Source organism: Leopardus geoffroyi, chromosome C1 (assembly GCF_018350155.1).
Source record: "Leopardus geoffroyi isolate Oge1 chromosome C1, O.geoffroyi_Oge1_pat1.0, whole genome shotgun sequence".
NCBI lineage: Eukaryota > Metazoa > Chordata > Mammalia > Carnivora > Felidae > Leopardus > Leopardus geoffroyi.
This window is the reverse complement of record NC_059328.1, coordinates 3,013,772-3,085,429: the sequence shown is the minus strand read 5'-3', so window position 1 is coordinate 3,085,429 and position 71,658 is coordinate 3,013,772. Positions and strand designations below refer to the sequence as shown.

The window sequence follows — 71,658 nt, the reverse complement described above, 5'->3', positions numbered from 1 at the left end:
TGGAATTTTTAAATGTTTCCAGGAAGAAAAAAAAGCCATAAAGGAATGAGAATTGCAGTGAGAATACACAAATACCCTGAGACACTAGAAAGCTATTACAGGGAGGGAAAAATGATCCACAGTTCAAGCCTAAGGACTCAATAAGAACATTCATACATGTATTTCAGACATAAAAAGACCAAGAGATCTTACATTCACAGGCCCTCTCTGAAATAACCTCAAAAGGAGGTTATTTTTATAAAATAAAAGATATAAATGTATGTAAATATCAAGTATTGGCAAAGATGTGGGGAGACCAGAACTCTCACATACAGCTGATGGGTCTGCGATGTGCCACTTTCCCTTTGAGAGAGCATTTGGCTCGTAAAGCTGGTGTGTGCAACCCTAAAGCCCCAAAACTCTGCTCTTCTCTATAATCTGCACCAGAAACTCTTGTATATGTGTGCCAGGTGCCGTGCACACAGATGTTTCTTGCAGCCTGGTCAGTAAGAGGGGAAAATGTGAAATAATCTAGCATTCACAAACTGGGAGATGTCTAAATAAATTGTGGCATAGTCATAGGATAAAACAGTATTTAGCCATTTGGAAAAGTAATTTGGTGTTTGAATCAGCCTGGCTGGTGCTCAAGAGATGAATCTGAGTTTTGAACAGCATAATAGAATTACATATGTACAGAACTGTCACACTTACGTCAGAGGCAAGTCACACGTTAACAATGCTAAACACTGTCTCAAAGATTAACACTGTGTGTGTGCATATATGCATAGCAGCTATGTAAAAACTTTGACAAAGGGATACTTACTGTTAAAAATTATTCTGACCCTTGTCTAAAAGGAATGGATTACTTTATTGGAGACTTTTGCAACAAGGGAGAGAGATTGAACTCAAGTCTGAACATGGCAGGGGCTGGCAAGGGTGGGGGAGTTTTGCTGACCTGAGTTAAGAGGCTCCCAGCTGAAGGCAGGCCAGGGTGATCCACTCTCAGCAGTGGATCCCATCCTAACTGACTTACCCATAACTGACTTAATTACCTAACTGACTTCATTGACTGACTTAATTACCCATAACTGACTTAATTACCTAACTGACTTAATCCTTGCTACAGCTGGATTCAGCAGGCTGAAGACCAAACAAGAGCAGGACTAGCCGGAAAGTGGGCTCAGAGGGGCCTGTCCAAAGTTTGGTCAAGGAGAGTCTTTGTCAACACCAGGGTTTTGGAGCTGGTTCCCAGTGGGGAGGGAGAGGAAACTGGAGAAAGTCTCAGAGGGAACTTTAAAACATACCATTATTTCTTTCATATTCAAAACAACCTGAATTGAAATAAAGGGCATTTTTAAAATATGTTGAGCACGGAGGAGCTTGCTACAATTTCTGTGTGCTTTTCTACACTTTGAATTTAAACGGAGAGTGGATTGGAAGTGGGCATACGGGGATGAGTGGGAGCCTCCAGCAGAGATGCCTGTGGTCTCATCAGGACAGGGGGGTTTGGAGCGGGGCAGGAGGGGCGGCAGGCTATGAGCCAGCAGGAAGCATAGAGACCCACAAACAGCCAAGGCCACTGTTTCACGTCTGTATTACTGTATAAGAAAAGAAAACACCCCAGTTCTGCAAGGCTCACTGGCTGCAAGAGGAGGCCGCTTGCCTGGGTCTATCTGCAATGACTAGAGTAGCTCTCTCACCCACTCCCTGTGAGTTGTCTTTCACACCATCGTTGTCCCTGAGCAGCTTTCAAGAGGACAAGCCCCAGTAAGGGAGCACTCGCCAAGTTTCTCTGTTCCATTTGCTGAAGTCCCATTGCCCGGAGCAAGCCATGCGGTGGTATGAGCTATGAGCCGCTGGGGACAAGGTTGCTCCAATAGTTTACTATGACAATCCCAAAATGATTAAGGCAGGGATGTCTTGACTTGGCAATAAGCAAAAAACATGAAAGCCGAGACCAAAAAACTGCAGGGGAGGATAAAACAGATGAAGCTATTGAACGAGGCGGGATGATCTGCCTTCCTATAAATCAAGAATTAGCATAAGAGGTCAGAAAGGATTCTTTGAGCACAGTGCCAGCATCACTGATGCAGAATAAAGGACCAATATGTCCCATTAAAATTAGGGATGTTTACCTAAAGCGGAGAGACGTGCCCTGAAGTGAGAGATCTCGACAGAGAGAATCAGTGCAGGACCAGTGTGCAGGTGGGTAGTGTGCACCTGTGTTAATCCACCTGGAGACAAGACAGAGCCCAACAGGGCTCCATCAATGGCCTCGACTTTGTATTCTTTTGCGAGATGGTCGGTCAAGTGTGACCCCAGAGGAGACGGAGAGGCTCAGAAAAAGCAAAGTCTGCTTCGCTCATGGGTCCTAGAGACACAAGGTGTGCTGTGCCCCCACTGTAGGGAGGGCCTCCACCGAAGCCTTTGCTGGAGTTTCTGCAGCAAAGGCCAGGCTGAGCAGGGTGAGCTGTGTGGGATTGGCCAGTGGGGAGCTTTCAGTGGGCTTTAGGCTATAAGGATGCCTCTAGTTGCCTGGCACCTGGCCCTGGGATGGCTAAAAAAGCAGAGGAATATTGCTTCCTGGGATGTAAGAGCCAGAGAGAGGAGGTAGGGCTCTGGGAAGGTCACTTTGCATATCAAAGACATGCTCCCTGCAGAGTTCTTTGCTGTCTCTAAGAACTGGTGAACCCAGGAAGGAGGAGCAGTCTCTGCCCCCACCCACCCTGCCAGAAAGCTTTTTGTTTTTGTGTCTGTTTTGTTTTTTAAGATGGCAGAACGTCAGAATATACAGAAAATTAAAAATATTTACAATACAGCCTCTCCGGCATTACATAGGCATGCCCGAGAGGATGAAATCCAATTCAGTAAACATACATAGGTACTCCAACATCATTACTAACCTGGAAAATGTAAATTAACAGCTCACTGAGGTACCCGTACACAGACATGGGATCTGTGAAAACCCAAGTGTCTGGCCACCTGAGACCAGGTGGCAGGAGGTCCTGTTGGGAGGCCGTGTATTTTTACAGAGGGGGGCTGTGTCGGGAACATTCCGAGCAACAAACTGACAACCCCTCAGATGTCTACCGGCTGCAGAATGCGTGAGTACAATGGGCATCTTGGAAATAAGAACAAGGAAGTCACAGCCGCACACGCCATGTCGGGCAAATCTCACCAGGAAGTATTAAGCTGAAGAAGGAAGTCACAAAAACCATGTGCAGTCTGATTTCTTGCATATAAAGATCAATGGCAGGCAGGATCCAAACTCTGTCATTTAGGGACACACAGGCAGGTGGCAAAGCCACAAATTAAACCAGGAAAATTGTCATCCAAAACGAGAGGGAGGAGGTGTGGTTGGCGAGAGGCGTGGACGAGGCTTGGACCCTCTAAGACTCCGGCTGAGGTCCGTCTTGGCCTGGGTGGTGATTGCTTCCTTTATAATTATTCTTCAAAAGACTAAAAAGGAGGCTCTGCAGGGACAAGGGTGAGGGAGATTAAGGAAGGGGCACTTGCAAAGAGGTCAGTGGCTTTGATGCTGGCTGGCCAGGTCTGAGGACTCAGAGGGGTCCTGCAGAACCAGCCAAGGGGGTCCCTGGCTTCACACGGGATGGATGTCAAACACGAGCCAGCAGGAGGTAAAAGCAGAATTTATGGAGGATGGGGGGGGGGAGGATACCGATGGACCGAGTGTCCAGGAGACACAGAAAGGAAAGGAGGGAGTCTCGTCTTTGTTCGGGGTCTGGGGGTTTTTCCTGAGGACAGTGGTCTGGTGTAAGTGTCCTCTCAGACATCCGGGAACCAATTGGGACAAAGATGAGGGCCTGGGTGTTATTCCTTGGAGCAAGAGGGTGTTGGCGTTGAGATATCTGCCTCTGGTGGTCTGGAATACGCGTATGGTAGCTTTCTCTGGTCATTCTCGCCGGGTCCCTCCCTAGATGTGATCTGTTCTAGATCAATCACAAACTCCTAGTCCCTTGCCAGGAGGACATACGCTATTTGCATTACAAGGTATGTGTCCAGTGAGGTGGGGTACAGGTCCCAGCAAGAACAGAAGCAGGAAAAGAAGCAAAGGGGAAAGACAGCTTTTTCTCTCACGAGGTCCCATTGGTTTCCTTGTCTCAGCCTTGGGGTGCAGGCACCGACAAAGAGAAAGCCCTATGAACAGGACACATGTCTAGAGACACAACCAGGAAGGGCCAGTGGCGTGCCAGATGAGCCCAGCGACAGAGACAGATGGCAGGAGTGACTCCTGGATCCCTGGCTTGTGTGCTGGGCTCACAGGGGGCCACCCTCCCACGAGCGTAAGGCTGGCTCTGCCCTGGAAAACCGGCGTTCTTAACTGTGTGACTTGGTGGTATATTTGAGGCATTCGGACCCGCGAGCGATCCACCCATCACACGGTTTTGGTGCTCAGAGGAGTCGCAGGCAGAGGGAGGTACAAGCGTCAGGGGTGGTTCTGTGTGGGGTTGATCGAAGCCGCCGCCAGTGTGGATGGGTGTCTTTGGGGGGAAGGGGTGGAGGCTGCAAAGACGAGCCTGGGACAACAACCTTGCAACCGCATACAGGAAGAGTCCAGAGCAGCTGGGGGGAAACGTGGGGGTACGTCGGCCAGAGCCCAGAGTCCAGAGAGGGTGTGAGTTTGAGAAGGTCATGGCTTATGTGATGACCGCAGAAAGATGGGGCGTGAAGTCTGAGAGACGTGCTTCGGATTTAGAACAGGAAGATGGTTGGTGGCTTCAGCCGGAGCCCCCTGGATGGTGTGAGGTGCTGGAAGGCAGACTGGGCAGGTGCCGTGGGGCTGGGGCACAGGCGTGGCTCCGCGTGTCTGCTCACGTGGCAGGGCCAGGGGCCAGGCTTCGGTGCGTATCGCGGGCACGAGGTCGTTGAGGTGCGGTTTCGTTCGCCCCGTGTCTGCAGCACGGGGAGGCGGTCCTGCCACGAGGCGGGTCCTCAGGAAACCCGTTGAATGCGGAGTGAGAACACCCAAGGGTTTTCAGCCCCAAACTTTGCCAAATATCTGATGTCACTTAATTTCCATTTTCTGCAGCTGCCCTTGAAATATTTACACCTAAGCAGAGATGCATGTTTATGGAAAATTCATTCATTATATGTACATTGTTTTAAGCGGCCCAGTAATCACGAAATGAATTCAGAGCAAGCTGAAAACCAACTGTGTTGCAGCGTGTAATTGAGAGTCAACACCGAGGCTCCCTCTCGCCCACGGGGGTCGGACACCTGGCAGTGTCGAAACGGATGGCAGGGACGGAAGAGAAGTGGCAGCCATGGAGGGCCAGATCTGAGCTCCCCGAGCGTTGTGTCTCAGTCCCTGGGTTCTCCCTGGGAGGGAAACAGGTGCGCCCCGACAGCAGGCAGACAGCCTCATGCTCGGGGCCCCACATTCGTCTGAGCTCACAGCCTTTCCACTGACAGCCCACACCTTCCAGAACCAGCCGTGCTCTGAAGTGCAAGTCCCCATTTTCCAAGTAGTACCTGTGACTTTGCACGCACCCAGAAGACGTGCTTCTCTCCGGGTGTTTCAGCCCACTAACTTCCAGAGCTGTTTCAGAGCATCGGCAGTGAGCTGCTGGAGCGCCCAGGGAGAGGCGCTGTCACAGGCCCAGGCTTCAGGGCACTGCCCAGAACAGCAACGGGGAAGGCAGGCTAGCAGAGAGCTAGAATACTGCCTTCAGTTTGACCAAACCAGGTCCCTGCCTCTTCCAGGAAGCCTTCCTTGATATCCATCTCAGTTTCCGCTGCCACAGTGCATAAGCATCCTGTGTTGGTCCCCATGGTCAGCCTGCTGTCTCAGGCGACCTTGTCAACTCAGCCAGAGGCTTGGTCCCCTGGATGCCCAGGAGGGACTGAGTCTGGCATGACGAACTCCCAGCCTCGCAGCTGGGCCTCTAGTATTTCTAAAATAATAAAAGCGCGGATCCTAAATCCTTTCCATGAGCTATTTCTTTTAATTCTACCAAAAAAGAAAAACAGGTGTTTTTTTGAGAGAGAAAGATGCTATTACCAAACTCATTTTGCAGATGAGTAAACTGAGGCCCATGGAGATTTAATGACGCGCCCGAGGCACACAGTTCTTAGGGGAGCCAGCATTCAAAGGTTGGCGCCTGAAATAGGGCCAGACTTCCCTCACGTGCCCTCCCCACCTGACCTGCCACCCGTTGCCCTCTGGCGTTCCCAACCCTTTCAGAGGAAGGAAAGGTTTGCCGTGAAGCGGAAGACGGGCCAAGAGTCTGCCCCAGCTTCTTGCGAAAGAGCAGTCTCAGGTTTCATCAGATTCCATCTGGAAATTTCTGTCCCCTTTCGCTATGCTCCTCAGCTGGAGCTGTTCCCCCAAAATGAATGCAGAGGACCACGCGCATTTGTGCCTCCGCATGCTGCTGCAGAAGCTAGAGATTTAAATCTGGGGGGGTTGCAGGAACAAAAGAAACAGTGGTTTTGAAAGCGTGCGGATTAGCCCAGAGGCTGTTCTGCGTTCATCCTCCGCTTGCACACCGAGGGTTTCATGGATCGCATCGCCTACTTCTTTTATTATGATTATTTCTCATCAATTACAGAGGCCCATTTGCTGGATACTACAGTGAGGAGAGATGGGGCCGTGAATGCTTTTATATGCAAAGTGTGCATCTTAAAAATGGAAATGACAGCGTTGCCGGGCGCGAAGCATTTGACGCTTGCAGTGGAGGGTCATTCCTGATTCCGAACCACAGCATCGAGGGATGTCTGCATCCAATAAAAAACGAGATGACCCAGATTGGGTAATGGATGCTATTTCTGGTTTTATTTTTATTTTTCGACTCCAGCTTCCAGAGACTGAAACACGGGTTTGTTCTCAGAATCATTTCCTGGAATGTCTGCCCAGGTTTCAGGTGGTTAGAGACACAGTAGGAGAGAGAACATTAAAGCAGCCAGCAGAGCCATTTGGAAAGGGGAGAAAAGTTTTCTGTAATTTTCGAAGCTTTGATTTATTGCCAGATTCGAGAATTAATTATAGCCCGAGGTCCCTGAGATGCAGGGGGTGCGGAGGGAGAAACAATATGGCAATTACACATCTGGGGGAAGGCACAGCTGTCCCTGCCCCCACCCCTGGCTCCCTGAACTAAAGCAAATGGTCCTTCCTTGCAGGCTGTCTCCTGGGGCCAGAGAACCATCAACATTTGGAACATCATTAGCGTCTTTTCTCCCTGTGGGTCCTAGGGAGAAAATCACATTCTCAGTACCGCTGGCTTCTGTGGCTACAGTTTTAAAATGAAGATATACGGCCGGTGGTCTCTGGTCTGTGCTAAAGGTGACTCCTTTTGTGCTTAATAAGATCCCTTGTCCCGGCAACGAAGCACACCTCCGTGCCGAGGTGCGCGCAGGACTGAGCGAAGGACGAGGAGGAATGGAACAGTTTCAGAAGCGAGACGGTTCCTCCTCAGAACCCGTGGCCATCACCTACCATCGGCCCAGAGTGCCGTCACCCCCCGCAACCAGCAAAGGTCCCGGGAGGCAGTCAGGGCTGTCTCCTGATGGGAAAACAAAGGCAGAAGGAAAGGGCACGTAGAACTAAATTTCCTTCTAACCTGCAGCCCATGGACAGATACTTGAGGCTGGCAGAGCAAAACGCCAGGAACCCCCACTGTCTTACTGCTAATGCTTTGCTGGAGGGAAAACAACCTTAGCCTGACAATAGCCAGGACTCCAAGACCCTGGGAGGGTCTTTAGCTTGTGAAAGCCTCACTGGAAACTTCCCCTGGACTTCACCTCCCCCGACTCCCAAATATATAACCAGTCTCTCCTGCCCAGGAGTCCTGTCCCCGTCTCTACTAAAATCACCTTTTTGCACCAAAGACGTCTTCAAGAATTCTTTCTTGGCCGTCGGCTCCGGACCCCACGAGCCCCACTGTCACCCCAAGAAACGTCATCATGTCCTATTTGTACCTGACTCAGGGAAGTTTACGGCCGACATCTTTCCCAGGTTTGAACAGGTGCCTCTTCAGCACAAGGTCCTAGGACACAGGAAACGCAGGACTTATCAGCACTTTGGAGTTCTTTTTCCAAGAGCATGGGACCCAAGCAACAGATTTTTTAAAATGCCGTGTAAGCGTTCAACCATAAGAGCGAGGCAAAGCGATCTCAAATTTGACTCGATCTTTAAACTTTGAAGCAGCGAAAGAACCCAGGATGTGATAGGAGGGGACTTTGGTGAGGATGCTCTGAACGTCCAGGAAGACCAAGGAAGGTGCAGGGTTGCAGACGCTTTCCCTCTGCCCTCGAGAGTCTCTGGCTGCACCTAGGAACAAAGCTGACACAGGAGGGTTAACAGGAGAGCACACAGATTCTTACGTTTCCTTCCAGGGAAAGGAAGGCCCAAAACAGCAACAGAGCCCCAGTGCTCATGGGCCCGTCTGAGCAGAGGCGGCTGTGGAAAAGGGACTTCGGGGGAGGAGACTTATTTTCATGAGGTCTGTCTGCACAGACTTCTCTCTCAGCCTCTGCTCCCCTCTCGGGTGATTGGAATGTTTCTTTCCTCCTGGTGCAGAGGTGGCATCTTCTACGTGGGAATCTTAGCTCCCGCCTTCAGGAAGGAAAGGGGATTCAGAGCTCCTAGCATCTTGCACCTGCTGTTTTCCCTGTGCCTTTAGCTCAAGAGAATCCAGTGCCAAAGTGGCGTATATTGGGGTACCACATCCCGCCACGTTCCAAGGGGATTTGCGAGGATGGGACCAAAGCCAGCTGTTTGGATCTTAGCTGGAGCTCAGCGTTCAGGGACAGGGTGGTATTTCAGGCGGGGCCCAGGTTCCTGTGTGTTTGGTGCCCAAACCTGGTATATCTGGAGCCATAAAGGACCCTCTGGTTGGGAGCTTGGGCTTCCGGAGGTGGGGAGGGAAGCACAGGAAGCTGGAGTGGATAGGAAGGGTGGAGGTGACCCCACCACACGGTGGCCAGCGGGGAGGAGCTGACTGAAATGCAGTTCCCCAGGCCTGGCGTAGAGAGTCTCCAAGGTCAAGTGCTAATTGACATCACTCACTTGTTCCTGTTGGTGGCTACTAAAAACCAGAGCAGGATCAGCATGTGACTTAACAGCTTTGGGGCGTCCCCCGGGTGGAGCCGGGCATAGCCGCGTGGGCAGCCTGCCCCCCGCCCCCAGGCCCACTGCGCACTCAGGGCATCATTAACTACCTTCATGGTAATCTCTCTCTCTCTAACTTGTTCCTGCGGCCCCCTTGCTTCCTCCCCCGCCCTGCCGCCTCTCTCCCCTCCCCAAGCCCCCGGGGGGTTCTGCACACTGCAGGCTTTGTATCAGATGCTCTGTGAAACGAGAGGGCACACAGACACTGGCTCCAAGCAGGGCATCCCAGGGGCCCAGCTGTGTGGAAGGTTCCACAGCCTCCGAACAGAGGGAGGGAAACGGAAGGCAGTGAGACAGACTTTTCAGTCCAATGTCTGGGGCTGCTTTCAGAATGTCCCTAATTATACTCCACACACATCTGGGAGCCCAGCTAATGCGGCCATCCTGAGAACGAAGGACAAGTGGGAACCATGCTTGGGCTCGGATCCACGCCGGAATCCCAGCCCGTGTGACCGGCCTGTGGCAGGAAACCCACACCCTTGGGGGGCACCTTTTCTTTCTGAAAGGAGAATGTCCAGTGGGGGCTCAGAGCCTTTCCTCTGTGGAGCCGGGTAAACACCAGGGTCCTGGCTCCACATTGTCTGAAGACCCCAGGCTTTCAGGGGAGAAGGCAGGGAGATGATCCAATGGAGTGGGTGCTCAGCCTAAGCCTGCTTGTTGCTAGAACATTCTCTGCCCCAGCAAGAGTAACCATAGGAGACGGTCAGCCTGTAGCCCAGTCTATGGATGGAAGAGGCAGGAGGGCCTCCCCTTGGTCCAGAGGGATCTTCCAGCTCACTGAGCCAAGCACAGAAGGCTGTCCACCAGTGGCCTTCTCTTTCCCCCTACCCCGCACGTCGACAAGGGTTCCTCCTTGAGCAAAATTCCGTTTCGCAAGAATCCTGCTAAAGCCAGTTGAGTGAGGCTCCACTTTTCCTTGGTATCCAATCAAGTTCCTCTTTGTAATTTTCTTTTTTTTTTTTGAAGTTTATTTATTTATTTTGAGAGACACAGAGATGGCATGAGGGAGGGAGAGGCAGAGAGAAAGGGAGAGACAGAGAATCCCAAGCAGGCTCTACGCTGTCAGCGCAGAGCCCGACGTGGGGCTCAATCCCACAAATGGTGAGATCATGACCTGAGCTGAAACCAAGAGTCAAACGCTTAGCCGACTGAGCCATCCAGGTGCCCCTCTTAGTAATTTTCTACCCCTTGACCCCCTCGCCCTGCCTGTTGGCTATAAATGGCCTCCCCGGCTGTGAGTTGCATCCAGTCTCTGTCCCTTGTTGGCGTAGTCTTGACCCCTGTTGCAAGAGTGTTGAAAAACATCCTCCTGGCCTGTCTACCTCCATCTACTGAAAGTGTTAAAAGTCATCGACCCAGGTGCATCCATGGGGTCATGGGTTATGAGGCATGAATGAGGCATGGGGTGGAACAGCCAGCAGGTCTTGGCCCAGGGGCACCCCCAAGTCTGCAGCAGTCAGTGGTTAGAGGATGGGGTTAGGGACCTGGCAGGGGCAGGATGTCTACAAGCACCAAGTCTCCTCACTGCCACTTCCCCCATCACCTCCCACAACACAGCACCTCTCCAGCCTCTGCCGGGATTCTAACTCCAGAAAGGTGCCACAGGGAGTGCCTCCCCAGCCTCAAAGCAGAAATCCAGATTCCAGAAGCCAGGGTCTTGCGACTGTTTCCCGCAGTGTTTTCTGGACTCGAACTATTAATGAGAAGCATTATCTGATCATTATTTTCTGATTGTATGTCTTTCAACCTGTCATCCCACACAATAATTAGCTCCGGCAGGTTTGAGGCTTGACGACGCACTGGAGGGGGAAGTGATAGGGACAGGCCAGGGGAAGGAGTGGCAGCCAAGGACATGCATCCGTCGCCTCAGCGTAAAACTCCGCCCACATTGGCACATCTTCTGGCGTCCCCAGGCGTGGGACCCGGCAACACTGGAGGGTTGCAGGTACCATTTAATCCACACTGGGATACATGTACCTGTTGCGAAGTAACCCCACGCTCTCGGGCGGGGCAGCACCAATGCTCTGAAGTCATCTTGTATTTGTTTCTCTTTCTGGATCTTTCTACCTCCTACCAGCATCTCTGCAGAGCTTTGACACCAATGCATACATATGGATCCGCAATCCAAAAGGGAAACTGGTTTAGGCATTAAGTATCTGTTCAGAAAACCATAGATTTGCCTTAGCACATTGCCCAAACAAGTTTTTCCAGGCCCTTAGTTTTATATATCATTTCTCTTTACAAATACATGTTTGTATAGGAGGCAATTAAAATCCCTTCTAACTTGCTTGTGCAAGGAAAATGAATTGTAATAACCCTCAATTAGCACATTAAAATAAGTTGAAGATTTGTTTTATCATTTCATTGTAGGGGGAAAAAAGGCAGCAATGAGAACCTTATATTAGTGACAAAAACAGAACCAGTTGTTTGCCTTGAAGAACAGAAAAAATCTAATTTAAAACTCTCTGCGAATCTTTGATAATTAATTTCACACCAAACACGCCATTAGAAGGTCTATAAAACATCTGATAGTTTAAGAAAAAGCCAAACCAATGATTTTCCCTCTAAACAAGGTTGTCGACAGTAAAAATTTAATATGCATAATGAAATTAGGAGGGGAACACGGCCAAATCAAAAGTTTTGTTTCACTTTCTTTCCTTCACAGTTGGGGGCTAAAGGAGTGGATTGGAGCTTTATTACGTGTAGGGAATAATTGGGAGCGTTTAGACAATGAAACCCACCAAAAAGTAAATGAGTGATCAGAAAAATCAGGTGTGTGCGTGTGGTATGCATGTGTGTGCGTGTGTGCAGGTGGGTGTGTGTCTGTGGTGTGGAGTTTGGAGAAAGGTGTCATTCAGATATTGCTTTGAGTGGGGATGAGCATAACCCAGGGAGAAATCTGAAGTAGATGTCCTGTTTGTGTCTACAGTGACGGGACTGCTGATACCAGGGGGCGGTCTCTACTGCAACCACCCCCAGGGAAATCCACCTGCTGCAGAGAAATGTCACCCCGGAACGATGAGCACATACACACACGGCTTAACATTAAACTTGGTTCCTTTACCAAGATACACAAAGTGAGATGACTTCTCAGGTTTCCTGAGAACAAAAAACCTACAAAATTTCTGGATGGAACATTCCTGTTGAGTTATAGCCAAGGGTGCAATTCCTCCCCGCCCCCCGCCCTGGCCACGTTCCCATCCGGTGGGCTGACCGGCAGGTGCACAGCCAATCCAAGACGTCTCCCCTCCCGTGGGCCCAAGTCTGAGCAAAAGTTGGAGGGATCTTGGGAGACCCCTTGTAAGTTGTCCGATGGTGTTGGCTTCTGACCATGCTGTTCTTATAAAGATCTTGCTTCCTCTTGGAGCAGCTTCTAAAGGAGGCAGCTGTGGCGTGGCAGAAAGAAGACAGAATTTGAAATAAGAAGAAATTAGTGCAAAATTGTAGCTTCGCTGTCTCCTGCCCATTGGGGTTCTTTGGATGGAACCCTCAGAAGCTGACTGGCTGGCTAAAACCTGGCCCCTGCAAAGAGCTGGTTCACAAAACGACATGGAATGGTAGAATCAAGGTAAAAGTCTTAGAATGGAGGAGATAGAGCAGCCCCACACTAGCAGGAGGAAGGACAAATGGACGGTTGCTTCACGGTGCGTCTAGATGGGATGAATCATGACTTCTTTGGTTTGGTTTGCTGTGTTTTAGTTGAAGAGAATGTCTATGAGAGAGGAGAAGAGGGAGGAGGTGTGCTTTGGGCACCACACCTTACCTTGGCCAACGGAAACAGAGGGTCTTGACTGACTGGACAGCTCCACAGAGAGAACAGAGGTGCTGTTAATGAGAGGGGTGTGGCAGGGTTGGCACTCTCCTCCAGCTTTCCTGAGGCTCCCCCACGATGCTGACGTGATCCCATCAGCGGTCAGCCCAAAGGCTGACATTCCTTGACTTGAGGCAGCGTTTGACCCCACAAGCCTCCCCTGCTTTCCAGAAACACACCTCCACCTGGCTCTTTCTTACCCTCCTCAGTTTCCTTCCACTCCCCGGCTGCTTCTTCCCAGTCCTAGGACCAAGGGACCATCCCTGTCCAGCCATGCCTCCCCTGACCCGTTGGCACTCCCTGGGATTCTCTTTCACCTTTAGGGCCTTGGCCATTGGGCATGGTGCTCATGGGGTCCCTCCTGACCATCACTACTGTATTGCTCTCTGCCTTCATCACCATATCTAATGTATTTTGCTGCTCTACTCAGTTTATGTTCCCATTGCCTCTACCCCCAGACCAAAGTTAACCCAGTGAGGACAGGGAGCCCTGTCTAGTTTTGGATGTTCAGTTCACTGTTTTATCCCCATTTCTGGAATAAAAGCCTGCGCAGGGTCAACGCTCAGTAAACACCCCATGAATTAATGAACGTGCCTGTTGGGAGGGTGAATAACGCATCATAGATTAAGTTAGCATCAGGTCAGGCATGGAGTAGGTACTCAACATATGTTGGTTTCTTCATTGGCTTATTTATTTAGTAAACTAAGGGGAGAGGTGACTGGCGATTTCCATCCACTTTACTTTACGTGAACAGTTTCTGAGAGGAAATGTCCCGTTTATTGGATTGACTAATACTAAGATCTTCACACAGCAAAATCTCACACGGGGCAAGCCCGTTCTATCAGGAGGACACATAACAACAGAATGGAAACCCGTGTTGTAAGAAGTCACGGCTGCGTTTCGCAGGCTCTGTGTATCTCTGATGCGCCCTGAGCTCTCTGCTTTGAATGTCTCCCTGAGCACTTGATAAGAATTAATTTACCTAATCCTCATAACCCCCCTGTTAGTTCCCTAGAGCTGACGTACACAGCAAATTACTGAAAACTTGGTGGCTTTTAAAACACATTTATGATCTCCATTCTGCACGCTGCAAGTCCACTATCACAGTGTCCCCAGGGCTCTGTTCCTCTGGAGGCTCTGGGGAAGGGTCCTGGCCTCTTCCAGCTCTGGGGGGTGCTGGCAACACTTGGCTTGTGGTGATACCACTTCAATCTCTGCCTTTTCCTCTGTGGATCTGTCACAGGGATAGTGGTTATTGGATTTGGGGCCCGCTGCACTGGGACAATCCAGGATAACCTCATCTCAAGATCTTTAATTCTAGTTGTGTCTGCAAAGACTCTTTTTCCAGTAGGGTAGCATTCAGGGTTTTGACATGGTATCATGGAGGGGCATGTTTAGACCTAGGACAACACCCAAGAGGGAAAGGACTGGGGCATCTGCACATTTCAGGTGGGGACTGAGTCCTACAGAAGTGAAGTAGGACCCACCCACCGCGAACCACAGAACGAGCGACACGACACGCATGTTCCACAGAGCCCTGCTGCTGCCCAGATTAGCACAAGCTGCATCCCGTTCTGCCTGGATCCCAATGTTCTAGTTCTTGTCCCCAGTCCACACCCTACTGCTTGAGACCCATTTTGAGTCGTACCTTCTGCACCTGCTGCCAATGGCATCTGAACAGCACCCAAGGATCCACGGAGCCCAGGGCCGAGGAAGGATGAAGCCTGGCCGAGGAGACCAAACCCCGGTTCCTACCTAACAAGATCCCAGGTACCACGTTCTGACGTGTCCTAGACATCCTCCTTCCGCCCCAGCCCCCGTGTGGGATTCAGATGCGTGGTCAGAGCGCGAGCGAGTGCCCTGGAGGCAGAGCAGTGGCGCGTGCAGACAAGGGTCTTTTTCTGTGCCGTGACAGGAAGCCACACCCGACGGGCTTGGACACACTGCTGTCCCTTGTCCAGAGGCTGGCCTTCAAGGACCCTCAGAGGCGAGGCCATGCATCTCTGGCATCTGGCCAGATCTGTCAACAATACGGGGCTGTTCCACTGACGGCCACGCCAGTTCTGTCAGTGCACAGGGCTCCTGTTAAATATCATCTTATTTTAGAGTTGAAAGGATGTGAAAGCACCACCGAGTTCAAGGCCCTCATTCAGAGGCAGGGCATTTGAGTGACCTCACCCAAGGCACAGAGTGGCTCATCCAAGTCCTAATTCAATGTGTGACCTCAATGGTAAGGGTCATCCTCCGCCCATTCCTGCAGCCCCCACGCAGATGGGGATGTTCCTTTTATTCCTCAGCACAAGACAGAGTGCCTGTGAAGTCTCACTGCTCTGCATCTAAGTCTCTGTGCAAAGCACTAGGCTCTCGTCTTAGGAGACAGGTCCGTGCTTCTCCAGGAATCCCGCAGCCATCATCGTTGCCCTTGTGGGATGTCCCAGCCTGTCTTCCGCGTGCGCGGTGGCTTTGAGGAACTATCTGCAGACTCTGCAGGAAACCTAACCTCCCTGCTACACTCCAGAGCAGCCGAAGTGCTGACTCCTGACGTCTCTGTGTTCCTTTCTTCAATGGCAGCATGCTCAGCCTCGTGGGGGACTTTTAGCAGGAATGAGAGAATGCAGTTGTTCATCCACAGCCCTAGGTCAGACACTGGCAGAGAGGACGACCCCCGTCCTCGAGGAGCCCCTAGTCTAGTTGGGGAGAAAAACAAGCAAAGAGGCTGTGTCAGTGCGGGTGCTGTGGGAGGGGTGAGGACCAGGAGGCATGGTCCCAGCAGGCTTTCTGGAGGAAGGGGAGCCTTGAGGGCCTTGTAGGCATCACTTAGACACACGAAGGTGGACAGTGTCCTACGGGTAGAAGAAAGCAACGTGTTCACAGGCAGGGGGTGTAGAGACCCGTGTGTGTGAGCTCCCGCGGCTGCCGTAAGCAACTGAGCAGCTTTAAAGAAGACACAATTATTCTCTTACATTTCCAGAGGCCAGAAGTCCAAACTCAGTTTGTCTGCAGGGCCACGTGCCCTCCGGAGGCTCTAGGAGAGAACGTGTCCTATGTCTTCTGTGTCCTGGTGGCTGCCAGCGGCCCTTACCTTATGGCTGTGTTGCTCTGCTCTCTGTGTCCGTGGTCCTAAGGCCTTGTCCTCCATGCATGTGTCAGATGCCCCTCTGCCTGTGTCCTGTAAGGGCGCATGTGGAGGCATTTGGACCCACTTAGATGACCCAGGATAACATCTCTGTCTCAAGGTTCTTAAGTTATTTACATCAACAAAGACCATTTTCTCAAATCCAGTAACATTTCTAGATCCCAGGGATCAGGAGCTGACCTTGGAGGCCATTGTTCTGTTGTGCACTAGGACCAGCCACCTGTCTGGGCAGGATAAACAGGGGGCTGGGTGACCATGACTATGGGAGTCCAGGTGAGGCTGGCTTACTGGGAGCCTTGTACATCCCACTAAGGAGGATGGCCTGGGCTGGATTCCTGAACATTTATCGAGCCAGCCCTACCTACCATGTTTCTGGCCCCAGCTTTGGGCCTCGCAGGGTGAAAAACAACCGATGTCCCTGAGGCTACTCAGAGAAGCTACATTTCTCTCACCACGTGTGTTTAAATCAAAACAACCCCTCCCCCCACTTCTCAGCATAATACAGAGGTCATCCAGGAGGTGAACGCATCGGTTGGAACCTCAACTTCCCCCATTGCCTACTCGTAATGGCCAAATAACGTAACCTTTGGAATAACAGCAGGTGCTTTTTCCAGGCCGTGCAAGGCAAGGATGAGGTCATTCAATGCTCACAACAATCCCATGGGACAGGTGATCTTATTATCTCCATTTTACAGGGGAAGTAAAGGAAGCTCAGAAGGTCACCCACCTGCACAGCTGGGGATTGATGGAGACCAGAAGCTAACCCAGGAGGCAGGCTGCCTCCAGCTCCTTCAAGTACCACATCCCCAAATCTGGCTGCTTCCCCATCTCCCAGGAACATGGGGAGCTGACCGCATGCGCTACCCCAGAGAGTCTGACCATGTAAGCCGGTGACCTACGTGGGGCACGTAGGGAGCCCTGCACCTGTACACGCTCAGGGAACGGTTGTTAGAACTACCCATGCATGTGGGTGCAGTTGGGAGGTTTCTGCTAACATTTGGACAGCCTCCTACCCCGGGTTTAGCTAGCTTGTGTCCAGGTGAGGAGAGGTGGGTGCATCGGGAAGAAATGCTATGCGGCTTTCTGGCTCTCTCATGGTGCATCCTTCCCTTCTGGATTCAAATGCAGCAGCTGGGGTGACTGGAAGGGCCCTTCCCTTAGGTTCCCGGGCTGTGTGTGCCATGTGTGCTCCCTCCTCCCGGGACAAGGGAAAGGGTCTTCAGGCTGGGAACTTGGAGTGACATGTTCTCTCTCTAATTTAATTGCATCTCTGCTGGTAATTCAGGAGCCATCACTTGCACACCCATTTCTGAAAGGCTTTTCAAAGAATTTAAACCCGCCATTTAAAATTCTCATTATGATGGGAAATGGTCCCTTTGGGGCCCAACAGTTCTTTTTCTTTCTTTCTTTCTTTTTTTTTTTTTTATCTCACTCCCTAGAGGTATGGATTTCAATTTAGAGCTTTCCACGTGGAAACTGAGAAACCACTGAGCCTCACGTGGGCCTCTTTCCCCCAAACTGGGCAAACTCACTCATTTCCAAGTCATATGAGCTGGAGACAACGTTCATCAAACTTCTGCAATGTAATGGTCCTTGCTTCTGGGATTGAGGGCAACAGGTAGATAGAATTACATTTAATGCATATTCATTGGCCTGTGTCTCCATTTGCTGAAAAACATTAGTACAATTGCTAACAAACTTTGTGTTGATTGACGCGAGTATGTACAACACGGAGGGTCCTCACAGCTTCCCCAAACCATGATTGCACTTCTCAGGAGAATCTCACTTTCAAATGATCTTGTTAGATATTGTTAGACATTGATCCGTTTGCATACCATGAATGCTAAAACTCCAAAAATTCTCAACCGCCAATTAGCACCACGGAGTCTTTTCCTAATTAATCAGTCACGACAGAGCAGCTGCAGGTGACTGTTCTGTACCTGCACATCAGCAAAAGCCTTTGTATTTATTAATTGATGGCCCGCCAGTCAGCACACGCAGGCACCTGCGAGGTGATGGGAACCAAGAACGCACTGGGGACTCCGAGCTGTGTCAGGCTGTGAGTTCTTTGGACAGATGATTAAGTTATTCCCAGCTCTGTCCTTGCTTCTTGACACATGAAACTTCAGAACATGCCCTGGGCCCAGAAAAATCTAGCATTCTTAAGCCTCTTGATGATGTATTGCCTGAGTAAGCCAGCGAGGTTCATTCTGCCAGTTTATTGCACGCCTGTCACATGCCCAGCCGTGCAGGCAGACACAGAGCAGAGGCCCCTCTGGAAACTGGATGGTCACGCTCCTTTGGGCAAGAGACACAGTGGTGATCTCAGGGTCTAGAATGGGTGGGGCCGGTTTGGGGAGAGCAGTCTGAAGGAAAGAGGCAGGAAAGCAAATTGTCCTTGACCCAAATCCTCTGAGAAACGAAGCAGGCGAGAGAGAGGTCCATCCCAGGAAGGTGAAAGACCGTGTCCGTGGGCTCGAGAGCATTGGAGAATATTAAGAACACTTGCGTGTACAAGTGGGGCAGGACGTCCTCGAGGGAATGAAGCATCCTTGCTCTGAGTGGAAGTCACTGAGCACAAATGAGGCAGATCCCCACCTGCACCCGCACAGGGCCCAGGACACCAGCCCCACTGGGGGTCCTCCAGAGTGTCCGCAGCTTGGCCACGGGCATGAGAAAATCTCTTTCAGCAAAAGGGAGCATTCTGGCCTTGTTCCCAGCTGACAAGCCTCGGGCCTCCCCGCAACCCTTCCACGGAGATACCTCTTTCTGATTTCTTTTGCATTTGGAGCCTCTCTGCGTAGGGGCAGCCTAGCTCCCAGAGGACTTGATGTTTGGGACTCTGGTCGAGGGCTTAATTTGTCTGTTTGGGGAAGAGAAATGCTGAGCAGATGGAGTAATTGGTCACTGTTTCCCGGAAACCCGGATAATGAATGGACTGTCCCCCCCAGCTAAGCGCTCGGCTGCCAGGCCCAGCAACTGGTCCCCAGCTCCCACCAACCCTGCAATTAGTGACTCCAGCCCCGGAGCTCACCGGTTTGGAGAGTTTAAAGTTCATTATGAGTTTAAATAAACCCATTAATTTAGGTTTACCTTAAAGAGCTTTCTGTAATCACCTTCATTGCATCTTTAAATGGGGTTGGGGAAGATAGCAATTAGGAAAAATTTGCTTCAGCCAGGGGCACTCTGCCCTTGTCACCCAGCCACACCCTCCCCCACGTCCTGGAGGTGACTCAGCCCTGAGCCTCAGGCCCGGGCGTGAATCACAACCTACAAAGATGCAGAGACACACAACCCAGAGAGAGCTCTGGAAGGAGTTAGAGTAAGATGGCAATGTTTCCGCTTTGGCTTCTAGAGTGATGACATTTTTTATAGAGCTTTATTTTCAACCCTGGTCCCAGGAGTTCTGATATCTTTGGCTAGCATTGCCTCTGTACCCACCACGCCCATAAAGGCTTGAAAATTGACTTGAGATTTTCTATTAGGGTCTCCGATGACCGATGAAGGCATTGGGCAATTGCTCTGTACTTGGTCTGTCGGTAGGAAGTCATAGTCAATCATATTGCCATGTGGTTTGTTTAGACATTTCTTTAAGTAGAATATTGTCAGTGGAATTAGGAGTAAAGCATGATTCTGTAAGACCGAAACAGATAAGGCTTTGCATATACGGCCATGAAGACCCACGGATCATGGATTTCAGCGTTGAAGCAGGTCGATCCTCGTTCCTCTACACTGTTCCTTCCTAGGCACCACATAATTTGCATCACAAACTAGTTTCTAATTAAATCTGCAAATACAAATTCTGACGTGCTGCACCTGTCATTCACGGTGGGCATTTCCTGAGCTTCTGGCTTTAGGAGCTGGCTTTTCCCAGTGGGTTGACTGGAGATAGTCTGGTCTCCTTCCCAATCAGAAAGGACAGTGCCCCGAAGCAACCATGAGAAGCTGCCGGGGGCGGGGGGCTTGGGCGCAGGCCCATGTCAGTGATGGGGTCACCATCTGTAGGCAGAGGTCCTCCAGGTGAGCCCTGTCTGTTGATGACCTCTCACACCTGCCCCTCACATCCATCACCTGCCCAGGGTCAAGTCAGCATGCTCTGTGTCCCTTAGCGCTCAGTTTCAGCATGGGAGCCTCATATTTTAGGACAAATGGGCCTGGCTTTGTGTTCTCTTAGGAGAACCCAACACAGACTCACAGATCCTTGGGGAGCACCACTCTGTGTTGGCATCCTGAGGCCCCTGGATGAGGTGCTCCTCTGGGCCCACCTCCAGGAAAGGCCACACCTGACATGCCCTGGGATCGCTTCAACACACCTCCACTCATAAAGGACGTGTTTAACTTTAATGTTTGTGGGCCCTGCTCCTGGGCTCCCAGGGAAGCTACGGTTCAACATCTACCAAGCTCAAAATGACTCAGCAAAACTTCAAAACTTGTGCTCTATTCCTGCCCCAAGCACACATTGTACATCTGCATCATTAAAGAAAATAACCGAAAAGGAGCATTCTGAACACAAAGATAAGAAAAAGTAAGAAATTTCCCTGGTTCCCATAAGATTAAAGTCACACATCCCTGCCTATACTAGAAACTTAAGATAAGGTCTGCAACTCTTAGAAATGTTCTTTGTCTAATGAGTTTTATATAAAAAATGTATATAGCCCTGCACTAAATGTTCCTTTGCCAGAGGGAAGCACTTTCTTCTTCGTGAAGATTGTGTATCCTGGGCAACTGTCCTCACTTGGACTCCAACAAAACTCTTCTTTTTGCTTAGAAAGTCTAAAAGTCTTGTTTATTCTCTGTGGACAGCACCCATCGCTCATCTGTATCCAGTGTCTCCGGTTGGAGAGCCACTGGATGGTGGGTCCATCTGGGCTGCTGACAGGGCTGTTCTCTCACAGTCTGGAGGCCAGAAGTCCATGAATGAGGCTCAGGACGATTCGGTGTCTGGAGAGACCCCACTTTCTGGTTCATTAAATGGCATCTTTGCTCTGTGCCCTCACATGGCGGAAGGGTGAGGGAGCTCTGTGGGGTTTTTTGTGGGGGCACTAATTCCCTTCGTGAGGGACCCACCCTCGGGACCTAATCATCTCCCAAAGGCCCCCCTCCTCACACCATCACCTTGGGGGTTAGGACTTCACCATTTGAATTTGATAGGGACACAAACATGCAGCCCATTGCAGGGACTGGTGGGATAAGCGACCAGGAAGTGTCCCATACGTGCACATTGGCATGCACATCCCATTTCTGTCTGCGAAGGCGCTGGGTGGGGAACAAGACCCCACGCTTCACCAGGGCGAGGTGTGATGAGAGAGGGACCACGGGTCTGGAAACTCTTTTGAGCACCACACCATCCAGTGGGGAACAGAGCTCTGGGGTGGACGCGGCTGTACCGACAGTGGGGACCCCGTGGACAGGTCAGAGGACAAGTCTCTTTGAGAGAAGTCAAAATGGGAACAGCAACAAAGCATGAGAGAGAGTGTGGGCCATGCGTGTCGCGGTGGGGCGGGCAGGGATGACGCCCTGGGCATCATGTCTGAGAACCTGGGCCACGTCTGTCCTGGGGGCCTGAGGCCCTGGGTGGGGATGAGACCCTGAGCAGCAAGACCTTGAAGTCATCCTCATTCACCTTTACTTGTACACGTTCTCTGTGACGTCAGACAGATGGTGATCCCCAGGGAGCCTGGGAGTGAGGGAGGAGGCCAGGGTTGGGTGCTCTTTGAAGGTCATGCAGAGGACAAGACGTACAATCTTGGCTTCGGTTTGAGACTGTTCTACAGATTTTACACATCAATAGCCCGCCTTCTGCACGCCCCTTCCATGAATTTTGGGTACACTTTGTGCCTCGGCAGCACTGCCCTGGTCAGGTGGAAGACGGAATACCGTGCCAAGGAGACCAGGAGACTGGCTGGGACCTGCAGTCCTCGTGATTTACCGTGATCATGTCAGGCTGTAATGAATGCATATTAGCCTTTCCTTCAGAGCCCACAGAACATTTGAGTCATAAACAAATTACTCGGAGCCTGAAATGCAGGGGAGAGAAATAGCAGCTAATTTAACCAGTGAATCAATGGCAAGACAGCACGACATAGATCATGCAATTTTAAGCATAATGGAGAAAATGGAGGTAGTAACAGGAAACCCACACTCTGCATGCGCGTAAGGACAACCCAGTTCTGCAGACTCACAGCCCTGCTGTGCTCTGGAAGATGGTAGGGAGACAGCTGTGGTGAAGGTGGCCTCCACTCCAATAGGTGCCTTGCCTTTGAGCAGGAGACCCAGCCGTCCCTCACCGGAGAACAGCAGGCAGGGCATGCCAGCTGCCCCAAGGAGGCACAGGTGTCCCAGAAAGAGCATGAACGACAGAGTCAGCCAGTCAGCACGTGAATCTGAGCCCCCTCGCTGTCCTTGTGGGACCTCGGACAAACTCCCGGACCCTTCTCGGTTTACATTCCTGGAGGATGGAGACAGTACCTCCCAAGGAGAGCAGTTGTTTGTAAATTAGAAGCATCCGGCCCAGTGTGGGAAGCAGAGGCTCTGGGTCTAAATGCTGGTCCTACCTCCCTAGGCAAGCACCAAGACTTGGCTTCGCCCCATCTGCAAAATGGGTCGATGCAGGATTAAACGCCAGTCAATGGCTAAGCCTGGTGCATAGCAAGCCCACCATAGACTAGTGTTCATATTTCCTCACAGACGTGACCCTGCACATGTCTGGCCCTGTTCCGGGCTTGTTCCCCATGGAACCCACAATAAATGTCATTTTCTTCTTTCCCCCAAATCCTGGCTCTCATCTCTGGGTGGGGGAGGGTCAGCTACACTTTCTTGAGACAATTCTCATTCCTCCTTTTGGATGCTCTGGGTCTTGTTTTACACCAACTGTTTGAACCACCATGTCTGTGCGTAAGTGACACCATTCGGGAAGAAATTTCTCGGTAGCTGTTCCCCGAATGCATCATGCAGGGCACAAAATCCTGCAGGTGATGTGGGGAATAAAAAGAACCCCGTTCCCGTAGCCCCACCCAGCGCCTGTGTATGGTCACATGACTCCCCTGGGAACATGGTACTTGACCTCAGGTGTTTCCTCTACTGAAATGATGAGCAAAGTATACTACAGGCAGGGTTCCTGTCCGCCCTTTCACCTCCTCAGAGTAGAAGCAACTACCATGTGACTGACAACCCACATTCCTTTTCTGGGTGTCCATACTCCCCCTGGCCCTTGTTGTCTCTGTTCCAATACTTTGTGCCTGAACATTATCTTGAATTACTTCACTTGGTGAACCCATGACTTCTGACTCAGAACCTGTTTCATCGTGGCCTGACTCATCACTTCTTCTCCTTTCAAAGGAGTGTGTGGGGGGAGCTCGTTTCTGGCAATATTCTGTAAATGCCCACACACCAAAAATAGTTTGCACACTTTGGAAGGGCACGCAAAAACGTCCTGTCACGTTTGCTAAACCTCTACATCAAAATTTTATGACACCAAAGAGTTTGCTCAGACACCAGTCTAGTGATTTTTATGGGATTCATTTTTCTGAAAGGAAAGCAGGAGGTTAAATAGGAGTCATTAGCCAGGCCATTTCGAAGGATAAACAGAGACCCCAAATAGGAAAGAGGATAGTTTAAAGGCATCCACACCCATAGAAGCAATCAGATAGAGAATAACAAAGCTCAGCCACTCTTGGTCAATGTCAACCACATCAAGAGGCGGACTTCAGGGGATCAGGCCCCCTATCAGAACCCCGGGTTTTACTGGGTTTTATGATTATAGTTCCAGGAGGTGGTGCCCATAGGAGCCTGCATGACCACCTTGCTTGTGATGCAGAATGAAGCTTTGGGCGTGTTCTTGCTACCCAGAGGGAATGAAGGCTTACTCATGGAAGTTTCTGTGATGTCATCTGTGGCAAGGCCACATTGTCAAACATTTCATTTTGTGTTGATTCTGAGTGTTTGACACACTTCACCATGCAAGGTGTTTGAATTAAGAAGGATGGGTGTGTGTAGCCCAGGCCATTGGAACTGAATGTTCAGCCCTCCAGGGAAGGAGAGCCCTGGTACTCTCTCACCTAGACACCATTCCAGTGGACACATAAGATGGGAATGTTGAGGTACCCCGGCCCCAACCACAAATCTGACCAGAAACTTGAGAGGGCAAGCAGATAGCTAAAGGGTAAGCGTGGCGCCAAGTTTCTGAATCGGAGTCTGGATATTGTGGCTTTCTCATCTACAGAATTGAGTGAGGGTATTGGAAAATCTCCTGAGCCTCATAATTCAGCACCAGGAAATGAGTCAGTGAGTGACAACTGGTGTGATGTGATAATGGTGAACTCTGGGCTCATGCTGGCTGGTCTGCTGGGAACAGCGGTTCTGAACTAGGTCCCTCCTCTTGCCCCCAGGCTCTTCCAGAACACTGGTACCATCTTGCTCCTTTGTTGTTCTGCCCCTTGCAACCTCCCCAAAAATGTGAGGTATGGTGGTTCATACCCAGGGCAGATTTCTCCACAGCCCTGAGCCAGGCTGATGCCACAGTAGGCACTTGGTTCAATGAATCAATGAGTGATCAAACATGGAGCCTTAAATGGAAGGCTCTGTGAAGGGCTGGTGCACAAGGACTAGAGAGGTCACTTGCATATTCGACATATTCCATTTTGGTAACAACATTGCTATAGACTGAACATTTGTGTCCCCCCCCCTCAATTTTACATGTTGAAATCTTAACCCCAAAGGTGGTAGTATTGGGAGGAGGGGTGTTTGGGAGGTCATTAGGGATGAGTGCCCTTACATGAAGCCCCAGAGAGCTCCCTCCCCCCCTCCCCCCAGGGGAGCCAGAAGACAGCCTGGCTGTTGATGAACCAGGAAACATGTCCTCAGCAGATACTGAATCTGTTCCCGCAGAACTGTGGGAAATAAATGTCTGTTGTCTGTAAGTCACCTGGTCTCTGGTAATTTTGTTGTAACAACCTGAGTAGATGAAGGCACGCATCCAGCACCACCGAGTCTGTTGTAACAGGTACTCTGGAAAGACTTTGCCCACATCACCTGTGTTCATTACTCATGACAACCCGCAGGTAGGAGTTACTCTTCTCCCCACTGTGGACTCAAGACAACAAAGGCTCTGGAGGCTGCGTCTCTGGCCACAGATGGTAATTGGGTCCTCTGATTCTGAGCACTGGATGATCCTTTCCTCACCATCGAAGGAAGAGAATCTGCTCACACCACACCTGACATCCTGAGGCTTAAATGCTTCCCACAACAAAGAGGCAGCATGGCTTCTCCAGGTGGTGAGCCTCCAGGTGGGGGCTCAGTGGTTGAACAAGACCTCACATGGTAAAGGGAGAGCACCAAGAAGCCCACGAGGATGCTGGCTCTCTCCCGGCCCCAGAATGGCTTCCCATTTCCAAACAGGAAATGCCTGTTTCCTTCTCAAAGCCATTTATTCCTTCCTTCACTCATTCATTCCTTCACTCAACAGTTATGAGCTCTCTGTGTTAGTCAGGATTCTCCAGAGAGAAAAGAACCAACAGAAAATTTATACATATAGAGAGATCTATTGTAAGAAATTGGCTCACGTGATTATGGATACTGGCAGGTCCAAAATCTTCAGGCTGCAGACCCAGAGAAAACCTGAAGGTTGTCTGCCACAGAATTCACTCTTGCTCAGGAGAGGCCAGTCTCTTTTCCTATGAAGATCTTCAACTTATTGGATGAAGCCCACCCATGTCAGGGAGAGCAATCTTTACTCAGAGTCCACTAACTAAAATATCAATCTCATTCAAACACACCCTCACAAAACCATCCAGAATAATGTATGACCACATCCCTAAGCCCCATGACCCAGCCACGCTGACCTACTAAATGATCCATCACAGGTTCCTATTCTAGGTCACAAACAACGTATTCCACTGTGACAGCAACAGATGATTAACAGTAAATAGAATAAAGAAGTACATAGAATGCAATGCACCAGGCAGGGAGAGAGGCTGAACAGGACAGAACTGGCAAGGTTGGGGGGGCAGTAGTGGGTGAGTGGGAAGGAGTAATTTTCAGATCAGCCTCCTTTAAAGGGCACGTGAGCCCAGACTGGAGAGGCCAACTGTGTGAACACTTGGCAGAAAGGAATTTTGGGCAAAGGGAGACCACAAGAGTGCCCAGAGGAGCAGCAGGTGGGCCCTGAGTTCCAAGCAGAGGAGTGAGGGGCCACAGGTGAGACTGGAGGTGGAGAAGCCATCAGGGTTGACTCAAGAGCCCCTGCCTTCTTAGTCCCCAGTGGTAGAACTTCAGACCATGGGCATCTTTTCCTACATGTTATATCTCTGACACCCTGGAAACCACTGATTTTGGATGAATAAAGATGTCTGCAGAATTTGGGATGAACTTCCTTCTCTTGGTGCCTGTGTTTCAATGGTCTATCCAGTGTCACTGATCAGGAAAGTTGCAGCTCTCAAGATGGTGCACACTTGGTACCAGCAAAGGACAGTTCTCCACCGGACATGCTGCCCGCAGCCTGCTGGGGCACCGAGGGTGTGAGGCACGGGGCGTGTGACTCCCGGGGTGATGACGGTGACCATTGTATTGTCTCAGAGCTATTGTGAATTTCAGTGCCTCTCATCCAACTTTTTGGGGATGTATGATGAGGCCTGTGTCTGTCCTTTTTAGTGTTTCTACTTTAAACACATGTTCCCTGTCCCTCCTCTTTGAAGCTTCTGGATCAGCCTGAATGAAGGGCGTCTCGAGGACAGGAGGCTGGAGAGTGCTACCATTTGCACCAAAGTTCCCATGTTTCCCCCACAATATGGGAAATCAAGATTCCTATCAGAGTGGTTTTCTTTTTTTCTCATCTACAAGTCTCTGCCTTTTGCTTGTGGTGTTTTTCATTCTTGTTTCTTATTGATTTTGCTTTAAGATGATGAAGTAGAATCACTTTGGACTTGTAAAATAGACTTATACTAATACAACACTGGCTTTATCTGTTGTCTCCACAGAGGTTTCCTTGAGGAAAGGGCTGTGCCGGCTTAGGGCGGTTGGACGACGGCTGTTTTGCCTCCAGCCAGCTCTTTATTTCCTCCAGCTGTCGACCACCATGTTCTCACAGATGTATGTTCTTTGTTTGTTTTCCATCGACTTGGAGGAAGTGGAATTCCAGGGTCCAAAATACAGGTGGGAAAGAAGCCCCAGGCAAACACTGTGTCTTCAGTGGTTGTGGGGCCATTTCAATGTCTCCCTTGTCTGGTCTCTTCTTGTGACAGGAGTCTGCAAGGGTCACAGAAATCCGGACGTGCATGTGGAAGGCTTCTCCCGTCCTTGAGGATTAGATAACAGAGGTCCAGCAAGGCTGGAACTCACCTGAGATCCCCTCGATGAGTATCAGCAGGGCTGGGCCCCTCACTGATAGGGGGTCGGCCCAGGCTGATAGGCTGGGCCTTTGGGGCACAGTGAAGGTAGTAGTCAGGGGACAAAACACAAAGGGCAGATGGCCTTCATGGTGATCCATTCAATCCAAGGTATGTGGGTGGCAATAAAAAGAAGAAAAGAATCAATAATAATAAATGGTAGTAATTAATATTTTTAGTACTCTTGACAACCACAATGGCCCCTGTCATATTCCAGGCATTATATCGGGCAGATCGTATGAGCCGTCCTGAACCCACATGGCCACCCAGAGATGACTTTGCTCCCTGCTGCTTCTCAGACGAGGGAGCTGTGGCTCCGAGAAGACAGGCTGGTTCACGTAGCCCCATTGGGGGGTGAGGAGGTTGCCTGTAGAGGACTCCCTGTCCTGGACAAGGAAGCTATGGGAACCATGCACACTTCAAGCAAAGGTTTCTCTTTGTGGCTCCCCAAAGGGCTTGGTGTTTGGTGAAGGATTCCGGGGCCAAGGAAGTAAAAGGACACCAAGCAGCCCTCCTGGGGCAGTGACTGAGGACATTCAAGACAGAAACAGGTTGCTCATAGGACACTTGCTTCCAGAAGGGATCAGCTCTAGAGCCACCAAGCTCCCACTTGGCCCCTTTGCTTCTTAATTCCAGAACAACCTTCTGTGGGTGGCCCCTGAGCACAGCTCTCAAATCACTTAGAAATACAGGCAGGACCCCTGGATGCCTTCTGTTTACATCTGAGCTTCTGATCAATTAGTAACAAAATTGTAGTATGGTATTGGAGAATGCTCCTTAAAAGGCATTCACATGTGTGCAGGTTGGCTCAGGGATCCATCTAACATCATGGAGAAGGGTGGAGGGCCTGGCCCCTCTCCAGTTGTCAACTGGCTGCCACCCTCCAGTCTCGGAACAAAGGGGCTCACACTTTGATCTTTCCACATGAAAAGGACCAAAACTCTACTCTCAAAGCTCAGAGTTCCACATGGACCTTTGGTGTCCATTCAGGTGTCCATTTATGGGTCACCTTCAGAAGCATGAGTGTGGGGACGAAATTGTGTGTGTGTGTGTGTGTGTGAGAGAGAGAGAGAGAGAGAGAGAGAGAGATTGAGTTTCACTCCCATTACTGGCAAATGTCTAGAATAGAATTTCTCGATGCCTTATTTTTTTCTGACATTTCAAAAAGATTAGTGTGTAGGTGTCTAGATATTAATATTGATCTCTGTTCATTCCTTTGGGTAAACAACTGCTCGAACACAACACCACTTGATTACTTTAATACAGAAATAGAAAGAGAAGAAAATCGCCTGTTTTTGTCTCTATTTGATAACTGAGGAGGGTTCTGGACCAAGCAGGCATGGTCAGTGGTAAAACGGGCACAGGCCATTTTAGTTGTAATAAAAACATGTTCATGAGCCTCATTCCTTGCAAAGGCTGTGGGGAACTTCAGTTTCCCCAGAGGTAGAACAAGCAGGCTGGGACATGGCTGGCGTCCATGACTCCAGCCTCTGGCTTCTTTTCCATACGAGCTTCATGCACTCTGGACAAGAGAGAAGGATGCTGCTGCTGTGGTCCATTTTCCCATGTGTTCCTGACCACATTAGGGGATAAATGATCTCTCTAGCTGCCCTCTGGGTCCTCTCAGGAGGGACATGGCTTTTTCTAGTCTCCAGTGAGGACTTGCAGAGTGGCTTGGACCCTCTATCAGAGGTGCAGCTGAGGAGCATGGGGCACAGGCCTGATGTGCAAGTCTTTGTCCCTCCCAGTGGCCCTGCCAACCTGAGTTTGACAGCCCCAGGGACTCTGCATTCAGACTGGGGAGCAAAGAGAGTCTATCCCATGCTTAATGCGCTAGCAATAACTGCCGAGTTTATTCCTGTAATTATTCATTTATTTAGCCTGTGTGATTGAGAATTATGTGCTTTGGCAGGGTCTTTCCTGCTGATGGGTGGTGATTAGTGTTAGGGGGACAGGTGATTAAAACTCATTTTCACTCTGGGGTTTCTGGGAAGGACAGCACATCATTTGTGCTCCATGACAGGCAGTTTCTGGGGGCACAAGCTTTGAGCTAACCCATGGCTCCCCCTTGCAATTGCTGTCTGGAGTATTTTTGGTTTAATTGGCTGCCTCTGATGGCCTTGGAGACCAGAGGCTACGTCATATCAGTAGCTGAGGATCTTGGTTTCCAACAAGGCTAAGTGCAGAGACATCCTCTGCAACTCACTTCTTCTAACCAAGCAGCAACTAAATGATCTCAGCAGTGCCCTCTTAGCCCCTCTCTGAGGGCAGTTTGCATTTCTGCAGCACTGGGGTGGTTTGTTTATTCACTGAGGTTAGCCAGTACCCCTTCTGGGAAGACCCACTGGGCTGGAATGAGCACCAGGGTCCCCCATATCCATCTGGCAGCCAGGATTCCTATACAACACCCAGAAACTTTTTCTGCCAATAAGTTTTCTTGGGCAGATGGATGGATGGACAAACAGATCTCAAAGGGGAATACTCTCATGTATGAAAAGCCTATATTCTTTCTTTCTGCTTTGTTGGGTCCCAGGTATGTCTAGTTGGAATTCAATAGCCCAGGAGATCTACAGAATATTTGTTGGGCTTCAAGGGTTCAAGATTTTCTCTTGCCCTTGCGTCAGAGAGGTAGTAGAATGGTGACCCCTCAAATAGCCCCAAATAGCCTGGAAACTGCTTACCCCTCAGAGTCAGCAGGTAGCCTCTAGAAGGATTAAATTAACATGCATCATGGCCTCATCCTGGTTCTAACTGCTACACATTCTTTCCCATGTAGTCAGTGGAATAGCAGACCCTAAACATGACTACACCCTAATCCCTGAGCCTGTGAATACCCCATGTTATGTGACAAAAGGGCCTTTGGAGGTAGAATTGAGGCTGTGGACCTTAAGACATAGACATCTTCCTGGTTTATTCAAATGGGTTCAGTGCAATACCACAGGCCCTTAAAGAAAGATGGGGAAAGGGGAGGGTCATCAGGAGAGAATCAAACCACAAGAACAACTTCACCCCCTCGTGCTGGCTTTGAAGGTGGAGTTGGGGGCATCTCAGCCTGCAAGGTCCAGGCTACTGGTGTCAATGGACATTTACTCTCACTGTTCTGGAGGCTTGGAGTCCCAGGTCAACGTGCTGGCAGAGACGGTTCCCAGTGAGAGCCTGTTCCTGGTTTGCACATGGCTACCTTCTCACTGTGTCCCCACAAGGCAGAGAGACAGAGCTCTCTGGTGTCTCTTCTTTAAATGACACTAGTCCCATCATATTGGGCCCCCTCCTTATGACCTCATCTAACCTTGATTACTTCCTCAGAGGCACCAACTCTAAAAACAGCCACACTGGAATTTAGGGCTTCAATATATGAATTTGGGAGGGACATAATTCAGTCCACAGAAGAGGCCAAGAGTCAAGGACTTCCAGAATCTGGTAACCACCAGGGAAACAGACCTCAGTCCTAGGACACAAGGGACTAGATTCCCCCGTAGAGTCTCCAGAAAGGAAGCTGGTCCTGGTGCCTCCTTGGTTTTAGCCCAGTGAGACCCATGTCAGACTTGTGGCCCACAGGACTGTGATACAGTAAATTCCTATTGTTTAAGCCTCTGAGTGTGTGCTAATTTGTTTCAGCAGCAATAGAAGACTATTGCACCCAGGATACAGGAGCCATCTTTGACCCTCTTCTCTCGAGACTAAGCTCATCACTCACTGAATGCACAACTCCAGCTCTTCACCAGCATCCCAAGGTCCAGCTCTATCCCAGGGCCAAAACACAAGCCTCTTTGTCCTCCACACACCAATTTATTTGACCTATAACCAAATTATCCTGCCTTTTTGGTGCCTCAAAAGTCCATCTTTCCATCCATCCAACCATCCTTCCATCCCTCCATCCACCCACCCACCTATCCACCTATACACCCATTCACACATCCATCCATCTGTCCATCCATCCATCCATCCATCCATCCATCCACCAGCCAGCCAACCATCAAGCCAGCCAGTCATCTACTCCTGTGTGACAGGCACCATTCCAGATAGCAGAAACGTAGCCATGAATCAAATTCTGCCTCTGGGCAGGGAACACTCAAAAGAAGATTGAGTAATTAGGTAATTTGTCTGGTGTGGTGAGTGAGAGGAGCAGACTGGGGGAGACAACAGCTTGGGGCACTCTCTACAAGGTTCTGGTTAGTGAAGTCTCTGCAAGGCACCATCTGAGCTGCCCCAGATGAAGTAAGGGAGCCAGACATGCAGATATTTGGGGTTTAAACATGCAGTTTATTGGGATCTTGCTCTCTGTCAGGCCCTGTGCTCAGCCCTGGGAATGGAACCAAAGCTGGCTCTTGTGCAGTTTGCATGGCAGGGCTCAATCTCTCTCTCTCTCTCTCTCTCTCTCTCTCTCTCTCTCTCTCTCTCCATCTCTTTCCCTGTCTCTCCACCCTCCACCATGTTCCCAGGAGTGAAGGAAGGGAAGAAGGGTAGTTACAGGTTTGCAATGGGCCCAGTGATACCTTCTAATGCAGGGGGGAAAAAAGCAGAGAGAGAGTTGCTTATTCATCCTTCTGGACTGGTTGTCCTTGCTCAAGGATCACAATCACCAAGGTCCCTGTCCAAGAGCAAAGAGGAGTTCTCAACAAATGACCACGTCCCAGTGATGGGCTATGGGGAACAGGTGTTGGTGTCAGTGCCCTGTCTTTGGGAGCAGCACAGGTATCCAGAACTTTAGCGAAAAAGGAGCACTAGTGAGCCAGGTAGTGGCTCTCCAAAATATCTGTCTACATCTTAATCCCAAACCCTGCAAATGTGACTTTATTTGGAAGAAGAGATTTTGCAGGTACTAGAGATCTTTCGGTGAGATCATCCTAGATTGTGTAGGTGGGCCCTAAATCTGATAACAACTGGACTTCTAAGACACATACAGTAGAAACACACACACACACATGCACACACACAAAGGGAGGGTCTTGTGAAGACAGAAGCAGAGCCTAGAGTGACACAGCTATAAATCAGGGAAGGCTTAGGGCACCAGAAGCTGGAAGAGGTGAGGAATGGATTCTTCCTTAGAGCCTCTTCAGGGGTGGGATATGGTCCTGCCTACACTGTGATTTTGTTTTCCTGGCCTCCAGAACTGAGACAGAATAAATCTGTGTTGTCTGAAGCCCCTCAGTTTGTGGGACTTAATTACAGCAGTCCTAAGAGACTAACAGAGGCCCAGATCACAAACTTGTGGCATTAGAATTGCTGGAGTGGCTTTGAATTGCATATTCCTGGTCCCCACAGTAAAGCTAGTGATTTGGTAATCCCAGGACTTCTAGAAGATCCCCAGATGATTCTTATATAGCCAGTCCATTGACCTGAGTTTGAGAACCACTGTTCTCTGTATTGCACAGATGGGAAAACAGAATCCCATCCTGGATCCCAGCACATTAGGAGAACATAGTCCTGGTCCCAGCTCTGTCACTTCTTATTTGGGGCTCTTTGGTGCATGGACAGTAAATGACCCAACGTTGTGGGTTAGGGACTGGCCACCCTCACCTCCTGTGCCAGCATGTCTTCCTGCTTCCTCTGGGTACCAGGCTCAAACCTGGGCCCAGCCATCTTGAAGGGAGGGGGTGCCATTATCTTTGCCTTCAAGGAAGATGACCCTTGCTGACATTCCACATGATTTAATTGTCATCCAAGCCCCCTGCCATCTTGGAAACCCCCAAATGGATAACAACTTCTCCTTTGCTTTATCTTACATGCTTTCCGCTTTAGCTGGGATTAGCCTGAATGGTTCATCATGCACTGAACGTGTATTCCCAGGTAGATTCGGGGAGAAGAGCACCGTCAGCTCCTCTCCATCCATTAGTATAATGAAATGAACCCACAAAATCCTAAGAACAGTAGGGACAACCTCATGCAACTCGTGTCTGTCCCTTGGCCTTCCTCTCCCCTCAGGTAGAAGGAAGACCTCAGGCCCCTGCACAGACAGGGGTCAGCTGTGGAGCCCCAAGAAACAGCTTTGCCGTTAGTAGTATGATTACTATGTCCATATTACTACTACCATTTAGTTAAATTAAATCTACTCTTCAAGTATTTTTGTAAGAAATCAATATATGGCACATGTATCTCTTTGTCCCGTCTTATTCTTTTCTATTTGGGTACATTTTAATGGTTCTGTATAATTCAGAAAGGAAATCGAAAATGAAAGCTGCCAGGATTAATTTGTCACAGATCAATTTTCTTGTATTTGGGACAATCACTAATGCAACAGAGCCCACCCACTCCTGCGCTCACAGGTTGTCATAATGGACTTTGGTCGATATGGCTTTTGATGGTAAAATGCACCCTTTGTGACCCTCTCTTGGTCCCTCCTGTCATCCTGTCTGTGCTGGAGACAGTAACTGGTTGTGATGAGCTATTTTATGTTATGACACACATTCTTTAATCTGAAATAGGTTTGCTGTTCTGCAAATCCTACTGCAAAATGAAAGCCACATTTCCTCATTGATCGACAAGAGCCTGCACTGATGGTCATTGTGCCAGGAGCACACATGAGGTGAATGACCCACAATCTTACCACAGTCTTAGTGGGGGACAAGGGAAGGCCAGCAGTTCCCATCATGGGGGGTGCTGGGCTAGGGATATGCAGCTGGGGCTTTGGGGGCATAAAGAGGGAGCCCCACCACCAAAGGGGAGTGGGCTCAGGGAAGGGTTCCAGAGGTCTGTGGTTCATCCGGAGGACCTCTACTTCTCTCAGAATAGGGGAGGAAGATGGCTAGTAGGGGCTTCAAAGCACAATGGGCTCCGTTGTTTTATAGTCCCAAATCTCAACCCCACAATTAAACAGAATTCCATCCTGGATCCCAGCACATTAGGAGAACATAGTCCTGGTCCCAGCTCTGTCACTTCTTATTTGGGCCTCTTTGGTGCATGGACAGTAAATAACCCAACATTGTGGGTTAGAGACTGGCCACCCTCACCTCCTATGTCACCATGTCTTCCTGCTTCCTCTGGGTACCAGGCTCGCAGCTGGGCCCATCCATCTTGAAGGGAGGGCTCCGATATCTTTGCCTTCAAGGAAGATGACCCTTGCTGACATTCCACATGTTTCACTCTTCATCCAACCCCCCCCCCCCGCCATCTTGAAAAAAACCCAAATCAGTAACAGCCTCTCCTTTGCTTTATCTTACATGCTTTCCGCTTTAGCTGGGATTAGCCTGAATGGTTCATCATGCACTGAATGTGTACTCCCAGGTAGATTTGGGGATAAGAGCACTGTCAGCTCCACTCCATCCATTAGAATATTAAAACAAGCCCACAAAAATTCTAAGAACAGTAGGGACAGCCTTGTGCAATTGAAAGGTCTGTCACTTGGCCTTCCTTTCCCTTCAAGTAGAAGGAGGAGCTCAGCCCCCGGGACAAGGTCAGCTCTGGGGCTGTAAAGAGCGGCTGTTATGATTCCTATATTTGCCTCATGTTAAAGTGGAGACTGTGATGGTATCCTATTGTAAAAGCCATGATGAGGTTTAGATGAGATGATCCATGTAAAGATTAATGCCTGGAGCATGCACAGGAGATTCTTTATGGTTGTTGGCTACTGGCTTCGTGGTCACAGACACTGCCACCATCATTGTCATTGCCTTCACTATCCACAGATCCACAGTTTCCCAAACAGCCCGTAAGCTCCAGCAGCCTCATGCATGGGGTTTAGCCCTGCCCTCTGCTGGGTAAGGGACACGGTTACCTGAGAGATGTGCCTTCTTTGCCCAGATGATGCCACTTGCCCAAGAGCATCATGCATGTACATTTGGTGGAGAATGGGATCCAGGGATTTCCTCCACCACAGGACTGATTTTTGTAAGAGTTCTGTGTGTGCATAAGAAGAAAGTGTTCACTCACTTGTTGAGCACAGGTTTCCATATGTGCTCTATATGTCATACTCACCAGGGATGTTCTTCTGTGCTTTTAGAAATTTTGCTTGCTTCTCCATAACTGAGATAGGGAATGTTGACATCTACCAGGAGTATGGATTTATCCATTACTCCCATCAGGCATTGATTTATATATTTTGAGGCAATTTTATCAGATGAATGCAAATTGGAATTGCTGTATCTTACTGTGAAATTGAACAATATATCCTATTGTGGTGACTCTATCAGTTAATGCTTTTCTGTGCGTTATATGTTACTTTTTGTCTGATATTAATAGAGCAACCCTGCATTCTATTGGTTGTTAATCACATAGTCTGACTTTTTCCATTCCTTTATATCCAAATGTGTATGTTCTCATTTTTTAAGATGGGTTTGTTAGGAACAGCATTAGGTTGAATTTCTTTTTTTAAATTAGATCGCACAATCTATGTCTTAACTTGGCAAATTTAATCCATTTACATTTATTGTGATTGCAGAGATATGACATTTGTTTCTACCATCTGATTTTTTTGCCATTTGTCTACTTTTACCATATTCTCCTCCTTTTTGCCCCTTCTTTTATTTGAGTGTTGTTGTTGTTTTTTTTTTTTTTTTTTCTATTTGTGTGACTCTGGGAAAGTCACCCAACCTCTCAGTACTTGGCTCTGTAAAAGTAAGGATAATAATGGCAACTTACATCAGAGAAGCAGTGTAAGGATTAACTGGGTTATTACATGTAGAATTTTAAAGCAGCAACTGGAGTATCATGCTTGTAGTTTCTTACATTTGCCCCCTTCTGGCTTAGAATTCATACACTATTTCTACTTTTTTAGTGATTTTTCCTTGGGAATTCCCCATGGATACTTAACAAAGTCTAAGACTATCACAAACCCCTTCAAACCAGTGCAAGAATCTTAAAATCATACTTCTCCTGACTTTGCTGTTTTGTCCAAAAATTTAGGTGTGCCTTTTTCAAATTCCCTTAAGTGAGAAATGTTATTATTTTATGGAACTGTTTTTCCTATTAAAAATGATTGATCACCAACTCTGTGCCAGGTACTATTCTGGGCTCTGGAGGTACAGACAATGCCCTTTAGATTTACTCATTTCCATCTGTACCATTCCTTCCTTGGTCATTTCCATTCTCCTTACAGTGCATCTCTAATTCCTTCCCAGGTTAGGTGGAAGGTAGTGCATTTGCTTCATTTTTATTTATCCTTTATTCTACCCTTATTTCTGGAAGATAATTTTACTCCATTCACAGCTCTAGTCTGACATTTTTTTCTCTCCAGAGTTTGAAGATATGCTTTCTGCTTTCTGCTGCCATTTTGGCTTTTGATGCATTTGCTGCCAGACTAATTGTCATCCCTTTGCAGGTGGTCTTTCCATATGTTTCCTCTTTCTCCTTTCTGTTCTGAAATTTCACTATGATGTGCCACAGGAGCAGATTTCTTTTCATTTTTCCTATTTGGGTATAGTGTCTTTTACCAATGCTATAAAATTATTGGTCATTACCTCTTAATATATTGTCTCTGCTAATTTTTTGGTCATTTCTCTTTCTGGGACTCCAGGTATATTTATGTTAAAACACCTCCCTCAGTTGTCTGTATCTTTTGATCTTTCTTATTTTTCTTTTCCTTGATTCTTCATGGTAAGTGACGGGTGACTGCTTGAGATCAATCTCCCCATGCATCAATTCTTTCCTTGGCTCTGTCCAATCTGGTTTTTTGACGTAGCCCCTGAATTTCTGATTTCAAAAATTTCACTTCGAAAGTGCCACCTTGTTCTGTCTACCTGCTGGTGCTTCACCTTGTAATTCCATTTTATTTTTCTTTAAACACTTCCCACACTATTATTTGGTATTCTTATTGTAATAATTCTAGCCTTTAATTTCTTGGGAGAGTAAGTCTGAAACTGTTGTTTCTGGTGGCTCTCACTGATGACTGTTTGTTCTGGAGATTGCTGGCCACGAGCTCATACTGGTGGTCTATAACTGTAGGCACCCAAATGGGGAGTCTTTACCTCAAATGAGGATTTTCATTCACTTTGGTCTTGAACCTGGGGAAGCCACCTCTCAGGTGACTCCAGCCCTTTCCAGAATCCCCACTGCAAGGTTACTCTGCTGTGCATGTGGCTCACAGCTCAGGGATTTTGCTTCTGTCACTGTTGTCGTTTTCCCTCTTAAGGCCTCCTCAAGTTTTCCATACAAGCCCAGAAAGACAATAAAAGTTATGTTTTATGCAAGAATGCATTGTTTTGTGGCAGGAAGCCTCCACAAGGTATCTATCTCTCCATTCCTTATTGTCATCACCTGTGATTGAACATTAAAGGGAAATGTAATCATGAATACGATGTCATTGACAAAACACGGTAATTAATCATTTTCCAGATGATTCCAAATGAAGCTTTGCTGTTTCTCTCTGCTTATGCTTTCTTTCCTACCAGCTATTACACATTATCATGGTTTAAAAGTGGTTCTGTGAGGTTATAGGATCCACTAGAATGTAAACTGTAGAAAGACAGGAATTGTCTTGACTTACCATGTTTCCCCATCATATTCAATGGTACCTGGCACACAGTAGATGCTCATTAAATATTTGTTGCCTATTGAGCGGATACTAGATTGACTTTGTAAGCCTGTTAAGAAGTAAATTGTGAATCCCCACGTGCTATCTCCCTACCCATTCACCATCACCACTACCATGCACACACACGGACTGCTAGTACTGGGGGGTTGAATATAATTTCAATATTTTCTAGACACTGAGTATATGCTATTGTACCATGACTTTCTCCAGGCTGTGCATACCCACAGGAGAGAAGCTGCATTTTCATTGTGTCATGTGACCATTCCTGGGCCTGTCTCAATGGGACAGCCTCCCACAAAGTGTTGAGTTAGGTTACCACTCATTTTTCAAGAGTATCGCCTGGAGTAGCGGTTCTCACACCAAGCATTGTATCAGGATCATCTGGAAGGCTTGCTAAGACACAAATTGCCAGGTAGCCCCACTCTCAGAGTTCCTGACTTAGTCTGGAGTGGGGTCCCAGAATCTGCACATCTATCAGGGTCTTGATGCTTCTTTGAGAGTCCCTGAACTGCCATTTTCTTCCACAGCCATCCACTTAGTGCATCTCACTCTTTTCTCATTTGGAGGGGTCTCCAGTTTGCATCTGAAAACCCTCTGTGACTCACAAGAAGAATACCAACGCTCACTCGATTTTTCTATACTTTCTGTAGTGGGGCATATTCACTTTATAACTTAAAGATCTAATGAAACACGTATGCCTACTCCTAGCACCAGGTCCTTCCGAACCATTCGAAAGCTCCCTCCGTGGTCTTGGGCTTACTGAAAACTAACTTAAAAACAATGTCCCGGAGGCGCCTGGGTGGCTCAGTCGGTTGAGTGTCTGACTTCAGCTCAGGTCATGATTTCGCGGTCTGTGAGTTCGAGCCCCGCGTCAGGCTCTGTGCTGATAGCTCGGAGCCTGGAGCCTGCTTCGGATTCTGTGCCTCCCTCTCTCTCTGCCCCAACCCACTCACATTCTGTCTCTGTCTCTCAAAAATAAATAAACATAACAAAAAAAACCACAATGTGCCAAAGCGAGCACAGAGGAAGCAGTTTCATGGGTACAAATGGCAAGTTCTCCTATGCAAATGCATAATCATCAGTTGCTTCAGCACCACATCTTTCATTTCATCCCTTCTGGAAGGATGACACTTCTTGCCTCGTTTCATTGAGGAGATTGATGGTCTAGTGTGGGGATATAGACAAAGGCTCTCAGTGTTCCCTTCCATCCACTCCTCATCCGGAGCACAACCATTGGTAATAAGTGCAGGTGTAAAACAAAGGGGTGTCAGCATCATAAGCTCTCAGCAGCAAGATTACTGGTGATTTATAGATGAGGGGTCATGTGCCCCTTTGTTCTGAACCTGAAATCAATAGCAAAATGAAAAAACCCCAGTGGACTTTCATGGACAAACCAGGACAGTTGTCTTACGGACAGTTGTCTTACGGACAGTATAACATATCAATGCGATATTATTAACATCCAAAAAAGAGATATTAAAAAACCTTCCCCATTTTTCTTTGACCACATGCTACATCTGAACAGTGACTCTTTAAGACCACCGCTCAGAAATTCTGTCTCTCCTTTCCTCTTCTTCTCCCATCTCGCTTCCCTTTCCTCCTTTACTCAAATTGAAGGCTCACCTCTCTGGAACACCCCTCCCTCTGGGGCACCCTTCAGGGTGTGAAGATCCCTTGTGGGGATGCCTTGTGGCCAGAATCAACTCATGCTTTATGTCCATGCAACATGGCTGAGGACACCATGGTCCCCTGCATTTGGCTGAGAAGAAGAATGTCCTAAAATGCAGCCTACCCAATCCTTGCTGAATCCATAGAAGGGAACCTGAGCCAGTGGAGCCCCCCCACCCCCCGCCCATGGTGCATATCTGGTCTGTCTTCATGTGGTCTCTCACCCTAGGTACACAGACAAGGATGCTCAGGGCCGTCACAGCTGGGCCCAGAGCTCACCGGAGTTCTGCAGTTGTTGAGGAGCAAACCAAACCTCTTATAACTGATAAAGCAGGTGTTGGGGTGTACGCGTTAGGGGTGAGGCAACAGTGAGCTTCCTAATTCACAACCCCCAAGTGAAAGTTACCCCCCATGTCTGGGGCATCATAGGCATGAGGAGCAGAGACACTAAAGGAGCAAGGTGAAGACAAAACTAAGCCATCCAAGCTGCCTCCTTTTCCCAGATTCATCAATAACTCTTGCTGAGGAGGTAGAGGGAGGCCATTAGCATTATAGTCATTAATATCCTTTCCCATGGAAATGGGAAGCCAGGAGGAGAAGGTTCTACTTCACCTGATTTATGAGACAGGTTCCAAATCAACTTCTCACGTGGACTCAGGAGACAATGAGGAAGAGGGTCCCTGGTGTGAGTGGTCACGGGGGAGCCTGCCGAGGGATGATTCCAGGAGCAGGATGGAGTTGGGGGCTTTCTGCTGAGGGTCCAGCCGCCACTCACATCCTTCTCTGGGCTGCAACCCCTCGTGCCGGGGCTGCTGTGCAGCAGATCAGAGAGAAACGCTCTTGCAGGGGGAAAAGGAAGGGTGGAGGTAGAGGTGTGGTGGAGACGTGTCATGAAGACTTTCCTGAGACTGTCTGTCTTCCTCGTGCCTGCACACAGGAGATGCAAGTTTGCCCAACCGGCCGTGCAACAGGGAGCCTGTATCAGCAGGGAGGGAAAGCTGGCATGGTCCCTCCCATGACTGTGCCCCGAGGATGCCCCCACTTGTTGTGACGCTCTGCTCAGATTTCCTGCCCCCACCCCTGCCCCCTTGTTGTCCAGCCCATTCATTATCATCTCAAAGGAAAGAAAAAGTCCCCGTTTGCCTTCACCCCTTATCCATCAGGCTTCTGAGATAATGCGTGAGCCTGTTTTTAGAGGCATGTTTAGAGATCAGAAGAGTGACTCCCCAGCGGAAATATTACTTCCAAGAAAGAGACAGGGATAAGGGAGAAGGGGGTAGTGCAACAAGGAAGGGGGGATGAGAGGGAGGGTCTCTCTTCGCGAGCAGTGGTCTCCTAGGAAGCTGGGCAGCATGCCCTGAGCTGGCTGAGCTTGGCAGCTGCCTCCAAGAACAGTCCACAGCTCCTTCCTTCTGGAACTGCCACTTTGAGGCCACTCCACACTGTCCAGCATTCTATGCCTCAGCTCTCTGAACTCACAGGTGGGGCAGGACGCTTGCCTCTCCCAGCAGATGCTTCAAACATCTCCCCAGGGTGCGGCGCCTGGGGGGCTCAGTCGGTTAAGCATCTGACTTCAGCTCAAATCATGATCTCTTGGTTCGTGAGTTCGAGCCCTGTGTTGGGCTCTGTGCTGACAGCTTAGAGCTTAGAGCCTGCTTTGGTTTCTGTGTCTCCCTCTCTCTCTCTGCCCCTCTGCTCTCTCTCTCTCTCTCCCTCAAAAATAAATAAAATAAAACATGAAAAAAAATTAAACATCTCCCCGGGGTGTTTAGTGGTCAGAGAGCAGAGCACAGTAATGGGAAAAGATCCAGAGGCTCCCCCCACTGCCTTACAAGGAAGGGACCCCGCCATCCCAGACCACACCCATGTCTCAGGAACCCACACTTTGATGAACTTCAGAAAGATGGGAGGGAGAATGAATGCATTGTGGGGGAAAAAAGCCTCTTGTTTACTGGTTGTCTAACAACCACCCAAATCCACGCTTTTTTTCCCTTGTTTTATCTCTTCTTTGTTGCTGCTGTGCTGCAAATGTCCCGATTCATCATTTCTCTCCCGTCCAGAATATGGCACTTGTAGGAGGAAAATCCTCAGTCTTGCAAATCTCAGTGTTTACGCAGGTGACTGGATGGATTTATGCCTTTAATTACAGCGATGTTTCTGGAAATGCACTGGTTAAACTACAGAGCAGATGTGGCATTGTGCATATTAGAATGTGCTTACTGTATTTCCCTTTTAATTACAGCTCCAAGGGCAGCAGTTAAGAAAGTGTTTTTGGTAAAATCAGACAACCGCTGTGAATACGGTTGAGGACTCCTGCTGTGGGTCCTTGTCGAGTTGTGTCTCCCCAGACCATCCTTGGGCCTCGCCTTGCTTGTGGTCAAATAGAAGCATACAATCCAATTCCAACCAGATTGCATGCAAGAGAATTATGAGCATTTTCTAAAATAAAAAACACATCTCCATATATAAGTACAATTGCATTCCCAGTAGCTAACATTATAGTAATAGCGGAAAAACGGTTTCTATTATACGTTTCTTTCTGATCGATAATAACTCCACTCTGAAAATGGCTTTGAGGCCAAAACCATTTCCTGTTGGTCTTGGCCTTCTTCTGTCCTTTTAAAAAGCTTTTAGAATTTAATCCCTGTAGTCACTTTGGGAATAATGAAAAGCCATAGGAAAAAAAAACAAAAATACAATGGTCATGATTCTGTTTCGTGTTCGTGTCCTTGACAAGCGAGCCCAAACTACGGCTCCCAGCGGTGACGGTGCTGATTGTATCCGCCACACAAGGAAGCAGCCATCTGTCCGATTGGAATAGAGAAGTTCAGGCCTTGTCCTGAGGACTTGAGCGTGGTCTGATGCTGAGCCAGTGTATGTAGTAACATTCTGATCTTACCTTGGCTCGTCCTCTCCTCAGCATTAGACCATATTAATTCCTCAATGAAATCAACAATTCTTCTTGTCTTATAAAAGGGAAAACACAGGTTATCTCTCACCTTATGATGGGTCAACAACGCAGGCGGGATGAAAGCATCCTCAGCTGGCTCCGCGGCTGGTTGTTCACACGTCTGCCCCCTGCCTATGATTTAGTCCTTTCTTTGAATCCCTTTCATGCAACCCAATTAAACGGCACCAATATTTTCAGACCCCTTTCATAGGCAAGGACGTGTCCTAAGTGCAGGCTCAGAAGCTCCTGGGGCACTTGAGTGTTTGATAAAATCCACTATGAGAATATACTCCCAAGGAGTTTCACGTTGAAATCTCAAATTTCAAATTGCAGGTTTTTGTCACTAGCTGAGCACAAGATCTAAGTAAGAGTCTGAGAGCCACCTACATGTGTCGTGAGCTCCAGAACATCCTACCTTGTTTCAGAGTGAGACGGGGCACCTGGGTGGCTCAGTCGGTGAAGCATCTGACTTCGGCTCAGGTCGTGATCTCACAGCTTGTGGGTTCAAGCCTCTTGTTGGGCTCTGTGCAGACAACTCCGAGCCTGGAGCCTGCTTTGGATTGTGTCTCCCTCTCTCTCTGCCCCTCCCTTGCTCACACTCTGTCTCCGTCTCTCTCTCAAAAATAAATAAACATTTAAAAAATGTAAAAAGTAAACAAAGTGAGGAGCTGCCTCACATCCCATTGTCCTGATTGCAGATGAGCCCAGGGAGACCAGTCCTAGCTTCTCCACTCCCCACGGGAAGATCTGTTTCTATGTCAAGGAGGGACACACTCTGAAGCATGAGATTTACACGTTCTCCACCTGTGATGCTTACGTGACATCACTGTCAATGCTCATCTACTTTCTGAGAAGTCCCCTACATGCGTACAGGCATATCTCCATGTACGCGTGTACACACACACAACATACATACACACACGCGCACACACCCTCACACATTCATGCACACATGCAGTTACACGCTGCTGAAGATGTTCTTATGCACTGTGACTTCAAGGTCCATGCTTGCTCGTGATTCTGAACCCATAATTTTGAAAGTTTTAAAAAATTTTAAGTGCTTCAGAATAGAATAAGGAAGATACAGATAATTTCAGATCAAATATTCTTTCTTTCCTATAATAAGCCCATGGCACATAATTTTGACCTTGTGGTTCTTCCTTGTTCAAAATTAACTTGCAAAGGACCGTTTCCCATAGATCTTGGAAAAGCTCTTTGTCACAGACCTGTGCCTATGATATCCAAGATGACCCTGCCAGCTCTATCATGCATAAAGGATTAGCTTGGAGCTATTTCCCAGTGGGGTGCCTTTGCAGAGATTGACTCTCGGGTAGCCGTGGTGGCCTGTGATAACCGTCTTCATGTTGACAGTCTATTTTCACGGAACAAAGTTAGGAGGTCTGGGACACACAGGCTCCAAGCCTGCGATTTATGAATTTTAAATCTCTGCCATCCCCTTGCCTTTGGGTACCTTTGAGAAGCATCCTGGCCTGGTGGTTTTGCAGCCTCAAATGTCGGGGCACAACTAGACGGGCCTGGGGGCAGGATAGGCCAGGGGGTCTTTTGTCTGAAATTACTTGTATCTCATGTATTCTATTAAGCACTTATGAGTTTTCAAATGTTTATTTATTTATTTTGAGAGACGGGGAGGGGCAGAGAGAGAAGGAGATAGTATCCCAAGCAGGCTTTTGGCTGATGGTGCAGGGCTCAGGCTCACGAACCATTCGACGGTGACTTGAGCCAAAATCAAGACTCGGACGCTTAACCAACTGAGCCACCCAGGCGCCCCTAAGCATTTACGAGTTTTAAAAACATCATATAGTTCAAAATTGTCATTGTAAATGGTTCCTGGAGATCAAAGCGAGTGTTTATAGAACTCAAGAAAAGAGGAGACACGTTTTCATGAATTCTATCTGATCAAACGTGACCTGAAGTGTTGGGAGAAAGGGGCCAGAGTATACAGTTTTCTGGTTGCAATCCAGTCTGCCTTGTGAACACCATTCTGAGTATCTTCACACACACTCCAGCTGCACCAGCCAGCAAGAGAGGATGAGTAAAAGAGAGTGAAGTTGTGTCCACGTGTGTTCACAAGGTCAGCCTGTGATGTTTCCATGACAGCGGTTCCTCCCTGCAGCCCATCTGTGAGCCGGCCTTGCAGGAAAGGGGCTTCTGTGATTTTCCACTCTCTGCTCCCACTCTCTCTCTTCCAGCTTCCAGCTTCCAGGAGGAACACTCCTGGTACCGGGATCCAACTCTCCACTGGGAGTTCTTGGAGGCTTCCACACACAGAGGCCCCTGGAAACACACGTAAGTCCATGTTCTGCAACACTAGTGGGCAGAGAAGCCCAAACACACTGACTACACCTCCTCAGAGGCTCAGGCAAGGACAAGAAATTCAGCCTTTCATGGGGCACTCACGGCATTTAAAAACAGAGTTCTTTCCAAGAAAACTGATTGGCAGTGAACTGGAACAGGAGAATTCTTTCACTTACTAAGCCACATCTATCGCTGTTTTGGCAGCTGGAACATAAGACCCCAACTTGTAAACCAAGCAAATCTCTGAGCCACAGACACTACTTGGGTGCCAGCCAATGGATCCATGAAATTTCTCTCAAATTCCTAATTAGCTACAACTTTGACCAGCCCAGTAATTAAGATGCCAAGAACAGAGATGCTTGTTCTTGGAGAATTTATAAATTAACAGTTGGTAGCAATCAAAATGATTGAAGTGCCACCAAAATCCAAGTTCTTTAAAACACAGAGAGTCCCCAACCTGGTGAAGTACCAGGGACAGTGCAGGTGTGAAGATGACACTGTTGACCATGATAATGGTTGACTTGGAACATCCCCTCATCCTTTACACCCTGCATTGATAATTCTGCTGGTGAAAACGTGATAGATGAGAAGGAGCCACACTAGTTGACTCTTTACCATCATGGAGGTTGTGCCCAATGGCTGAGCCACAGCAAGTCCCCTCTCTTGTTGCCCATTGTAGAATTGCTAGCAAGTGCCCTATCTTCCCATGATGGGCCAAAGTGACATAAGAGGTGACCACTGGCCTCATGTGTGTCTCTTGTGCCCAGGAAGGGACACTCCACTGGAGTCCTGAGACTCTGTGATGGTTAATTTCATGTGCCAACCTGACTGGGCTGTGATATCCAGTTTTTCGTCAAACACCAGTCCAGATGTTGCTGTGAAGGTACTTTTTTTTTAGATGTGATTAAAATTTAAATCTGTAGCCTTTGGGTAAAACTGATCATCCTTCATACATGGGTGGGCCTCATACATCAGTTGAAGGCCTGAAGAGAAAAAGGCTGGGGTTTCCCATGGAGGAAGGAATTCTGCCTCCAGACTGCAGATTTCAGACTCAAGATGGCATCATCAACTCTTCCCTGGATCCCCACCTGCCCACCTGCCCTGCAGATTTTGGACTTGCTGGCCCCCACAGTCTTATGTGCCAATCCTTAAAATAAATCTCTCTTGACAGACAGATAGATTGACTGATTATATGGATGGATATATGTATGTATGTATGGATGGATGATAGATAGATAGATAGTTAGATAGAATGCATGGAAGATAGATAGATAACATGGATAGAAGATAAATAGATAGATAGATAGATAATATGAATGGATAATAGATGGATAGATAGATAGATTAGCTAGATTAGATAGATAGATAGATAACATGGATGGAAGATAGATAGATAGATAGATAGATAATATGAATGGATAATAGTTGGATGGATGGGTGGATAGATAGATGATAGATAGATAGATAGATAGATAAAGATGATAGATAATATGGATAGACAGTAGATGATAGATAGATAGATAGATAAAGATGATAGATAATATGGATAGATAGATGATAGATAGGTAGATAGATAGATAGATACATGTTCTACAATTGATAACAATCAGGGGAAATTGATGTGACACCAAAATCCAAATTCCTCAAAAGACAAGGATTCCCTAACCTGGTGGATGGAGATATATTTATAGATATAGATACAGATGCAGATATGGTAGAGACACCCTACTGCCTTTGTTTCCCTACAGAACCCTGACTAAATGCCATCACCCTGGCATCCCCTGGTGTGTTCTCCTGGCATTCCTTCCACCAGCTTTCACTCCAATCTTGGTGACATGTGCTCTGACTGCAAAGAAGCCTCCGTATTCCAAACTGAACCTCTAACCTCAAGCAGGAGGCTCTGAAGGAGGCGCCTTCCTGTGGAACGTTATCTTTAGATTCTGAAATTATTCCTCTATCACATTCGTGTTCTTTCCTCAATTTCTCAGGTATCCAAGGATGCCAGCAACAGAGGGCAATCCCCTGGTGTGTGTCGGTGTGATATCCACAGCATGTGGCATTTCCTACTGATTTCTCTCCCACCTGTCCTTCCTCTGATGCTATTTTTGATGGAATTGGGTTTTCCTTCAACCAACACTACGTCAGGCTTTTAATTTTTGCCATGCATACTAATGCAGTGCTTAAGAAAAAAATAAATAAAACAAGACTATCTAAGAAGAAATGCCACAACTTAACATTTTTGAGCACTGCTGTTTTATTTAGGAGTTCACTTGAACCGAAATTCTCAGGAACAGTTATTATTATTCTGCCCCCAAAGGCCATCCACCATGAACGAAGACAATAAGAGTTTTGTGCCCCTGCAAGAGCCCCATTTGTCACAGAGCTCATAATGTGGCTGTAAATCTGCTGTTCCCCTTCTGCCATATGTTTGCATTTTCCATTTGCCGTGTGCTTTGGCTGCACTTGGTCAGAAGGAAGCTTCTATCCAAATAGTCCATTTGGATGTGTCAATTTCCCAAGCGGAGGACTGTTAGGCTCTGAAATAGAGTCATGGAATTTAGGATAAACGGAGTAGATGAAACATCTGATTTGGAAATATGTCATTGAAACGTGTCCAGTCACAAATTAAAGCTCATTTAAACCTCCAATTCCTCTGCCAGAGGAGAAAGAACATTGCACACAGGGGCACTGGGGCTGCCACGGTGTGGGAAGGGGACTGCAGGGTGAAGACAGAACTGTGCACTTGGGGCAGACAGTGCCTGGGCACATCTTGCACAGGGATTTCACGGCCCACAGGGCTGGCCCTGTGAGTGTCCCAGGGGTGGTTGTTCATGGTGAGAGTGGAGGGACTGCAGAACACCAAGGGCTCAAATATCCATGAGGCGTCTCTGCTTGGCCATATGCAAGCTGTGAACGTGGACAAGTTGCTTTGGAGGTGGACGAAGAGGATGTTACTGGCTTGGTGCCATTCTCAGGGACCTTGGGCAGGTCACTTAATCATTTGGATTCTCTATCTCTCCTTCTCTCACATGGGGCAAATAATTTCCACCTCATGGGGCTACCAGGAGAAGTCAAGGAGATTGTCTGCAAGGCATCTTACTTGGAAATCAGCACACATTAGTGACATGGGTAGGTAGTGTGGCCACTTCATCTTGGAGAAATCAGACAGATCGCTCCACCCTACAGTGAGGAAGCCTTGATGGGGATGAGAAGGAGGGACCTGGGATTGCACACCAGGGGGCGAAGGGCAGGGATCTTTCCCTCTGCCCATCTCATGCTGTCCTGCTGGGCCCTGCAAATGAGATGGGGTGAAGAGAAATCCACAGGAGGAAAACAAGTGCATGAACACGTGAACCCTGTGTGCACCAGCGGGAGCACCTGGCAAAGAGTAACTCAGAGTGGTGGCTAGAACTCCAGCCTTCAAAGGAAAAGGGGTTTGGGGCTCCTAGGCTGGGATTCAAGCCATGGGAAGGTCACCAGGACAGGTATGTCACAGATGGGTTGTGCAGCAGGGTTTGTTAAGCAGATGCAAGGCCTGCCTTCTCCAGGGATGAGTTGGGAAGGGTCCTCCTCTTCCAGGTAAAGGAGAAGGAGACATCACCACAGATGTGAATTTCCTTCATGAATGAAATTTCCCTTACAAAACAAAAAATGCTCCCTACTCTTAGATCTTTTCTCTTTTCTGCTGGATCTCAATGGCCCTTAGCTCAAAATAGTCCATGTGCCAAAGCAGTGCACGTTGGGGTGGCACTAATGTGCCCCCTGGGAGCTTCGTGGTTGTTTCTACATTTATCCCTCCCCTGCCCTTGAGGCCCCATCTTCTGTGAGGCTTGTGAGTCTGATGTGGAGTTCGATTGCACCTTAACGTCTGCCGCGGTGTGGTCCACGTGTCCTCCGCCTGGTGCCCCCAGGGCTGCTTAAAAACGTAGCAGGAATTAGTGTTTATGGTATACTTGCCTGCTAAATAAATAGGGTCCTTATTCTGGAGGGTTGGTTGGGGAGAAGACAAGGGCCAATGACCACTTGGGGGCAGTGAGTGGCAGGGCATGTCCTAGAGGGGACAGTACAGCCCCAAAGGCCAGCAGTCAAAACACCTGCCCTCAGTGCTGCTGGTTGCAAAGACAGATCCCCAGGAAAATGCCATGTGGGATGGAGGAGATCATGAGCTTAGAATCCAGATACACCCAAGTCTGAATCTAGGCTGGGCCCCTCCTGGATGTACAATCTGTAGCGTGGGACTACCCCGATCCTGCGTCTCTGTACTGACCAGATACCATGGGGACCCAGGAAGTATGAGCTGAGGCTGGCAGTTGGACATCAGAAAATCACCTTGGGGTCTAGCTTCTTATGACTGTCCATGGGACTCACCCTGGAAGAGCAATCCATTAGATGAGAATGATCTTTGGTTACTACTTTCCGGGGCCATGCTCCTCTGGCTGCCACCCTTACAACTGGAAAAAATTGTTTACACTGAAGCGTTAGAGTGTTTTTTTTTTATATCTAAAACAAAAGTAATTTTATTTTTTTTTTTTAGTATGAAATTTATTGTCAGATCAGTTTCCATACAACACCCAGTACTCATCCCAACAGGTGCCCTCCTCAATGCCCATCACCCACCCTCCCCTCCTTCCCACCCCCCACCAAACCTCAGTTTGTTCTCAGTATTTAAGAGTCTCTTATGGTTTGCCTCCCTTCCTCTCTGTAACTTTTTTTCCCCTCTTCTCTTCCCCCATGGTCTTCTGTTAAGTTTCTCAGGATCCACATAAGAGTGAAAACATATGGTATCTGTCTTTCTCTGTAGGACTTATTTCACTTAGCATCACACTCTCCAGTTCCATCCACATTGCTACAAAGGGCCAGATTTCATTCTTTCTCATTGCCACGTAGTATTCCATTGTGTATATAAACCACAATTTCTTTTTTTTTAATTTTTTTTTTTTCAACGTTTATTTATTTTTGGGACAGAGAGAGACAGAGCATGAACGGGGGAGGGGCAGAGAGAGAGCGCGACACAGAATCGGAAGCAGGCTCCAGGCTCTGAGCCATCAGCCCAGAGCCTGACGCGGGGCTCGAACTCACAGACCGCGAGATCGTGACCTGGCTGAAGTCGGACGCTTAACCGACTGCGCCACCCAGGCGCCCCTAAACCACAATTTCTTTACCCATTCATCAGGTGATGAACATTTAGGCTCTTTCCATAAGTTGGCTATTGTTGAAAGTGCTGCTATAAACATTGGGGTACAAGTGCCCCTATGCATCAGCACTCCTGTATCCTTTGGGTAAATTCCTAACAGTGCTATTGCTGGGTCATAGGGTAGATCTATTTTTAATATTTTGAGGAACCTCCACACTGTTTTCCAGAGTGGCTGCACCAGTTTGCATTCCCACCAACAGTGCAGGAGGGTTCCTGTTCTCCACAACCTTGCCAGCATCTATAGTCTCCTGATTTGTTCATTTTAGCCACTCTGACCAGCGTGAGGTGGTATCTCAGTGTGGTTTTGATTTGTATTTCCCTGATGAGGAATGACATTGAGCATCTTTTCATGTGCCTGATGGCCATCTGGATGTCTTCTTTAGAGAAGTGTCTATTCATGCTTTCTGCCCATTTCTTCACTGGATTATTTGTTTTCCAGGTGTGAAGTTTGGTGAGTTGGGACATCATGAAGATAAAAAGCTTCTGCACTGCAAAGGAAACAATCAACGAAACTAAAAGGCAACCAAGGAAATGGGAAAAGATATTTGCAAATGACATATCAGACAAAGGTGTTAGAGTCTTAACACACTTCCTCTCCCAAGAGTGCTTGCTGCTGAGAGAGAACACCTGTCTGGAGGCTGGGGGTAGAATTCCACATATCACATGGAGAGTGATTTTCAACAGAGGGACCTGAGGGTCCCTCCGGTCCTTCCCAAGGGTGAGGCAGGCCCTCCAAAGTTGTTAAAAGACACAAAAGGACTGGTCAGCGAACTCTGAGGGTCAAGTGTAGGGATTTCTCCTTGGTGGGCATGTGTTCCCAGACAGTCCCTGCTGGGCAGACACCTTACAGACTTCTCTTTCTCCACAGGCACCTCCCCCAACCACCCCTTTCTCCCCAAACTTACCTTCACTGGTTCTGAATAGAATACTTAGACTGGCCACGGCCTGACCATAACCAAGCAATTCTATCTGTGTCAAATATTTGCTGAACGATGCCAGGTAGCTAGCTGGCTTGTTACCTGCACGGCTGATCAGCAGCGTTAGAGAGCTGGATTTTTATGCATTACCTGTGCGGAGGCAATAAAAGCCCCTCTCAGAGCATGAGGTGGAGTTAAATGTGAAGAATTTAGCACAGAGCTGGAGAGAGGTGGAAACACAGCATAAATATTCTGCTACTGTGATCTATGGCCTCTTCCCAGGCAAATCCCTTGCCAGCCCTCCAGGCTTCTCCACACCAGATCTGCCAAGTGCCCTCCCCGCCAAAACCCTATCTGTATTCCATCTCTCTCCCCACTTTCTTTTTGTGTGTGTGTGGGGGGGCCTTAATTTCCTCAGTGATTGCTTTGGAAAGGGGGGACGATTACCAGTTTACTGAGAGGCCATGAAATTCCTAATCACCTTTCCAGAAAGTTTTTCTTCCTGCCTGCAGCAAACTTTCATCCCAGGATCTCAGTGATCCCTCCCACCGCGGCCAGAGTCTCTTCAAGACCTCAGTCACAGTTGGCACTGTGTCCCAGTGACCCAGTCTTGGACCAAGATCCACACTCATCATCCAGAAACCAGGAGGTCCAGCCTCTCCTCCCAAGCTCATCCCCAACTACCCACCCAGCCCCTTTCCGTGCTCCAATTCCACCGGCCTGCCTGCAGGTGGTGACTTTTAGACATGTGTCCTGAAGCGTCACTGATACAAACCATTGAACCATCTTGACGTGTTGGGACGTATGCAAACACGCATGGCGCCATGACCACCATCAAGGTGCTAAACATCTCCATCATGCAAAATCTTCCTTTCACCTGTACCTTTTTATTTTGTAAGAACACTGAACGCAAGATTTGTCCTTTACAGTATTTTAAAGCGCACAATACCATCTTGCTGACTATGGACACAGTGCTGTACAGCAGATTTCTAGGACTTATTCCTCTTGCATAACTGAGACTCTATACCCACCGAACAACATCTCCATTGCTCCCTCCCCCAGCCCCTGGCAACCACGATTTTACCCTCTGCTTCTATACGTTTGACTATTCTAGATTCCACATATAAATGAGATCGTATGGTGTTTGTCTTTGTCTGGATTATTAAGGGAAATGTTAGCATAATGGCCTCCAGATCCATTTGGGCTGTTGTAAGTGGCAAGATTTGCTTTTTTAAGGCTAAATAATGTTTCATTGTGCATATATATACACACACTACGTTTTCTTTATCCATTCATGTGTCGATGGACATTGGAATTTCTCCCGTATCTTGGCTATTGTGAATAATATTGCAGTGACCTTGGGAGTGTAGATATCTCTTGGAGGTCTTGACTCAACTGTTTGGATATATTCCCCAACGTGGGAAGGCTGGACCACAGGGCAGTTCTACGTTTAATATTTTGAGGAACCCCCATGCTGTTTTCCACAGTGGCTCCACCGATTCTCATTCCCACCAACAGTGCGCGAGGGTTCCGTCTGCTCCGCGTCCTCATTGGCACTTGTCACTTCTGGTGTTTTCGATACTGGTCATCCTGACCAGTGTGAGGTGGCATCTCACTGTGGTTTTGATTTGTATTCCCCTGATGGCGAGTGACGCTGAGAGTCACTCTGTGTCTCTGGTGACAATCTGTGTGTCCATCCAAGTCTCCTGCCCATTTTCCTTCAGTCTTAGCAAGCTCAGCTCCCTCTGTCCCAGGGCTTTCTGCACATGCGGTCACCCCTCTCTGGAAAGTTCTTGTCTAGATCTTTCCATGACTAACTCCTTGTGTTTTGGGTCTTAGCTCAACTGTCACTGCTGACACCCGCTGCAGTATCCCCCCAAGTACATCCCATTGTCTTGCTTTATTCTTTTTTTAAAGTTTATTTTTGAGAGAGTGAGTGGGGGGAGGGGCAGAGAGAGAGAGAGAGAGAGAGAGGGTGGGGGGGAATCCCAAGCAGGCTCTGCACTGTCAGCACAGAGCCTGACGTGGGGCTCGAACTCATGAATCCTGAGATCATGACCTGAGCTGAGACCAAGAGCTGAACACTTAACGGACAGAGTCCCCCAGGCACGCCCCCCCCCCACCCCTTGCTTTATTCTTCATGACATTTTTTCTTTCACATATTTGTGTGTGGCCTCCTGCCACCCCTGGAAAACAGTTCACGTAATCACAGACCTGGCTGTCTTGATCAGTGCCGTCTCCACACACATAGATGGTTTATTCATATTTGTTGTGCTAATAAATGAATCTTTTTTAAAAAAAAAATGGCACTTTCTTTTGTTTCCCTTCTCCTCTGTCTGCTTTCCAGCCTCTCTGTTTTCACGGTCATCTTTTAAGATGAATGGTCTAAACCAAAGCAATCTTCTGTGCCCATAAATCTCCTGAGGCTCTCACTGAAATGCAGATTCCGATGGGGGTCTGGGGCCCAGGAGACTCTGCAGTTCAAAGCAACGCCTCTGGGGAACCAGCTGCAGACTTTCTGACTCAGCCCAGCCCCCAGCAGACCATACATTCCAACAAGCTGCACCAGGAAGACCAAGGACCAAGGAGGTCTGTGCTTGTCTGGCTTTCCTCACTCCCACTTCTGTGTGCCCTCATCCCTTCCTACCCCCTCCCCTCTCCACCACCCACCCCTCCCCGCTCCATTTCAACACACAGAGCCCCCCCCCCCCCAGGGCCCATCTGAGGCAGTGCGCCAAGGCCATGGCTGAATTTAGGAGCGAGCCGTGCTCGTGTCTCCTTCTTCCCCTTTGTGTGGGGTTGTTACAGGCCCTCCTTGGGAACCCATGGTCCCAGGAGCCTGCAGCAGCCATGTCCCCCCCAACCCCCGTACTGACAGAGAACCTCACCCTCTTCCTGACTCTGGACTACCACTTGGCATCTTCTTTTGTCCCTTTTCTCTCTCTTCTGCAGAGGTGTCTTCAGCTCCAACACTTCATGAAGATGCCTAGAAGCCTACCCAGAGCACTTGTGTCTTCTCCTGAGTCCCATCCAGACTACTGGACATTTCCTCTCATTGGCTCCCCCACTTCTCCACCAGCACCACTAACAATGGCAGCTCCCTTAAGAAGGGGGGGGGAGGGGAGGAGGGAAGGAAGGAAGGAAGGTAGTGGGGGAGGGAGAGAGGCAGGAGGAAAGAAGGGGAGGGAAGGAGGGAGGAAGGAAGGAAGGAAGGAAGGAAGGAAGGGAGGGAAGAAGGAAGGAAGGAAGTGGGGAGGGAGAGAGGCAGGAGGAAGGAAGGGGAGGGAGGGAGAGGGAAGGAAGGGGGGAGAGAGGAAATAAGGAAGGTGGGAGGAAGGAAGGGAGGGAGGGAGGGAGGAAGAGGGAAGAAGGAGGGAGGAAGGAAGGGAGGGAGGAGGGAGAGAAGCAGGAAGAAAGAAGGGGAGGGGGGGAGAGGAAAGGAAGGAAGAGGGGAGAGGAAAGAAGGAAGGGGGGAGGAAGGAAGGGAGGGAGAGAGGCAGGAGGAAGGAAGGGGAGGGAGGGAGAGGGGAGGAAGGGGGAGAGAGGAAATAAGGAAGGGGGGAGGAAGGAAGGGAGGGAGGGAGGGAGGAAGAGGGAGGAAGGAGGAAGGAAGGAAGGGAGGGAGGAGGGAGAGAAGCAGGAGGAAGGAAGGGGAGGGAGGGAGGGAGAGGAAAGGAAGGAAGAGGGGAGAGGAAAGAAGGAAGGGGGGAGGAGGAGGGAGGAAGGAAGGAAGGAAGGAAGGGGGGAGGGAGAGAGGCAGGAGGAAGGAAGGGGAGGGAGGGAAGGAGAGGAAAGGAAGAAAAGGGGAAGAGAGGAAAGAAGGAAGGGGGGAGGAAGGAAAGGAGGGAGGAGGAAGGAAGGAAGGAAGGAAGGGGGGAGAGAGAGAAAGCAGGAGGAAGGAAGGGGAGGAAGGGAGGGAGAGGGAAGGAAGAAAGGGAGGAAGGAAGGAAGGGAGGGAGGAAGGAAGGAAGTGGGGAGGGAGAGAGGCAGGAGGAAGGAAGGGGAGGGAGGGAGGGAGAGGAAAGGAAGGAAGGGGGAAGAGAGGAAAGAAGGAAGGGGGGAGGAAGGAAGGGAGGGAGGGAGAAGGAAGGAAGGAAGGGAGGAAGGAAGGGAGGGAGGGAAGAAGGAAGTGGGGAGGGAGAGAAGCAGGAGGAAGGAAGGGAAGGGAGGGAGGGAGAGGAAAGGAAGGAAAGGTGGGAGGAAGGAAGGGAGGGAGGGAGGGAGGAGGAGGGAGGAAGGAGGAAGGAGGAAGGAAGGAAGGAAGGGAGGGAGGAAGGAGAGGGCCGGGGAGGGAGAGGAAAGCAGGAGAGGCAGAGGGAGAGAGGAAATCTTGGATTGCTTCTTCTGACCTGCCTTCCTTCCCCATGCCCGGCGTGCAACCCCCAGGATTGGCTGCAGCGGCTAAGCCATATTCTGGCGCCTCCGGCTGGTTTAGCTGCCGTGAAGGGCTCTGCAGAAGCGCCTTCTGCCATTCTGTCCACTGAGTCCCCTTGCTGGGCCCAGCTTCTGGTGTCTGATCAGGACGTTTCCCTGTGTAGCTTCTGTCGCATAAGAACAGGATACAGGGGCCCCCGGGTGGCTCAGTCTGTGGAGTGTCTGTCTTCAGCTCAGGTCACGATCTCAGGGTTCATGGGTTCGAGCCCCGCATGGGGCTCACTGCTGTCAGCCTGTCAGTGCAGAGCCTACTTCAGGTCCTCTGTCCCCATCTCTCTCTGCCCCTCCCCCACCCATGTGATTTCTCTCTCAAAAAATAAATAAATCATTTTAGAAAGAAAAGAACAAGATACAGCACGACCTTGTTTTGTTTCCAGCAGCTAAACCTGCTGCCACCTATTTTTTTAAAAACTTTAATAGGCAACTGCTTCACTCTTTTGAGAGAAATGTTCTTTATGTAAATGTAAACCTAATGAATAAGCAAATAAAGAGCTCCCATAAAGCATTTACTTTTTCGATTCAAAACACAAGTCAATCCCTGTTCTCTCCTTTGGGTTTGAGGGAAGCGTGTTTGGAAGGAAAGTGGAAAGGCGGTCTCTCTTTTTGAAAGGAGTGCCTTCTCATCGGCCCCGCCCCTCCCTCATTGCCCCTTCCCCCCACCCCTTCCCTCATTTCCCTGCTGAGCTCCTGGAAGCTTACCTTTAAATGCCATTGGAAAGAGATTGGCTTGTCCCCTTTCTGTCCTAAGCTAACTGGGCCACTAGGTGTGTCCAAAGAGGCACCATTTCCCAGCTGAGATGGAATAAATTTGCAGGAAGGCTTGCGTCACCTCCACACTGACTTGTGATCGCACCGGGCAGGAGGCTAAGCACAGGACATCACTCAGATTTATTGTTATTCCTACAGCAGAATCCGCATAATCACCAGTCCCTTAACCAACCAACAGTGTGTCTGCTTAACTGGGACAATGGCCAGGGGACTTTCCCTGTGCTTCCCGCTACTTCATTTTCACGAGTCCAAAAACCTTTCTCGAGGTGTGGCTGCCACCTGCCTCTTGTGCCCCGGACCTCTGGTGTCGCCAGAAACCTCAATTCCACACCAGCCTCTTAGCTCTGCCTGAGTGTCTCAAAGCTTAGAACTGATATCGACAACAGCTGGAAATACGTATTGCTGTTCCAGGTACTTTTACAAACGTGGTCTCCCGTTAATGCCACAGCAGCCTGGCCTGGCTGGGTCCAGCACGCGGCCCGTTTTGTCTATGAGACACAGAAGCCTGGGAAGAAATTAGGCACCTAGCTGAGGTCCCACGTTCGGAAGTAACATGCAGAATCTCCAGTGGGTCTGCGTGTTTCCCAGCTGTGCCTCCCCCCTTCCCGACACACCGACACACCATGATCATCAAGAATCCCAGGCACCTTCCTCCCCACAGCTTTTCCAGAACAAGGGAAATTCAGTGCAGAGCAAAGCACCTTTTTCCGTGTGTGTATCCACCTAATAAAAGGAGGGGTAGTTGTCACAAATGAGCCGTCCAATGTGTGGTGCGACTTTTGTTTCTCAAGGCAAATGCAAAACAGATCAAAACATCCTTTATTCTACCACCATTTCCCGAAAGAAACAGCCTTAGCCTGAAGGCAGAAATCAATGTTCAAAGCCCTTACCCATTTTTTAGAAAGATAAAGGCTGTGTTTAATACATAACAGGACAGCCATTCAAGGATCGTTACTGCTGAAAGTGAGGCTGTGGGAGGACCCTGTTAGACCATGCCAACATAACAGCGAAAAAAAGGAAGGAAGAAAGTAAGAAAAAGAAAGAAGGAAAGAGAGAGAGAAAGAAAGGGAGAGAGAGAAAGAGAGAGACGGAAGGAAGGAAGGAAGGAAGGAAGGAAGGAAGGAAGGAAGGAAATAAAGAGGGAAGGAGGGAAGGAAGGAAGGAGGGAAGGAAGGAAGGAAAGAGGGAAGGAGGGAAGGAAGGAAGGAAGGAAGGAAGGAAAAATCATGTGTGAACAGGCAACCTGATATTCTAGAACTAGTCGTTTGAGTTCCTGGTTCATGCAGTTTTGAGCGCTGGGGTCCTTTGTTGCCAGCAACAGGCAGTGAAAGAGGCTTCATTCTACTGAACTCAATTACACACTCACTTGTTTTTAAAAAAAATGTTTTTAATATTTATTCATTTCCAAGAGAGAGACATAGCACGAGCAGGGGAAGGACAGAGAGAGAAAGAGGGAGACACAGAATCAGAAGCAGGCTCCAGGCTCTGAGCTGTCAACACCGAGCCCGACGTGGGGCTCGAACCTGTGGACCAAGAGATCATGACATGAGCCGAAGTCGGACACCCAACCGACTGAGCCGCCCAGGCGCCCCTCAAGTACACACGCATTTGTAATGTGCCTACTGTATGCTGCAAAATGAACTAGATGCTAGATGGGCTCTAAACAACGAACACAGCAGGGGCCCTAATCCCTTAGACTAGTAAGAGAGGTAAATAGAGCTATATCTGAACTGCACCCTGTGCACACACGTCAGCATCACCTCTGTCAACAGGACAGTTGGCATCGGCACCCGGAAAGAACCCAGTTTGGAAGGCCGTGGTTTGGAAAGCAAGCATGCAGCATGCTGTGTGTGTGCACGCTGCTAGCCTGCGGTGGTAGAAAGGGAACAGCCTGTCTGCTCTCTCTAGGAGCACATTTTTCTAGTTCCCTGTAGCCCGGCACAATTAATTAAGTCAGGGACCAAGACTTCCTGTGGCCTCAGCAGTCTCTGCGAAAATCTCCACAGCCCTTCAAATCAGCAATGCCCAGCTTATAACTCAGACTCGGGCAGTGGGTTCTTGCTGGCGGAGCGGCTCAGGACACAGCTCCTCCTCTCCAAAGCTCAGTCCGAGCTTGCTGAGGGACGCTCCGTGACCGTGGGGAGGTCCCCGGCCCCTCTGGGCTCCAGCGCCCGCCCTGCAAAATTGAGCGAAGCCTCCCCTGTAAATGACAGAGAAAAGAGTAGGGTCAGGATTGGACTGCATTTAGCCATAGGCCGTGGGAGGACATGCCGAAAAAGTGGATGATGGTGCCACTTTCAAAGCCAATAGTTACAGTCCACACATTAGGGTGCCAGAGCACTCCCCACGCCCTCCAGCTCACCCTGCCCCTGCTGTGGTTGTCCCTGGACAGGTCCCACCTGGCTTCCATGAAAGGTCTAGAGGGCTTGTTGCAGGGACCCAGGGGACACTGATGCCTCCGTGGAGCATGCTGAATTAATTCTCTGGGGCTGCCATATCACAGAACCACAGATGGGGCACCTCTACTGCCCAAGCTGGTTTTCTCAGAGCCTGGAGGCTGGAAGTTCCAGAAGACGTCAGCAGGGCTGATCCCTTCTGAAGCCTTTCTCCTCGGCTTCCAGACAGCTGCCTTCAAGAGTCACACCCTTCTGGGCATCCTGGGTGCGCTTCCTGTCCCCTGCTGCAGTGGAACCCAAGCGAGGCCATGACAGCAGAGCCGCCCTGGGTCACGGCACCTGCCACATTCTCTGCCCAGAGCTTGGTAAGGAAGCGTGGGACTGGGTGGCTGTTCTCTGAGGGCCTGTGAGCTCACTGCCTCTGCTGCTCTGCTCAGAACCAAGCAGTCTTCAGTCAACCAGCTGTCTCAGCCCCATTCCTGCCCCAGGACCCTTGTCCAGACCAAGCCCGCCAGTCTCAATGTGTCACAGGTCAAGTGTGAGGAACTGAGAGGAAGGAAAGAAAACCCCCATTAAGAAGTGTCTTTCTCTCTCCCTCAAGAGGATGGCTGGAATGATTTTCCAAAGGTCTAGAAGCTAACAAGTGGTGGCCAGGCTGTGGGGAGACTGACAGGCTCATACGCTGAGACGAGTTGGCAGATTAGATCCTTAAAAAGTTAAACGCAGAATTACTGCGTGACCCACTCCTAGGTGTATGCCCGAGACCTGAAAACATACCTTCAAATAGAATCGTGTACACATGTGTTCATGGCCGCACATCCACAGTAGCCAAAAGGTGGACGTAACCCAATGTCCGTGACCATGTGATGAGTAATGAGAATTTGCTAGATCCGTACACTGGCCCACGGTTCGGCCGTGAGGAGGGGCCAAGCACCGACTCACACCTGGTACCACATGGGGAGCCTTGGGGACGTCCTGCTGAGAGAGGGAAGCCACACCCAACAGGCCCCAGACTGTGCCGCTCACTTATTTAAAACGTCCAAAGTAGACAAACTCACATGGACAAAGGACTAGTTTGCAGGCGCTCAGGGAGAGAAGAATGGGGAGTGATGACTGCCGGGTACAGGCTCTCTTTCTGGGGAGATGAAAATGTTCTGGAATTAGTGGTGATGTTTGCACGGCCTTGTGAGTGTTCTAAAAGCCACTGCATTCTGCACTTTAAGGTGATTCACATGAATCATACGATGTTATATGTATTTTGCTTTCAAAACCGGTTATCTCTTTGGCAGATCATGGTAAGAAATTTCAAAAAAAAAAAAAAAAGCAACAAAAAAAGTCTCTGGAATGCTCCTGCAGCTCTTACCCAACTTGGCCCGTGCTGGGTACTCTTCCTGTGCTGGGTACTCCATCCTGTGCTGAGTACTCCATCTTGTGCTGGGTACTACTCTACACTGTGCTGGGTACCCATCCTGTGCTGAGTACTCTGTCTGTGTTGGGTACTCCATCCTGTGCTGTGTACCCATCCTGTGCTGAGTACTCTTCCTGTGCTGGGTACTCCATCCTGTGCTGAGTACTCCATCTTGTGCTAGGTACTACTCTACACTGTGCTGGGTACCCATCCTGTGCTGAGTACTCTGTGTTGAGTACTCCATCCTGCGCTGGGTACTGTGTCTGTGTTGGGGACTCTGTCTTGTGCTGGGTACTCCATCTTGTGCTGAATATTCTGCCTATGCTGGGTAATACATTCTGTGCTGAGTACTCTGTGCTGGGTATTCTGCCTGTGCTGGGTACTCTGGTCTGTGCTTAAGCATTCCATCCTAGGCTGGGTACTGTGTCCTGTGCTGGGTACCCCATCCTGTGCTGGGTACCCCATCTTGTGCTGGGTACTCTGGCCTGTGTTAAATACTCCATCCTGTGCTGGGTACTCCATCCTGTGCTGGGTACTCCATCTTGTGCTGAATATTCTGCCTGTGCTGGGTAATACATTCTGTGCTGAGTGCTCTGTGCTGGGTATTCTGCCTGTGCTGGGTACTCTGGTCTGTGCTTAAGCATTCCATCCTAGGCTGGGTACTGTGTCCTGTGCTGGGTACTCCATCCTGTGCTGGGTACTGTGTCCTGTGCTGGGTACTGTGTCCTGTGCTGGGTACCCCATCCTGTGCTGGGTACTCTGGCCTGTGCTGGGTACTGTGTCCTGTGGCTGGGTACTCCATCCTGTGCTGAGTACTCTGTGTTGGGTACTCCTTCCGTGCTGGGTACTGTGTCTGTGTTGGGGACTCTGTCTTATGCTGGGTACTCCATCTTGTGCTGAATATTCTGCCTATGCTGGGTAATACATTCTGTGCTGAGTACTCTGTGCTGGGTATTCTGCCTGTGCTGGGTACTCTGGTCTGTGCTTAAGCATTCCATCCTAGGCTGGGTACTGTGTCCTGTGCTGGGTACCCCATCCTGTGCTGGGTACCCCATCCTGTGCTGGGTACTCTGGCCTGTGCTGGGTACTCTGGCCTGTGTTAAATACTCCATCCTGTGCTGGGTACTCCATCCTGTGCTGGGTACTCCATCTTGTGCTGAATATTCTGCCTGTGCTGGGTAATACATTCTGTGCTGAGTGCTCTGTGCTGGGTATTCTGCCTGTGCTGGGTACTCTGGCCTGTGCTTAAGTATTCCATCCTAGGCTGGGTACTCTGGCCTGTGCTGGGTACTCCATCCTGTGCTGGGTACTCCATCTTGTGCTGAGTACTACTCTATCCTGTGCTGTGTACCCATCCTGTGCTGAGTACTCTGTGTTGAGTACTCCATCCTGTGCTGGGTACTTCGTCTGTGTTGGATACTGTGTCCTGTGCTGGGTACCCATCCTGTGCTGAGTACTCTGACTGTGTTGAGTACTCCATCCTGTGCTGGGTACTGTGTCTGTGTTGGGGACTCTGTCTTGTGCTGGGTACTCCATCTTGTGCTGAATATTCTGCCTATGCTGGGTAATACATTCTGTGCTGAGTACTCTGTGCTGGGTACTCCATCCTGTGCTGGGTACTCTGGCCTATGCTGGGTACTGTGTCCTGTGGCTGGGTACTCCATCCTGTGCTGGGTACTCCATCCTGTGCTGGGTACTGTGTCCTGTGCTGGGTACTCCATCCTGTGCTGAGTACTCTGTGTTGGGTACTCCATCCGTGCTGGGTACTGTGTCTGTGTTGGGGACTCTGTCTTGTGCTGGGTACTCCATCTTGTGCTGAATATTGTGCCTGTGCTAGGTAATACATTCTGTGCTGAGTACTCTGTGCTGGGTATTCTGCCTGTGCTGGGTACTCTGGCCTGTGCTGGGTACTGTGTCCTGTGGCTGGGTAATCCATCCAGTGCTGGGTACTCTGGCCTGTGCTGGGTACTCCATCTTGTGCTGAGTACTACTCTACCCTGTGCTGGGTACCCATCCTGTGCTGAGTATTCTGCCTGTGTTGAGTACTCCATCCTGTGCTGTGTACCCATCCTGTGCTGAGTACTCTGTCTGTGTTGAGTACTCCATCCTGTGCTGGGTACTGTGTCTGTGTTGGGGACTCTGTCTTGTGCTGGGTACTCCATTTTGTGCTGGATATTCTGCCTGTGCTGGGTACTCCATCCTGTGCTGGGTACTCTGGCCTGTGCTGGGTACTCCATCCTGTGCTGGGTACTCTGGCCTGTGCTGGGTACTCCATCCTGTGCTGGGTGCTAGAGAGCTTGTTTACAGCTCCCTTCAAGCTGTAAGCTCCCTGGGAACAGGATTTACAATGGGTGCATTTTTGTGTCCCCCACAGAGCATATAACACACCTGTCTGCAGAGTCGGGGCTCATTGCTGTTTGTGGAATGATCCTGAATGCACAAAGGTCCTACTGTGTGCCCAGAATCACGACACACTAGCATGTGGGTGAGGGTCACCCAAGGAAACCACGCCTGGGGGCTTTAGGCAACACACTTTCTCATTGTAGAGGTGAATTTTCTGATGCAAAACCTTAGCAAATGAGCGAGACCTGACAACACAAAGTGCAGCTTCAGTGGGTTGATCACCAGAATCTAGACTCGTGCCAAGGCCGGGCCTGTGGGAAAAGAGAAGGGGCTCAGTGGGTCCCAGAGAGCTGCCCACCTGCCCCAATTCACCAGGCATCTCCCTTTGTCTCCTGCCACACGCAAACACTGGCAAACAGGGGAGAATGGAACAGACCCGCTCGGAAGCCCGTGATGCCACCGCACCCTTGAGAGGCAGAGTCGTTGCGATCAGGGAGGCAGGTGGGCGGATCGACACACAGACTCAGTCCTGGAGCTCCAGGAAGTTAATTAGTTTTCTCTCCCTTCTATGTGGACTCGGAAGAAGCTGGCCGCAGTCCACACTGAATATCGTCCACCACAATCCCGTACACATCCGGCCTAATTTAATTTTGAAATTGCATTTGGAAAAAAAAAAAGTGTGAAGATACCAATTGTACGGCATAATTTAGAAAACCCATTATCTGCGGGTTGCCTGCCAATACAGGGATGTGGTTACGGAGACTCCGTATCGCGTGGCTCTGAACGATAGCACAGCCTTTGAGTCCTCTGCCTCTCTCATTAGAAAGAACGAGAAACAGAACGTGTCCACGGACTGATTCTGGGCCACAATTTATCCGGGCCCCCAGGGGGTGAGTCCTCTGAGGGAAGTCAGTTCTGAATTAGAGGCAAGGGTGCTGGGACCTTGTTCTTGGTCGAGAAGACGCCCAGACGAACAGCACTTACCCGTGTGCATCCCCACAACCGCGGTTTGGAAAGAGTAGAGCAGTAATGCTGGCATCGTACAAGGCAACGTCCCAGAGTCATTATTTTCTCCTTCTAGAATTTATTGCAAACGAGTTGTCAGGCATCGGGGAGCTTAAATTTTGCACCATCAACTTTCGGCATAAAATATCAGGAGGGAATGGTTTATATCCTCTCCTCAGACCCTTTGAGGGTTGTAATTCTCCTGATGCCAATTAGAATCGGACAAATCAACTGGGGTGAGACACCACACGACCCCAGACTCGCCCTGAGTCACCAGTCAAATCCCAAACCTTCACACAATGGCTGATGGAGTCCAATTAAACAAAAGTTTTTATCTGTACGTTGCCAAGATTTGATTAGAACGATCTTCCCCCATCAAGAGAAAAATGTGGACATATACGTGTATCTAAGCAAATCTGAGACCGCCCACGGAATTCTAAGTATTCTCAGAAATCATATCCAGCCACTAAAATGCTATGTGATGCAAATTAATTTACTGAACAGAAATATTCCAATAAAGTTGGCTATAAACTGAGCATCTGTAGTTAAAAGTCATATTTTCCCACTCACCAATGTGATGAAGATCGGAACGTATTTCCTCAAGGGAAAATATCCTCTCCAGTAGGTCTGGCTGAGACGCGCTCTGTCCCCGGTTCTGTCACACGTCGGCATCCTCACGCCTGGGGCACGTGTCCGTTGGCCTGGCCTCACCCGCTCCATCGGTCTGTCCACAGCCATCCTACCTTGTGCCACTGCCCCTGGTGACACGGCCATGGGAAACCCAGACAAAGTCCCCAGCCCTGCTGGGCTTACATCCTGAAGGTGAACAAGGTGGGGACATCGGATATTTGCAAGGTTATACGGTGACGTGCGCTGAGCAAGCAGGCTCGTATTGGTTGTGTGAAGGTTGTAAGTTTGTCCCCTTGCCCAGGGAGGCCCTGCTGCTTGAGAAACTATCTGGAGGGATAATGTCCCCTGCCAAGACCCCAAGGCCCATGTGGGGTGTTCAGGAAAGACTTCCGAGGCTGGGGCGGGGCCTGGGGAAGGGTGGACTGGAATAAGCCACCCAGAGAGCAGCAGGAATTGAGAAGGAAGAGATACGGTGTCCCAGCTGCCTGGACCTCCTGAGTCCTGGCCAGGAACTGGCTTTCGCTATGACCTGGATGCCCCTGGCTTAAAAGATCTTAAAAGATCACCGGGTTTTCCTGTTCAGCTGCCAAGAGGGGTAGTGGCCACTCCCCGTCTGACAGTGCAGGGGCTCCTGTCCCTCATGCACGGAGGGCCCATCTCCTGTTGTGTGGCCACTCAGAGCGGGGCCCAGAGGCGGAGCCTCTGCCGATGGCCTCCCCAAGGTCAGGCTTTGTCCACCCGTCGTCTGCTGGAGCCTGATCTTCTGAGCTCACGGCCTTCTCCTTATCAAGTTGTTGGGCTTACAAATCTGAACGTCGTGGCTTTGTGGCCTGCAGAAATCTTGTGGCAACAGGCAAAACAGGTGAAACCTGAGACAATAAGTGTTTCTGCCCCACTTTGCTCCCAGCAAGGGGCACCCAGAACAGGTTCCTGGGTTTGATGCCTCAAGTCTGTTTTGTGGAAGACGGGAACGTCTTTGTGGTCCCCGGGCCGCCACTCATCCTGAAGGCAGTGGGTGGGGACGCGGGGGAAGCTTACTTCCTGAAAAGCCACATTTCTCAGATGGATAATCAGTGTGATGATGGTCCACCTGGCCCAGCGGTGTCTCCCGTGGCCACCGTGCTGTGTCCTCTACCTCACCCGGCTGCATGGGGCCACCGTGGGGGCCGCACACAGGGATGAAGCCGTCAGAAGTAGAACCTAGGGTCTGTACTGGTTCTGGGAGTTGCTCAGAGTCAGTTGTTGCACGTGGGAGCAACATCGACCCCAAATCTATCTCCCTTCTCCTGGAGGAGGAGGGGAGCCTGGGGAGCCCATCCTGGGCCACTTTGGGTCCCCCCCACCGCAAATGCATATATTCAAGTCCCGACTCCCGGGACCTCAGAACGTGACTGTATCTGGAGATGGGGCTTTTACTGAGGTGACTAAGGTAAAATGAGGTCACTAGGGTGGGCCCTGGTCCCATATGACTGGTGTCCTTGTAAGAAGAGGAGGTCAGGACGTGGATACAGACAGAGGGATGCTGTGGGGACACAGCCAGGAGATACCGCCCGCACGCCAAGAAGAGAGGCCTCAGGAGAGCCGACCCTTCCCACACCTTGATCTCGGACTTCCAGCCTCTAGAACCATGAGGCCACAAAGCTGGGCCGTCGAAGCCACCAGTTGGTGGGGTTCTGTTGAGGGGGGTCCCAGAAACCAACCCAGGGCGCGTCCCCACAACATCACACACGGCCACGGGTGCGTCTGGTAGTCTCACGTGTCCGTGGCCATCTTCTCTCCTCTGCCCCAAGTTCCAAAGCCCACCTTCCTTTGGAAAGAGCTGTGTTAGTAGAGAGAGGCAGGGGAACGCAGGCTCCTGAACCCTGTCCTGGGTGTTTTCCTCCTTGGATGGCGTCACATCAGTCAGCCTGGTGCCTCAACCAGCAAACAGTCCCACCAGTCTAGCTCTGCGGCAGTGTTGTGAACAGGGAAAAGTTTTCAAATGACTCCTGAGCAGAGTACTTTCATTTGCTGCGAAGTAAAGTTAAAAGTAAATTGCACTAAATTAATATTGATTCAAATTAAGCCATTTATCTCTTTATGCATTTCAACTCCACATCAAATACAATCATCGCTTAAGCTACTCCGCAGCAAATAAAATTACAAGTTAAATTGCATCTTGCGGTGGTTCCCCTTTTTCCGGGAAACTAACTAAATAAGTAAATAAATGCACGCACGCACGCGCACACGACGCAGAGCTGAAGGCTGAACCAGCCGTGGTTTTCCAGCTGCATGAAACAGAGGAGGCGTGAACGCCCGCTCGATCTGCTCACGCGGATGAGAGTTGCAGGGTGTCTGGATTCCCTCACCTGATGACAGAAAGCTGTCCTTAATTGCTCTGAGAATGGGTCCCCCGGTTCTGGGGAGGCTACCAGAGCTGTGTGTGTGTTATCCAGATGCAGGCAGACGTAGTCGAGTCTCTCAGGTGATAAGTCTCTCTGCTTAGCCCCGAGCGGGGGGGACAGCCCATTCTCATGTTCCACATGCTGCTTCCGATTGACTTCTGTGCCCCTCATCAGGGGCAGGGACCTAGGAAGGAAAACAACTATGAAGCAGGAGACCAGTCACAAAGCCTGTTCTAGGTGCTTGGTACCAAGAGTGGGTCCACACAGGCTTGCCTGGTCTCTGCTGTTTGGAGACCGGGGATGACACTGATCAGTAGACAATGGTGCTGGCCAGCACCAGACGGTCCCCACCGCCCAAAGCCCAGCCAACAGCTGACATCACCACCCCCTCCTCGTTGGTGAGCAAGCAGAAGGGGGGGGGGGGACCTGACTGTGAGTAATGTCAGGGACACTTCCGAGCAAAAGCCTTCCCGCTCTGACCCTCTTGATGGATCCCTGGATCCCTGCCCTCAGGGGGTTAGCCTCTTGCCATCAGAACACAGTCTGTGAGTCCCCTTCTCGCCACGCTGGGGGGAGGCCTGGGAACCAGCCTTGTCTGCAGCAAGGCAAGAGGGGTGTCTCCACCGGCCATAACAGAGCATCACAGATGGGGGCTTATCAATGATAGACCTTCATTTCTCACAGTTCTGGAGACGGGAGTCCAAGGTCGAGGTGCCGGTAGGACTTGTCCTCACAGGCACAGGGCATGAGGGAACGCTCCAGGGTCCCCTTTAATGGTGCCCTAATCCTTTTCATGAGGGACCCACCCTCCCAGCCCAATCACCTCGGAACACCACCGCACTAGAGCTCAGGTTTGGGGACATAGACATTCGGTCCACAGCCAAGCAGAATGGGGATGTCCTGAGAGTTGGCCAAGACCCATTTAGCTGCATCGAATGTCCATCACGATGAGGACCCATTGGTTCTTACAGGATGGACGTTTGAGGCCGTTGTTTTGCTCCCCAGCAGCAGACCAGGGGGAAAGGTCACCGCATCTGGGTACACAGACAGGAACAACTGCCAAGATTTCCACCTCTGCCTTTGGTCACCAGGGCTGACGTACAGGTGAGCCAGCCTGCAGGCCACCGACAGGCTTTCCCTGACTGGCGATATGTTCCTCTGCTATTGGTGGGCACCGAAATGCCACAGTTAAATGGCGTTTTCCTCTGGGTGTACCCAATTCTCCTTGCTTTTTTTCTGTTTTTGGGGGGTTGTTTTGGTCTTGAGTTTAAAAACGAGCTTTGTCCACAGTCAGTGGGCCAAGTTAACCTTTCACTGCATGGCCGCGCGTCGCTGGGTCCCCCGCTCCTGCCAGCTCTTGGCCAGCCCTCTCCCACCTCCCAGCAAGGGCCCTGCCAGGTGCCTTCCTTACTGGGCTTCCCTCGGGGTGCCACACCTTGTCTCCTACCCCCGCCAGACCCCGTCCCACCCAGGGGCAGCCCCACCACCTCCCAAATGCAGCTGCTTGTCTCCTAGATCTGAGAGACACCCACGGGTCCATTCTCACAAAGGTGTGTCTATGGGAGCCCAGGTTACCTACATGTCACGGTGTGATTTTCGGTGGCGCGGCAAGGAGAAGAATTTGAAACAACCTTTGGGGCATTCGGAGTGTGGAGGAGCCATCGTATATTCTGTGGATCACCCCCTTGTGCACAAAAAGCGCCCCCAGCCCGCGTGCATGCCCCCCCAGGCGAGCCCCATCCGTCTCTGCAAGCTGAGGCCAGGCCCCAGACTCTCAGGGCTCTCCTTGGGGCCCTGGGGTCTCACTCGAAAGTCTCTTTTTCTTCACCTACGCTTGTCTCCACGCTCAGCTCAGACGGCAGTCCTTCCAGAAACCCTTTTCTGCTTACTTCCTTGCGGTTTCCCCCTCCTCGCTGCCCCCACCAGGCTCTGGCCTCAGGCCATCCCAGCCACATGCACCTCTTTGCATCCGGCCCACGTTTTCCACTCTACCCACCCAAGTATAAGTAGCCGCCACCACCCCCGCCCCGATACACACGTGTCCCAAGGAGAACATACAAAACAACAAAAAACAAAACAAAAACCCTGTGTTCCCTGGAATAGTCTCCTTTCCTGGATGACATAGTGCCATGCCTCCTACTCAGTTACGGGGTTAAGCGTCCGCAGGGAGAATTACGCAACGTGTGTGCGTAGGAATCACTGCTTCCCCTCCCCCTCACACGACCTGGCGGCACCTTCGGGTGGAGCCCTTCCTCGGAATCCGACTGCTTCCTGCCGGGCTAGCTGGGTGGCACGCGGGGCCCCTGGAATCCTGGTGGGCGTCTGTGCCTGGAATCCGCCAGAAAGCCCACGGTGTGTGCACGGCACCAGGGAGGCTCCTTCCTTCCTCCTCCTACGGGGGGTGCCCATGGTCTCCATTCCCCGGGCTGCCTCCTCTGGCCACCTGTGCAGAGTGTGAGGGGGGATGCCTGAAACCAGAAGGCCACACCAGGAGTAATCGCACAAGCCAGACATAATAAGGGGTCCAGGTTGGCTTCCTCTTCCTTTTTTTGTTTACTGATTCCATTGTCCTCAGCCTGGAAGCACTGAGACCAGCGAGGCTCCAGGCTGTTTCTGACCCTCATGTCCTCTCCTTGCCTAGCACCGTGTGGTTCAAACTCAAGAAACCACGGGGGTTCCCTATTACATGAGGGCCTTAGGGAGGACCTGGGTACAGGACACCTGTTTCTCGACTGAAGGCACAGCGCCCTCCCCTCCAGACCGAGAGCCCTGGGTCACAAGGAGTGTGGCTTACCTCCACAAATAATGCCCGGTGTCGGCTGTATAAAGGGTCAGTTGGTAACGAATCCACTGGTGGGGCTGATTGGTCAGGGCAATCTGCTCCTCCTGGAATCTGGAAACCACCCCCCACCCCGGCATGATCAGGCCCAACCTTGTTCCCCACTGGGGACATCTATGTGGCAGCCACACACCCCCCACAAGCTCCCAAACCGTGAGGGAAGCAGGTAAACCGTGTGCTTTGAACTTTCCAGGGCAGAGCTCAGGGGCACGTGACCGACCCCCCAAGCCTGCGCGCTGTCCAGATCAGATAGGACACAGGTGGAGCCCAGCGGGAGCCCAGGAAATAACCCAGCCGGCGGTGATGGTGATGATGCGGTTGTTAACGGAAGCAGAGCTGGTGTGGGTCTGTCCTCCGCGGAGAACAGCACGGTTGATTAACGGCGTTGGGAAGATAAATGTTGGGAAAAGCAGCCCAATGCCATCAGACCTTATCTTGGGTAATGTCTCCCTGCAAAGTGCATTTTGAAGAGCTTTCCTGGGTTGCAGTAATGGTGTCACCCAGGAGCAGAGGACGGGCTGCATCGGGAAGGGGCCGGGCCGGGTCTGGGAGCTGGGACGTCCAGCGCCGGGACCAGAAGGCCCCACGGCCCTGGGGTGGGGGTTGGCTTCTGAGACATCCATGGCACTGAGCTGCAGGATGAGGGGTAGTGGAGGGGTCAGGGGGGAGCCAGGGTTAGGGAGGCTTCGAGACGGAAGGAGAATCCCAAGTGTGTCACCTGCCTTCTCCAGGTCGGACGCTGGGGCTGCTTCATGCCAGACATTTTTCATAGGATCCTCCAAGCCACCCAGGGAGACCAGATTGTCCCAGAGCAGGTGCCTCTCCTGCCAAAGCTGTTCTGCTGCCGTGACACCGGACAAGCCAACACGGTCCTGGGTCGGGTCCTGCTCTCCTGCCTCCTGCAGCCTTAGGCTCTTTCTAAGGCTGCAACTCATCAAAAAGCTTGTATATCAGTTTCCTGTGGCTGCTGCAATAGATTATCCCAAACTTGGTGGCTTAAAACAACACATTTATTCTCTTGCGGTTCTGGAGGTCATAAATCCAAAAATACATCCAAAACCACTTTCACTGGGCCAAAATCAAGGTGTCAGCAGGGCCGCGGTCCCTGCAGAGGCTGCAGGGGAGAATCTGTTCCCTGCCCTTGCCAGCTCCGTCCACCATTCCCGAAGCCGTCACTGCGGCATCTGGCTTCTGGGTCACTTGCTCCTTCTGGAGGCAATTCCTCCCCTCCCCGCGCCACACGGCCCCTTCAGGTGACATTTAGTGTCCACCCAGACAACCCAGGGTAATCTTCCATCTCAAGATCCTTAACTTGCTCACATCTGATGAGTTCCTTTGTCAGTAAGAGATCACTCCCAGATTCCAGGCATGAGGATGTGGGTATGTTGGGGGGGGGGGAGTTCCTCAGCCCAGCAGGCAAGCAACCCCAAACTCATTGGCTACAATCTGTTTATCTCCAGCCTCCAGAGAGGTCTGGGTCATTCTGCTGTCCCCAGTGTCTCTCCAGCACCGTCCCCACATGTTCCTGGGGCATGAAATGCCATAATGAATTCAGATCTTGCCTGCAACCCCTTCTGGGTCAAAGAATTATGAACAGACAATAAGATCTGCTGTGAGGCAGCATCTGGGCTCTTAATGGCCGCAGCCTGTGCAGAGGTGGGTGCTAACCCCATGGGGCTTGTGGGAAATGGGGCTGGGGCCACAGTCAGGAACCTGGGGAGTGACACATGCAGTGAGATTCAGGCCAAATAAACACGGGAGTGTCCTGTTCTCTGGATAGGAAATACACAGACACCATAGTCAATGCAGATCCTCACCTTAGAAAAGCCCCGCAGTGGCTTGGGGACGTGATGCTGGCCCAGCTGAAGCTCCGAGTCACTGTGGGGGTGGACGCAAGGTCGTCTGAAGTCGCACGGGAAGGCGTACCGGCTGCCGTGGACGGGCGTGTCTCCTGATACATGCGGTGTTCGCACAGAGGTGGACAGGACTGTTGAGGCATCTTCCTAAACGGCTCTGCTCGGCTGGACGCACTTCTCTGCACCCAGCTGCCCTTCCTGCGTCCCCGTCTCTTCCCAACAAAATCGCACATAAGCAAACGCGAGACTGGGGTTTGCATCCCGCTCCGATTGCTGGGTAACCACATTGGGACAAAGTCCTATCTGCAGAGCCAGTGTTGGAGCAGAATGGACTGTGGGGAGAAGAGTAACAGTAAGGAGCACCTCGGGGGCGGAGGGGGGATGAAGGTGAACTGAGTTTCTTGGAAATCGGGAAGCTGGAGGGCAGCAGCGTTTGTGTGCTGGGAGTGGAGTGTGTGTGCACACACACATACACACGTATGCACACATTCACGCACACACACGCACACAGGCATACTCAGGCACACCCGCACATACATGCACACACATACACACATGCACACACGCACACGCACACATATGCACATGTACATATGAACACACACGGACACGTGCATGTACGCACAGACAAGCGCACGCATGCAC

General features: G+C 49.9%; 2 long non-coding RNA genes across 2 annotated transcripts; one reads left to right on the top strand and one right to left on the bottom strand.

Moving 5' to 3' along the window:
- Positions 1-11,683: 11,683 nt before the first annotated feature.
- Positions 11,684-14,855, bottom strand: LOC123599921. Its single transcript, XR_006713353.1, has 3 exons — positions 14,569-14,855; positions 12,873-12,934; positions 11,684-12,495 (listed from the first exon to the last, which is right to left on the bottom strand). It is a non-coding gene; the product is annotated as an uncharacterized LOC123599921 (long non-coding RNA).
- Positions 14,856-26,035: 11,180 nt separating this feature from the next.
- On the top strand, positions 26,036-27,588 carry LOC123599920. Its single transcript, XR_006713352.1, has 3 exons — positions 26,036-26,250; positions 27,030-27,204; positions 27,294-27,588. It is a non-coding gene; the product is annotated as an uncharacterized LOC123599920 (long non-coding RNA).
- The last annotated feature ends 44,070 nt before the right edge of the window (positions 27,589-71,658 follow it).